Source organism: Quercus lobata, chromosome 9 (assembly GCF_001633185.2).
Source record: "Quercus lobata isolate SW786 chromosome 9, ValleyOak3.0 Primary Assembly, whole genome shotgun sequence".
Classification (NCBI taxonomy): domain Eukaryota; kingdom Viridiplantae; phylum Streptophyta; class Magnoliopsida; order Fagales; family Fagaceae; genus Quercus; species Quercus lobata.
The window spans coordinates 3,410,584-3,482,672 of NC_044912.1; the positions used below are offsets into that span (position 1 = coordinate 3,410,584).

Consider the following 72,089-nt stretch of genomic DNA (forward strand, 5'->3'; position numbering starts at 1 on the left):
CGGCAGTGTACTTGAGCATATTCAGAAACGCGTTGATGAGCTTGTGGCACTTCTCTACTCCACAAACAACCATGTTCAAATGCGTCTCGAGACTATGGAGAATCAGCTAGATGATATTCAACGAAAGTTGGACGAGAGCCTTTAGCTATTCGTGACAAAAAGGGGGAGAGCATTCAGTAAGGGGAAGAAAAGTTCAAAGGGAAGTGTGCATAGTGATAGGGGGAGTACACACATACTTTTGTCATACTTTTGTTTTTATTCTTATCCTCTAAACTTATGGTTTTAGGTTTATGCTTGTTGGATACTATTTAATGTTTTTTTTTGGTTTGATACACTGTGTTTGGTGTATAGCTGTTTCTAACTCTTTATCCTATACTCTTGGTTTAAAGTTTAATATATTTTGATGATGTTATTCAGGATGTTTGTGTTTTGTACCCATGTGCTTGTGTAAGCTTTTAGGGTTTATGTTTTATGCATAGTTTGTAGGCTTTATGGTATGTACCTTGCCTAGTGCAGCCTTTATGCTATGTTGAATTCAGTACTTTAATCAAAATGTTATGCATTTTTGTTCATGTACTGTCACTCTTGTGCCCTTGTAGGATTGTTCCTAGATGCATATGCCTTGTGTGATATGCATTGGTTGAGTGTTGAGCATACAAGTGTCTTGCCTTGTGCTTGTTAACTTGTATGTCCTTGTGTTCATTCCAAGTGTGAATGAGCACTGTGATCACTACCTTGTGGTGTTCACTTGGTTGATCAAGCTATGGTTTGTTTCATAACTCCATCTTTGCTTGATCACATATTGCCTGTTTCATATGCATTTTATAATTTTCTGCTTACAATGATCATGGTGTATTGTTGTGTTTCAGGAGTATTATGTTCATATGATTCAAGTGCTTCACAGCTTCTAGAGTTAGGTGTGAGTGAGTTTTGTTCAACTGTTCCCAACTCACATGTTAAGTCTAGAGTCTGTTTTAGGGTTTTGTCACGGAATAGCCAAAGGGGGAGATTGTAAGGTTGAATTTATTCAACCATCTAATTGGCTTTATTCCGTGCCAAATTTGCTTGTAATTCAGCATTTAGTAACCCTGTATTTAGGTGGGTTTGATGTAAGGGTAGTGAGTGAAATAGAGTGAAGTTTGATCAAGAGTGTGCAAGAAAACAGAGACTCGCGGCTGGGACTCGCGGGTGACTCGCGGCTGCAAGCCGCCAGAAGCAGCACACGTGCCAAGCATGCTGGAAGATGAACAGTCATGCTAGCTGGAGTACTACAGGACAAAACAGGACAACTGGCCATACGGTTATCTCGCGACTGGATCTCGCGACTTAGTCAAGCCGCGAGGTCAAGCCGCGAGCCACCCTTGTTTTGTAAAAACCTGACGTTTCACATTCCTCTCCACTCCAGTATAAATACCCCTATTACCCACGATTGAAAGAGAGCTACCAGAGAGAATTTTGAGAGAGAAACCCTAAAGAAAAACAAGATTGATTCACACACAATCTATACCTTAGAGACTCTTCAAATTCCTCAACTCTCTTCCTCTCCATTGTCAAATCCTTGAGAGGCATTATACCAAACCAGGTTCTCACCATCATCATCATTATGAGACTGCTGTTTGGATTTCTGGGAAGCAGTTAGGAAGGAACCAATCTTCATTGGTTGATGCTACGGTCTAGTAGCCGGAATCCGGGAAGCTAGAAAAGAAAAAGGTTCGGCGCAACCTCGTTGGAGCAAGAAGCTTGGAGGGCTTAGGTACACTGGGTAGATTAGGCTTGGAGGGTCTATTGCTGTCCTTGTATCCCAACTATATTTTCTAGTGGATTGATTACCGCTTGGAGGGCGGCGGAGAGGTTTTACGCCGAGGGCTTCGGTTTCCTCTTCGATAACACATTGCGTGTTGTCTTTGTGTTTCCATCTTCCTTCCTCTCTATCTTTGCCTTTTATTTATCTGTTGTGGATTTTAATCTGTTATGGCTTAGATAGTATTTAATCAATTTCACATGATAGCATATGTTAAGTTTCCGCACACTAGTTGTTTGACATATTGCTTGAATTGATTAAGTTGTAATTTGAGGGTCTAAACGTTCAAAGGTGCTTTTGTACACGTTTTTGAACTTTCACGCATTTATAATACTCCGGGGGAACACAATAATTTCCCGTAAAATAATTAATTCTACAAAGATGTATAGTAATTAGAACTTTGTATACAAAATTGTGAAAGGATCAAACCAGAGGATAAATTGATTCTCCAAAAAAAAAAAAAAAAAACCACAGGATAAATTACAATTACTATTTTTTTCCCCTGCAAGATAAGTTAACCCAAAGGCTTCTCTAGCCAAAGTCTACCTATAAAACGGTTGACAGACTATACATTTTGATTACTAAAAAAATTAATTCTATTATTCTACGATGAAGAAGCAATCAATTATCAAGTCACGTGTTTCTTTATTAGCATTTCTCTTTATTTTATGGGCAAACATTCAATATTTTCTCTAGCCTAGTTAATTAAAGTCCAATTTTGGAGACATTTATCACTAATGAGGATTGACGAAGTCAATTTCATGCCTATATTTGTTTGGTCAGGGGGATGAAAATTCCTGATTTAGCCCAGTATTTTATTTTGTACATTTTAGAATATCAATGCCAATTTAATAGCCGTAACCACTACCACTAGTACCGATATGGAATTAACTTCCGTGTTTATAACACTTTTTACAAACCCAAAATTACAACCCCACCCCCGCCCCCTTTTTTTTTTTTCAAATTATAGATATTAAGTTTACGTTGGGAATGTATATCCTTTCTAAAAGGATTTAGTTTTGGCCCAATCACTGTTTTGGGTAAATAAAAATCTTGAGGCATATTTTAAACATTTTATTCACAAATCAATTGTTTACACAATTTTATTCAACAAAAATCTGTTTACATAACTTTGAAAAAGTAGAGCTTCTAGTAGTTTACAATGATATTAGTGTCTAAATAGAAATTTAAAGAACACCTTCTCTTAAGCGGGGAAAAAAAATCATAATTTGGGCCTCGACTCAAGGTAAAGACCTGCATTTGTGCTGGCAGTAAGGCTTAACTTTTATTATTTGTACTCCAGCAACCTAAATTTGAAGGACATGTTTCAACCAAGTATAACGAAAACTATAGCTCTGAATATGTCTGTTTGAACTATATAACTAATATTATATACAACTCTTATTCTTATATGAGTAGTCCTATCCACGTTACTTGAGCTAATGAAATCACGTGTTTGAGTAAGGAGTATTCTTGCCTAATATTTTTCTTCCTCCACTACGGTCTAATAAATGTGTTAGGACTTAGGACCATCATGTAATTATTTTATATCTTGTAAATTCATAGGCATGAGTCAGAATTTTTCCAGCACATTGTGAAAATGATGAATTATAATTGGTTTGGACCATTGTATAAATATTTCCTATCTTCTGTACAGGCATGAGTCCGAATTTATCCAACACATTGTGAAAGAGATGATGAAGAAATTGAGTTCTAAACCCTCAAGCATTATCAAAAACTTCATAGCAATGGAATCGATTATGGAAAAATTTATCCCTTTATATTTAGGTTTTGAGAATAATGTTCGCATGATAGGGATTTATGGTATGGGGGGATTGGGAAAAACAACTCTTGCTAGAGTTGTTTACGATGAATTTCGTAGTCATTTTGAAGGTTCTAGCTTTATTGCTAATGTTAGGGAATATTCAAAAAAACACGGTTTGCCTCAATTACAACAGCAGCTTCTTGCAGACATTTTGGAGAACCGAAATATATATGTAAGGAATGTTTATGATGGAGTTGACTTGATTAAGGAAAGGTTGCATTGTAAAAAAATTTTACTTGTTATAGATGATGTTGACCATTTGGACCAATTAACAAATTTGGCAGGAGAACAAGACTGGTTTGGATTGGGGAGTTGGATCATCATAACAACTAGAGATGAACATGTGTTGAAACTACATGGAGTGCTTAATAGATACAATCCTAATGGATTAAATAATGATGATGCTTTAAAACTTTTTTGTTTGAAAGCCTTCAAAAATGAGCAGCCCGAAAAAGGTTATATGCAACTCTCCCAAGCAGTTGTCAAATATGCTAGTGGCCTTCCATTAGCTCTTATTACTTTAGGTTCCTTTTTGTTTGGAAGAACAATAGTTGAGTGGTAAAGTGCATTATACAGCTTTAAAGATACTGAAGGAGAAATATTTGATATACTTAAAATTAGTTATGATGGACTAAAGGAAATGTGGAAGAAGATATTCTTAGATATTGCATGTTTCGTCAGAGGATGGGAGAAAAATCAAGTAATAGAGGTATTAAAGAATTGTGGTTTTAAAGAAAGAATTGGTATAAGTGTTCTCTTGGACAAATCTCTCCTAACTGTGAATTATAAGGGATCTTTGGAGATGCATGATCTACTACAAGAAATGGGTGAAAAAATTGTTTGTTTTGAATCAGGTGGAAACCTTGAAAAGCAGAGTAGGTTGTGGCTTATTAATGACTTGCTTCATGTATTGGAGAACAATATGGTAAGAAAAATGATAAAGCTATTATTTTGTTCTAGTAAAAAGATCGAGTAGGTATAGTAACATAATTTTGTTCAATAAATTAGTTCTTTTAAAAAAAAAAAGTCAAATAGGCAAGTGGTTATCTAAGTATTTATGTAACGAAATAAAGAATAAAACATTCACTTACCATGCTAATATATTGTCAATGATGTAATGAATTTTTCATTTGTCTCTTGGTTACTACCTAGAACAAAAGGCTATCTTGACATTTTTTTTAATATAAATTTTTTTTTTTTTGTAGGCTGTATTTTCTTTATTCTCCTTTTTCATCACTTTATAAATAATGTTGTGATTTCCTATTTTTTTTCCCTAGTTGGTCTTGAATTTCTAAAAGGTGGAAGTGCACCTTTCTAGTTTTAATGTCTGAATTTTAAACAGATAAATAAGAAAAAAAGACTTTAGAATAAGATTTAATACAATCTATTAATAGGCCTTAATATGTAGTACATTTTACTATCAACATATGATGTTGTACTATGATCTATTGGTACTAATGGGACTCTTCAGAATCCGTTTGGGTTAATTTTATGAAAATTCATGTTTTGAAAAATTTAGAAGTTGTGTTTAGAAAATGTGTTTTTCAAAATGAAATTAGGAAGAGGAATAAAAAAAAAAAAAAATTGTAGAGAGTTTTATATATGGAAAACTTAGGAAGTAGATTTTTATTTTTTTATTTATCTACTTTACAGCTTTAAAAATGGTATAAAACTTGAATAATTTATAATTCTAGTATTCTTATCATTTGATTGTGCTAATCACCAAGTCTTTGCTTTTGAAATCTTAGGCAACAGAAGCAATTCAAGCCATAGTTGTCTCATGTTGGGAAAAGTATTTCAACTTTGAAGAATTTTTTGAAGGGTTTTTAAAGATGTCTAATCTTAGATTGCTGGTAATTAAAACCCAGGATGTTCTCATTAACCAAAGACATCTTGCTCTTCCTAATAACCTAAGATATCTTTCATGGAGAGAATGTCCTTTCAAATGTTTGGCATCCAGTCACAAACGAATGGCATTTGTTCAACTTGACTTGCAGCATAGCAAATTTGAATATCTTTGGGAAGGAGTAATGGTAATTTTTTCTTTTAACCGCCCTTTCTATAATATTTATTATTATTTCTCTATTTTTTAAGTGTAGCTACAAATACAAATATACTCCCGGTGTATTTGAGCTTCCTCCTTTCATTTATAAATTTGTTTTAATTTAAAAGAATTCTTTAACTTTTTAAATTAATTTCTAAGTTTAATGAAAACTCTTTTTTTATTTTTTTTTGGTAACAGCATTCAGTCAACTTGAAGTTCATTGACCTTAGTCATTCCAACCGCCTTATTAGGACACCTGACTTTTCAGGTGTTCCAAATCTTGAGGTACTAAACCTTTCTGATTGTTTTAGACTGGTTGAGATCCACCCATCTATTGGAAAACTCAACAGGCTTGAGATACTAAATCTTTCTTGGTGCGGTCAATTGGTTGAGATCCACCCATCTATTGGACAACTTAGCAGGCTTAGGTATTTAGATCTGCAACACTGCTATTTTCTTACAGTTCTTCCCACCCTTTCTTCTGAAATGGAGTCCCTTACGGTTCTTAATACTTATGGTTGCTCAAGTCTCAATTCCTTTCCGAAATTTACTGGAATTATGAAAAGCCTATCGGAACTCAATTTGGGTTTAACTACTGTTAAGAATCCAGCACCCTCATCAATATTCGAGTGTTTGACTGCCCTTACTTTCTTAAATCTAAGTTCCTGCTCAAAACTAGAATCATTGCCAAGGCTTCCATCAACTGTAAGATATATAAATGCTGAAGGTTGTTCTTCCCTAAAATGGTCACCAGAACGGGTCAAACTGAGTATCTGGTCACAACTTTTCTCCCAATGGCTTCCGTATGATGAGAGCGGCAGTCGACTGGGATTTACAATATTGTTCCATTTCCTACAGGTAATCTCTACTCTCTCTCTTTCTCATGGTTAAATAATAACAGTTAACAATAGTTGTGTTTTGGTTTGGGTACAGGGACTCCTTTGTCGTAAAGCCATTTTGGATGGATCTATTTTTCCGTCATGTTTAACTCAAGTAGTGGAGAATTCAATAAGCATAGAGCTGCCTTCAAATTGGTATAATAGTAAATGGATAGGATTCACTCTTTGGGCATCAGTATCAAATTTGTTAGACTTTAAAAATGGTATTAGATTTAGAGCTCGTGTGATAGCCCTTGGTGATACGCCTCAGAATCACTGTGCCTCTGAACTTTTCACTATTTTGATAAATCGTGGGGCCTGCATTTGCCTCTTGTATTTGTCTCGTGATGATTGGTTTTCTACTGTTGGGAATGATGAATGCAGTCAGATTAAGGTTATATTTGAGACCGATAAAAGAACCCTGTATATGGGGGAATGTGGGGTCAGTTTGATATACAAGCAAGATGTGAATGAGTTCAACCAAACAAATGCACAATGTTTGATTAAGAGTTTTGGGGAAGAAGTATGCATCTATAAATTAACTGGTAATGACCATCTCAACCTTTCTTCCCATTAATGGCCAATCTTATTCTGTCTTGATAGTAATGAGTGAATTATTATAATAATCATCATACTAACTCAAGTTTTCACATATATGCAGCTGGTGATGATGATGATGATGATGATGATGATGATGATGTACATGTAATAAATAATGATGATGATGATGTACATATAGTCCGTGATGATGTACTTATATTTGGTGATGATGATTTTGATGATGATATATAGAGTTGGTGATGATAATGATTGACATGACTGCAAAAGATGACACCTAAGTGCTGTTTGTACTTTTACTGTCTTTTTTTCATTGGATGAATTTCAATCAAGGCTTATGCAATTAAATGTGTACATATGTTTCAATTAGCCTGACCATGGTTTAATCAATTTGTATTTGGTTCATTTACAATGATTTGGAAACTTATTCAAGTGGCATATCCGTGCATCTTGTTTCAAAATGAAAATGGAGTTGCAGATCTACTTTTACGGGGGATCTAGCCACTGTGTATAGACAAATAATGAGTTATAAGGTTTTACTAGTAGTATTTCTTGTTAGATGAATTTCAAGTGAGTTTAGTGCTATTGGATTGCATACAAGCATTACTTCAGGTAACTTTGTCACATTTCTCTCTTCTATGTGGATTTGAATTAATTTATGTTCAATTTACTTAATGGACACTCAAAATACAAGTGTGCTCTACTTTCCGTACTTGTAGAATACATAATTTAGATCACCTGTGTAACCTTAATGCAGTATTCTGTCTAGAGTGCCTAATCTATTCCTCATTACTAGCCAACAATAGAATGCAAGTTTTGTAATAGCTTGAGAGAATCAGATGATTTTCCCCAGTTGATTTTTATTTTTATTTTCTTGTTTCTAGTTTTGCTGCTTCTACTTGCTTAAGTTTTTGTGAATGAAATTTCTTATCCATAAAAGAATTAAAACAGGAAAAAAAAACCTGCAAAACAAAAGTGGAAGGGACTCTTACCACCTTTAGGTTCTTTACAATAAGACCAACCACTTCTTGATTGTGGCTTGCCCTTATTGGAATTGATTGTTCAGACCAACCATATGTGCTGTCGAATTGGTGTCTTCAGCTTTCTTTACATTCCAATCGCTTCTGCATTTGTGCCAATGCCTTGCTTTTATCAGTGTTGATTAGGAGGCACACCTTTAGATTTACCAATTGCTAATGAAATATATGTATCCATGGTAAAGCTGCAAAATTTCTCAGCCCAATCCAGTATTGGGCTATCCAAACTTTGGTCATGTTGAAACTAGACTACCTTTGTCCTTGACTGAACCTCAGCTAGCCTGCTTAGTCTATGTTTTATGTTGGTTTGAGCTCATGCTTGTTCACAAGCCTAAGTAAACTTTATTTACGTGCTAAAATCAACAACATAAAATCTGTTAATTTACTAATACAAATTGGCCATCCGAAAGCATAATTCTTTGACACTGATGTTTGTTTAATCCATTTTGCTGTTATTATCATCATCACATCATAATTATAATTTTACCATAGATGTCTTCTGGTTTGAGAATCTGAAATGTCAGAGTAAGATATATAATTCAGTCATCTTGTCCCAAAAGCTTAAGCTATTAGGAAATGGTGAATTTAATCACTTAACCATAAGTCTAACAGAGACTTCTTATGATGACAATGTCTGAATCTCCTTCAAACATTACTTCCTGGAGACCAATCTCAAGGGCGAAGGATATCGCTCTTCTACATGCTAGAGCTTCCACATCTTTAACCGTTGGTGGCAGCACCAGTCTTTCCATTAAAGAATTGATAATCTCGCCTAAGCAATCTCTGATTACGACCCCAATACCTGCTGAGTATATGTCTCGGAAAATAGTTCCGTCGAAATTGGCTTTGTAAAGAGATCCTGGAGGCCGTGACTAGTGAACCGTTGGTAGTGATATTGATTCCGCACCTTGAAACGACCCCTGTACTGACTGAAATTCTTGTAGACGCTCCATTGCATCAGAATAAATCTTAGAATATGGCTGGTAGTTTAGATCCAGTCGAGAAGCGTTCCTTTTGGCCCATATGCTCCAAGCAATATACGTAAATCTCTCAGCCAAGTTCCCATTCTTGATGTTGAGAATTCCCATAAAGAGGTCTCGGAAGTTCACAAAGTGGACTGATAGTTGCTGTCGGCAATAATCATCCTCCCACCATGTTTCTTTGAGTGCGTGGCACTCCCAAAGAGCATGAATGGTGTCTTCTACCCCGTGGTGGCAGCAATCACAAGTTGCATTTCTCGTTACTTGTCACTGAAACAGGTTTTTCTTTGCTGGAAGTGACTCGTTGCTTGCCCTCCACAGAAAGTGTTTTATTTTGCTTGGGATATCAAGGTCCCACAAGTCCTTCCAGAAGGTTCCCTCCAAAGATCGGTTTGACGGTCCTGGTTTTGTCCTTTGTTCTGCCTCTGTAAGCAATATATATGCATTTTTAGTTGTGTAGTTGCCATCCTTACAGCCAGACTAGATGGGCAATCAGTAGCACGGCTTACACTCGGGATTGCTATTGATAGCCCTTGCTTCATGTGGCAAAAATTACTCCTCGATCCTGTCATGTAACCAGCTTGTGTCAATTATAACACTTTTAGGAATAGTTTGAGAACAACTTATTTAGCTGAAATTAAAATTTTTTTTGCCAAAAATACTATAGGTAAAGCTAAAAGTTAATTGAAATAGTACAATAGAACATATACATAGTATCAAAAAGTGAAATGGGACCATGAATAATAGCAAAAACAAGCTGAATACTAAAATAAGCTGCTAAATATAATCTATCCAAACGCAACTTTAATAAATCAATGTGATGCTTTAACAACCCAAAATTACCTTTTGCCAAATTATAGATTGGATTAAGTTTACCACATGCAAGTCCTTTTTAAAAGGAATTTGTTTTGGTCCAATCACTATTTTTGGTTAAATAAATTCCTTAAAGCGCATTTTAACCCTTTTATTCACAAATCAACTGTTTTAAAAAATAAAAAAATAAAAGTTATGTAATTTTGAAGAAGTAGAGCTTTAGTATTTTATAATGGTATTAGTGCCTAACTAGAAATTCAAAGAACACCTCTTCTTAAGCAAAGTGAAAAGAAAAAGAAAAGGAAAAAAATACACAATTATTTGAGTCTCCGTTCAAGAGGTAAAAACTTGTGCTTGTGCTGGCACTAAGGCTTAACCTTTTATTATTTGTATTCTAGTAATCTTAAAATTTGATGCGTCTGTTTCAACAAAATATAATAATAACTATAGCCCTGAATATAATATACAATTCTATATCAGTAATTCTCTCCACGAGTTGATGAATTCATCTGTACATGCTTGTGCAAGTTGTATTCTTGCCTAGTATTTTTTCTTCATCCTCTGCGGTTTTATAATTGGTTTGGACCATCATGTGATTATTTTCTATCTTGTTAACAGGCATGAGTCAGAATTGATCCAACACATTGTGAAAAAGATTATTTTATAATTGGTTTGGACCATCATGTGATTATTTTCTATCTTGTTAACAGGCATGAGGCAGAATTTATCCAAGACATTGTGAATGAGATAATGGAGAAATTGAGTTCAAAATCCTCAAGCTCATTTGCTGGTGATGATGATGATGATGATGATGATGATGATGGTGATGTATATGTAGATGATGATGATGATGATGATGCTTCATATGCAAATGATGATGATGATGATGATGATCCATATGCAGATGATGATGATGATGATGATGATCCATATGCAGATGATGATGATGATGATGATGCTTCATATGCAGGTGATGATGTATATGTAGATGATGATGCATATGCAGAAGATGATGATGATGATGATGATGATTATTGACATGACTACAGAAGATGACCCTCATGTCCTGTTTATACTTTGACTAGATATTTTTCATAGGATGAATATCAATTGAGGCTTTGACAACTAGATGTGCACATGTAATTCAATGAGCCTGACCATGTTTTAAATTTGTATTTGGTTCAATTACAATGATTTGGGAAGTTGTTCAAGTGGCATATCTAATCATCTTGTTTCAAAATGAAAATGGAGTTTAAAATTTATTTATTTTTAAAGGGGATCTAGCTCTTGACAGATAAGGAGTTACATGGTTTTTGTAATAATATTTTTTTGTTGGATGAATTTCAAGTGGGCTAGTGCTATTGGATGGCCTACGAGCAATACTTTCAGATAACTTTGTCACATTTCTGCCTTCTATGTGTTTTTGTGATAATGTTTATGAAACAATATATTCCTTTCAATTCAAAAGGAGAAAGTTTCAAACAAGTTCAGTTGTAAAGTAATATTCTTTTTAGATTATAAAAGAGCCCTATACATTCAAGAGGAAATGTCCTGCTAGAGAGTGGAAGGGATTCCCACCAAAGTTATTCCACAGAAAACGATCTCAAACTCTCCTTCGGCCCTGACTCTGACCCTAAACTTGACCCACCTGACATCGACGAATCTTCTGGATTTGGAATGGGGATGAGACTTGAGAGATAGAGACAAAGCCAAAGGTGGTGGTGTTAAGTTTAGAGTTAGGAATTAGGATTAAATTTTTTTTTTTTTAATAGGTTTCGAATCTCCCAATCTATGTATACTATCGTGGGTCGGATTCGGATATGCAATTCTTTTTTTTTTTTTTTTTTTTCCATCTCTCTCGGGTCAGTTTCTTTGGATTTGGGCTATATTTCAATAATGGGCTCTGTTCCTTTATTTAGTTACGACTCTCTTTCTCTTTTTAAATTTGGGATTTAGGAGGTACAAAATTTTGGTATGGTGCAAGAAAATATTAGCTTACTTCTTGGCCTGTCACATAATGATTCTTCAATAATGGGCCTTAAGAAGTGTTTAGTTTATAGAATTTTTAGAGGGAGTTCAAAATTTTTTTTTTTTTTTTTTTTAATTTCAAAGATTCTTGATTGAGAAATCAAGGAAACAATTTTGATTGCATCAAGGACAAAAATTGGGTAAAGAAAAGTGCAATCTTTACATTAATAAATGTAATAAAAAATTTAAGGAGACGTTTTCTTATTTATTAATTAATTAAAATTAGTGTCATTTACAAATAATAAGTATATTTATTAGAGAATGCCACGATTACAAGTCAGTATGGGAAATAGAGTGACAAGCTTGGTGTAGGAGTAGTGTATAGAGCAAGTTGGTCGATACTGTACCGGCTGGTATGTATAGTACCGGTACATATACCAGTATCGAAATGCCAACGGTTCGTACCAGTTTAAATAGCAGCCATGTATCGGCCGATTTCGGACAATATCAGCTAGTACTAAGTGTACCGGCCAGTACAAAAAAAAAAAAGCTTTATTTATTTATTTATTTTTGTTTTGTAATTTTTTAATTTTTGTAAGAACAAAGTGGTAACTTACTTACATAACTTATTAATATTATTTGTCTTTTTAGTATGCAATGAACAATTAAGCTTTCTATTTTTATATTGTGTTTTTTTTCCCTTTTAATTGATGCTAAAGTTTAAATTATGAATAATTTGTTCTGAATTGAGGTAATGTTTTTTGGTAAACTTTTATTTTATTATAATACACACACACACACACACACACACACACACATATATATATATATATTTATAAATATAAAAAATAACGGTAAAATTGAAACGATACACCAGTATTGACCGATACTGAAATATATTGTTCCACTAGTCAAACCGGTACAATCTCTGGTACGAAATTAACTCCCTTGGTATAGAGTGTTTTTTTTTCCTTTGATGGGTTCTAGTCCTTATCAGATATGATTTATATGGTTTCAATTATTATGATTTTCATAAAATATATTAAAGCTCAATTGAGCTTACTATTTTCACAAAATATAATAAAGTTCAATTGAGCTTACTGCTGTCATATCACCTACAAGATGTACTATTAGGTACCTTTCTCACATTTCTCTCATGTAGTGTATTTGAGTTAATCTCAATGAGAGCATGAGTTGTGAATTTCGGAGAAGTTTATATGGTTTCCTTACTCTTTAGAAGATTCTTCTGTTGTCGTAATTAGTAGGGTTTGAAGGAATTATGAATGGAAAGAAATTGTCAAGTGTAGAATTGGAAAATTGAGTTATTGGTAACCAATTTCCAAATTCTTGATATAGCAGATAATTACATGAGAAACAGAGTTTTCAACAGAAAAGGGGCCCTCATATTAATTTGTAGAATAGTTTTAGCTCCAATAGAACAAAATCATAGAAACTCAGACACAATGTGGAACTTGTTAGGTGGTTAAGGTGCTTCAATGCTTGTGAGATATAGATGGTCTTTTTTTTCTTTTTCTTTTTTTTTTTTAAATTATTATTAGCGGGTGTTTTTAGAATAATTGTTAATAAAATATTTAAGTAAAGTTTTGACACCACTTTCGTGAGAAATATAAAAAACCATAAAAAAAATTAATTTCTTTTTTCTCTTTCCAAAAAAGTTTTTAAAAATATTTCATAAACTAATGCCCTTAGGGCATACATTAACTTTTTCCCTTTTTTTTTTATTACCACTATTATAATTAAATTGAATAAAAAGTTGTACAGGACCTATAGCAATTTTGTCTATCAGATAACATATTCTATTATTATTAATTTATTTGTAGCTATTAAAAAAGTTATGGTGACTATCACAAGATCAAACCAATTTGCAAAGTTTGGAGAGATGCAAAATTTATTTGGCCACATGAATGGAGGTACTTCTTGACCAAATTCATATCCCAGGATTTTTGGCCACATCAATGGATTCGAAATTGAGGCATTTCAAATCTATTGATTCAAAATCAAAATCAAAATCCATATCCAAATTCAAGTTTTCAAACACAACTTGCAATTAGATGACCTTTCTAAATTCTTGTTACATAATGTAATTACAAGAGAAAAATATTCAAACAAAGATGGTTCCTCATTCTATAAGAGGACCTAGTTGTGAATCAATGAATGTTGTTGTATTTGCAATTAGACATTCGAGACAATGCAAAATTCGTTACCACATTGAAGGCCATTTTTTTTTTGATAAATCAAAGTAATGACTGTTGACTCTCTCTCTCTCTCTTTGCAAAAGCGTATCTAAGCAAAAAGAGAAAGAAGAATGATGCCCGGGACTATCCAAGAGGCAAAAGCAAAGCATAAATAGAAAGAAAAGAAAAAAGAAAAAAGCAGTGTAGGGCAGTTGAAATCAAACTTCTCGAATTTTTTTATAAAAATATGCTCTTGCAACTAAATTGAAGATTATAAAAATTCTCAAAAGCACTACAAGCTAAAACTATCTCTCTCTCTCTATCTCGACCTTCCTCTGCCTTTCTCAATGGGAAATTGCTTTAGGATATCCCGTGACACATCACCTCCACAACAATTTCCAAAGAGTACCCAAGGATGATTTAGCCCGAATCCATTATAAAAAAAAAAATAAAAAAAAAAATAAAAAGCCATTCTTTCTATCTCTTTTACTCTAGTTCTACACATGGTGTTGTACATATTTTGAAAATCTAACCATCGAATTGCATATTCTTAATGTTTTTAATATATATGTTAAATTTCTTTCAAATCGGATGTTAATTACTATTCGATCTATAAATTTTTTTTATACATAATTTAAGACAACAAAAACTTAAAATTAACAAATTTATTGATGACATAGCTATTGATCTTTGAACTTCTTGAAATTTTATATGTATGAAAGATATGATAAGAAAATGCAATCTAACTGTGGTTTTGTCAAAATTTACATTCAATAAAAAAATATAAGGAGAGTTTGAAGAATTTCTTTCCAAACTCGTTTGGAGATAAACTTTCTACATAGTCATTTAACAAAGAGGAGAGATGAACACATGCACTGAAGGTTGTGAAGTTAGAAAAATAAATTAAGACGAAAGCAAGTAAAGATGAGGCATGAAGAAAATGTTGATGGTAGTCTTTGTCCGACGATGGTGGTACTAGTACGGCAACTGGCCAAAGAAGAAGATGATAATGGTGGTGGTGTTGCACTAAAGGATTGTTTTGCTAAGGATTTGTCATTTGTAATTGTCCTTTTGGTATTTTTTTTTTAGACTGGATTTGTCATTTGTCTAAGGGATTTTCTTATTATCTAGGTTTATGAATTGTTTTATTGGTTAGTCTAAAAGATTTTCTTGATATTCTTGGGGCAATTGAGCAAAGGGATTGTTTGATAAAAAATAAAAAATAAAAAATGAAAAATTTCTTGTGTCAATTTGTAAAACAATATGGAGAGAGAGGGACAAAGTCAAAAATTTTGTGTAGCTATATACTAGTCGTTCTGGGGCAATGGCCCCCTAAGCCCACACGTTCCGTCCCTGCTGACCCAGCAACACGTGCAAAGTCTCACCACCTTAAAATAAAGCCACACCTACTCGATGTTAGGTGCACCACCATCAGTGCTTCTGAAGGATTGGGGCTTGAGTTGGGCCTAACTCATCTCATTGTCATTGAGTTTCTCTCAAAGTGAGGCCAGCCCACTAACACGACTACCCCATACGAATTTACACCCAGGTCCAGAAATACTTAGGCTTAACCAACTCAAGCCCAACATAATTTTAGGTCCAAACCCTTTTAACTTGCAAACATTCAGCCAGATCTCTCTTAAAACATTAACACTCACACTTAAAAATTAAAACCCAATCAGCCCACACTCATATAAAGCCCAAATTATAAATCAAATGATGACATGACATTTTCATTAGTGAAATTACATGACATTTTTAATTCAAATGATGACATGACATTTTTATTAGTGAGCTAATAAGTAAAAATCAAATTGATTGCTACCAAATTAATTGTGACTTTATGATATTTTTTATTACTAAAATTTTTTTATAGCATCAAACAACTCTTTAAATCTTTTTGGTTAGTGTATAATTTATTTTGGATTAATAATTATTAATTATCATGTTACGCAACATAAAAGAAGACTTTTGTTTTTTTGTTAAATTAAAGAAGACTTTTGTTTTTTTGTTAAACCAAAGAAGACTTTGTATGGAGTCTTTTGGGTTAATATTGCAAAATCTAAAATTAATTTGCGTTATAGGAACTGTTGGAAGTTATTTGGCAGATTGAGGAGAGAGACTGAATTTCGGCATCACCATTGCCGAAACTCAACCAAAAAGTAGGAGAGAGAAGAATCAAAGGGAGGAAAGAGAAAATGTTGAATTTCGGCAACGTGGATGCCGAAATTCCACTGCCCCTATTCAGCCAATTTCGGCATCACCATTATGAGTAAAATAAAGTTTCATGTCCACAATATTTTCACAATAAATCACATGTAATTAGTTATTATTAGTTCAAAAAAATTTGTGACAACTAATTGTGGCAATGGCATTGCCGAAATAGGAAAAAAAAAATTTGTGGCAAACTAATTGTGACAATACCATTTCCGAAATAGGGAGAAAAATAAAAGTGACAAACTAATTAAGACAATTGCATTACCGAAATGGGGAGAAAAAAAAATTTGTTACAACCAAATTGTGGCAATACTATTGCCGAAATAAGGGAATAAAAAAAAAAAATTTAAGCAATTGTGGCAATGGGATTGCCGAAAATGTGAGGGAAAAAAAATTGTGGCAATGAGATTGCCGAAAATGTGAGGAAAAAAAAAAAAAAAAAAAAAAAAAAAATGATTACTTGCTATTGCCGAAAATGTAAAAAAAAAAAATAAGGGGACGGCAATGCTATTGCCGAAATAGGGGAAATTTTTTTTTCCCTATTTCGGCAATAGCATTGCCGTAATCCTCTTTTTTTTTTTTTTTTTTTTTTTTTTTCACATTTTCGGCAATGCTATTGCCGTAATTCTTATTTTTTTTTTTATCACATTTTCGTCAATATAATTTCCGAAATAGGGAAACAAAATTTTTCCCTATTTCGGCAATTCCATTGCCACAATCCTTCTCTTTTTTTTTTTCTCACATTTTCGGCAATGCGTCATAATTTTTTTTTTTCCCTCACATTTTTGGCAATGGCATTACCGAAATAGGGAAGTTTCCCTACCTATTTCGGCAATCCCATTGCCACAATTGCTTAAATTTTTTTTTTATTCCCTTATTTCGGCAATAGTATTGCCACAATTTGGTTGTAACAAATTTTTTTTTCTCCCTATTTCGGTAATGCAATTGCCTTAATTAGTTTGTCACTTTTATTTTTCTCCCTATTTCGGAAATGGTATTGTCACAATTAGTTTGCCACAAATTTTTTTTTTCCTATTTCGGCAATGCCATTGCCACAATTAGTTGTCACAAATTTTTTTGAACTAATAATAACTAATTACATGTGATTTATTGTGAAAATATTGTGGACATGAAACTTTTTTTTACTCATAATGGTGATGCCGAAATTGGCTGAATAGGGGCAGTGGAATTTCGGCATCCACGTTGCCGAAATTCAACATTTTCTCTTTCCTCCCTTTGATTCTTCTCTCTCCTACTTTTTGGTTGAATTTCGGCAATGGTGATGCCGAAATTCAGTCTCTCTCCTCAATCTGCCAAATAACTTCCAACAGTTCCTATAACGCAAATTAATTTTAGATTTTGCAATATTAACCCAAAAGACTCCTTTGTATGTGCCAAGTAAATCACCAATTCATCAATGTCATACTCATAACATTTTTTTTTTCTTTTCCCTTTCGCCTTGAAGATGACGTAAATACGCTGAGTTTCTTCCCTTCTAGAGTGTTTCGCGTCGAGCGGTTGTGTGAAAAGCGGACTTTGTTTTGTGCGTGTGGGCTGTTGCTGACATGTTGTGGACAAAACTTGGCTTGGAGTTTCGGAGAATGACTAGTGTTCACCTGGTATTATTTTGATTAAACTTTTTCTTTGTGTTTAAGTTTTCTAGAGGATGATTGACACTTGACAGCTTTGTTGACTGGCTGGTAAAAGAAACATAATTTGCTAATAAATTTTTTTTGAAAAATGCAATCTGGTTAATGGTCTTTTGGAAAGATAAGGTTGTCTATGGTATCTTCGTAGCCATAATTCATTGAGTAGTGTAGCATTTATTACAATTTTTATTACATTAAGCTTATTAAATGATGTATCACCAACCACAAAAAGACCTTCAAATATACTGAAATCTACCAATTATATTTATTGTCATATCAATTTGTAAACTTTATGTAATAAAACTTGTAAGACCTTTAGCATTTTTCTAATTCATTATGACTAATAACAAAATTGTGCCTAAAAAAAAAATTTGATGAACACCGGAATTTGTACCATAACTTAAGATTGGGGATCATATAGCACAAGAGACAGCATAAGAAATAGATGTGCTTCATCTCACTTCAGTTTGGAGGAAATGGGATTAAAAAAGAAAAGAAAAAAAGAAGACCAACTTTTCCAAGTTTGAGGAGACTAAGAATGAAACTTCAAAGTAAAGGAATCAGCTTAAATTTAGTGTGTTGGATCCATTTGGATTTGGACACATGTCAAATAATTATCATGTGTTCATGTCTTAATGAAATTTCAATTATAAGCTCCATTGCTGGTTACCATGAAATTACTTTGCCCCTTTTAGTTATTTATAATTCTAAAGAAAGAAAAAAAGATAAAATGGGGGAATCAATATCAATGAATTGACTTTCATTTAGCAATAGTCGGTAAGCTCAACCCTTCTGCCACGCCAAAAAAGAAACGAAGGAAAATAGGCATTTAAGATTTAAGACTAAGGGTCCATTTGGATTGAACTTATTGTTGCTAAAACTAAAAACTGAAAACTGAAAACACTGTAACAAAATAATTTTTATATGTGTGAATAGTACTGTGGGACCTATTTTTAATATTTTTTAATGTATGAACAGTGCGTGAACAGTAAATTTTGTCTATGAACAGTAAATTTTGCTCCCTTAAAAGCGTGAAGGAAACGCTGAATCTAAACGCTCACTAAGCAAAAGAGTAGTTGATTTGAGTTGAAACAGATGATATTGAAGTTGTGAAAACAAACACATGGAGAAAGATAGAATAGAGTGCATTCATTTATTAAACAGGCAATTATGTAATAATATTACTGTGTGGTGGCGATGTGCTGATACTGTGTGGTGGCTGTGAATCTATGATATTAGATTGAGGGAATTAGTGTTATCTTTTAGCTAAGCATTAGTATTTTTTTTTTCAATAAAAGAAAAAACTTTCATTTTATTTTAATTTTAAATTTTGGAAAAAAATTAAAAAAAAAATCTGTAAAGGCATTGGATGGAACTAGCCTCATCACACGCGCTTTGCGCGTGCAATGAGACTTTTTTTTAGCTAAAAAAAAAATGTTTTATATATATAATTTTTATTTTAAAAATCTAATTTATAAGTGGATAAAGTAATTTGAAAATTAACAGGAAAGTGGTCTTATTTTTTAGGTAATGTTTTAGTGGGAGTTAGAGCTGCGTTTTTAGCGGATTATCTTTTAGTTTTGTCTCTACTTAAATATAGGGGTATAGGGGTATTTTTGAACTAAAAAAAATGAGGAATCCAAACAGGGAAAGCCCCTTAAATAGTAGTATAGATGAGGACATGCACAACTATTGCAAATGTAAAGGAGTAATTGGACAAAATTAAAATTTTTAAACCTAAATGATATTTTTTTTAATTAAAAACTAAAATGAAAATGAATCCAATCTGCCTCTGAGATTGGAGTTAATATCATAAGCTATCATGATTTTTTTAAAATATTCAATTTGCTCAAGCACATAAGACAATTTACACTTTTTTTTAAAGGGTAAAAGTGTGGTTGATTGGATTGAAAGAATGGCATGAAATTGTGAACATACACGAATAGGAGAAATAACAAATTCCAATTGAGCATAAAATATAATATAAAGTACACAGTTTAATTTAAAAAAATAAGTCTATGAATTTGGATCAACTTATATTATAATAATAATTCACTATTTTCATTATCATTTAATGTGAAATTTTATTCATTCGTATCTACTCAACATATTATATACATAAAATAGTGTTTGAATAATCCATAATAGAAAAATAACAATTAATTTTTTAAAAATAAATAATAATTAGAAATGAAGAAGGAAGTTTATTGAAAATATAAAAAAGAGATTTTCTAAAATCTCTTTTTTAGAAATTTTCTAATGGCTTTATGTAAGCTTTGTACTCTTTAAAGAGTTTTGATAGTATCGCAAAATCTAATGATAATTTTTATTTTTCACCATAAATTTTAGCTAAATAAAAAAGATTTTTTTTTTCCTTCTTCAATTCTCATATGCATTACGCCCACCACATTTGAGTAATTTTTTGAAATACATGTGGGTGAAAAAGTGTGTAAAAATATGTGTAATGTTATTAAAAACTGAAAATGGATGTTTGAAATGTCCTACCAAACAGCCCTTAAGCTGGTTACCATGAAACTACTCTGTCTCTAAAAAAAAAAAGTAATGGGAAAAGGCAACTGAGACTGGGAAAAGGTATTTGACTGAAAACAGGGATGTGAAATTGTGAACACAAACACACGGAGAAAGAAAGAACAGAGTACAATCCTTTATTAAACAGCCTATAAATATCAATTGGACCCGGCTTTGTTTCAAGTGGGTTTCGAGCATTACGAACAATCACTACTACTCTACTCTAATTTCAATTTCCAAATCTGTAAGTTGTCGTTTTTCACACTTATTCATCCCTTTTATTTCTTCCCTTTCATTTTTTTTTTCTTGAAATGAAAAATCCATATCAAATTGTTTTCTTCTTCCTAATTGCCGTGAAGCAAGAGTTTCAACTTTTGTTTGTTTCAAGGTTTGAACCTCGAGTTGGTTTTCTCATTACCAATGAAATGAATGAATAAAGCTCCAAACAAAAGTTTGCTTTCTAAGATTTAGTTTTTTATAAGTGCTTTAAATTCCGTAGTCTCTTTTAAAAAAAAAGAAAATCTATTAAATTATCTTTGTCTTATTTCCTATAGTTAAATAATTTTCAGTCGTCCCTTCTTTGGAAAAACAGAAACAAAACAAAACAACAACAAAACAAAAAAAAAAAAAAAAAAAAAAAAAAAAAAAAGAAAAAGAAAAAAGAAGCGCGAAACAGGAGTCGTTGGAGATCATCACTGCTGTAATTCCTTCTCACAAATGGGTAAGTTCTCACTTTTAAGTTTTAACACACAAACACAATCATCTCTATTTATTATTACCGTTTCACTCCCTGCCTGAAACTAAAATCCCACTTCACATCGTTTTCTTCTTCCCTAATTTAATTATTTTATTTTCTTTATTTTTTATTGGTTGTACTTTTTTTATATCTAAATTTTCAACAGCTTCAATGAAGTGTAAAAGAGAGTCTTCGCCATCACCATCTTCTTCTTCAACACGTCAATGGAAATATGATGTATTTCTTAGTTTCAGGGTGAGGATACCCGTAATAATTTTACTGACCATCTATATGTTGCTCTGCAACGAAAGGACATTTTAATATTTAGGGATGAAGAAGAACTTGAGAAAGGAAAATCTATTTCTGAGCTCTTCAAAACAATAGAAGAATCACAGTTTGCTATAATCATTCTCTCAAAAAATTATGCATCTTCTACATGGTGCTTGGATGAGCTTGCCAAGATTGTCAAATGCAGGGAAGAAATGGGACCAGGGGCGGAGCCAAGGGGGGGCGAGAGGGGGCAACTGCCCCCCCTGACTCCTCTAAAAAATGCCTTGGTACATGCTATACGAAGTCTATTTAAGTAGTTTGCTCTCTGTCAGTGAAAAAAAATGGAAAAAGCACTCCTACCATTATGAAACAGCCCTGACACCTGAAAGAAAGAAAAGAAAAAAAATGCTCCTCAATTCTCTCCTGCCATCACACTTTCACCTATTTTACTATTCTTAAGTAGTATTTATTTCAAGTAGTCTTGATCTTGTCCCATCCATTCTACTATTTACAGTACTTTTCTTTCCTATTCTAATTTTTCTTTTCTTTTCTTATTATAATTATAATGCTATACACGTAACATTTTTCACAATAAATTTCATAATTATGAAAACAGTTAACTGTAAAGGGTGAACAACTTATATTAATAAACCCACTACTTTATTTCCTTCACAAGTCACAGTCCACTATTTTAACAATCGTAAAATTTATTATGAAAGAGTTATTTTTGTATGACAATTCAATTAATAGGTTCCAGAGTTAACTTTTGTAGATTGATTTACTTTTTTAATTTATTTTAAGCAATCAAATTATGTCTAAATTTTATGTATTTAAATTAATTTCTCACTTTGATTGTTAGTAACTATGATTGATCATTTTTGTTTCTTTGTTTTAATAATATGAAATATATACTTGTAGTTACAATTCTCTATTTATTTTGTTTTTATTATCTATTAATATTTTTAGATTACTTTTGTTTTTAGTATTTTTTTTTTCAATCTTGCCCCCTCTAAACTGAAATCTTGGCTCCGCCACTGAATGGGACTGATAGTTTTGCTAATTTTTTATGATGTTGACCCGACTGATGTACGGAAACAAACATGAACTTTTAAACAAGCCTTTACTGATCACCAGAAACGCTTTAAAGATAACATAGAGAAGGTGGAAAAATGGAGAGCTACTTTAAAAGAAGTGGCTGATATCTCTGGTTGGCATCTACAAAATAGGTAATTTCCATAAATTCCGAATGATAAGCTTCTTTCATATACCATGAATCATATAATTATCTATGAGAATATAACATAACATGCATGTATTGAACTACATCATGGTATGCTAGTTAAAATGCCTAATTCATCTTTTCCATTTTTTATTTTTTATTTTTTATTTTTTTAACTTTACTTTTGTTATTGTTTTCTCTCTCTCTTTTTTCAAGAAAAAATCAAGGATGTCAATACCGTATCGGAGGCCGTACCGGTTTGGCCACCGGTACGATATATTTCGGATACCGGTCAATACCGGTGTACCGTTTCGGGTTTACCGCTATTTTATATATTTAATATATATATATATATACACACACACACACATACATACACAAAATCTCTATTTACCATAAAACAATACCTCAAAAATTCATGTTTACCATAAAACATTACTTCAATTAAGAACAAATAATTCATAGTTTTAAACGTTAACATCAACTAAAAAAAAAAAAAACAATATAAAATTGTTCATTACACGCAAAGAAAACAAATAATTAACACAAATTACATAGGATCTACTCCCATCCTTCAAAAGGATTCACATCAGGACCATAATATACATGAGTATTAGCATCTGTCAACACAACATCATTTTCACCATCTTCCTCATCAAGAACAACAACATCATCATCATCATCATTATCATCTTCCAAAGTCATTGTTGCTAATGGTTTTTCAATGCTATCCCAATTCACATCTTCCTCAGTTAGTAACAGAAATTCAGATTCCTCAGCTACCCAATCCTCCATTAAATCAATATTATCAAGGCTTATAGGATCCAAGTAATCCTTTGTCCTTCTAATGTTCCTACCAAAATCAATATCATACATTGGTGACATTTTCTAATCATTCAAAATAAAAATTGAATATATTTAAAAACATACCTTTCTCGTAACAATAAATTATACCGAACATACACCAAGTCATTCAAACGTTTATGCTCAAGCTTATTTCTCCTCTTGGAATGGACAAACTCAAATGTGCTCCAAGCTCTTTCACAACCAGTTGCACTACAACACTGACTTAGTACTCAAATTGCAAACTTTTGTAATTCTGGAGTGTCATTTCCAAATTGCTCCCACCAAGCACCTTCCAAAAATAAAAGAAATTATTAATTTAGTACAAAGCAAATAACAAACTTTCAAATGAAATATATATATATATATATATATATATATTTATATGTATGTATAGATACATATAGTATACCTGGACTTAGTTTTTCACGTTGGCGGATTGCCATAGCCATTCCAAAGTCACCTAAAGACTTTTTGTATGATTCAATTTGAGAACTAAGAATGTCTTGCTCATCAGGATCAGAAACCAGCCTTGTAATGGTACTAAGTAGGCCTTTTGTAACATCTTTTTGCTTCTTAAATGAAGGCCTAAAGCAGATTCCAGGGTTGAGATAACAACCTGCTGCATGCAATGGACTATGGAGTTGTTTATCCCATCTAGCATCAATGACACTAGTAAATGGTATATATGCAGAAATTTTATTCTTCAACCTTGCTTTTATGTTCTCCTTTGCTTTATCCATTGCCTCATACAAGTATCCCATTGATGGTATTTCATCCCCATCTACAAGATATAGTACTCTAACCAAAGGCTCACTAATCTTCACTATTTGTTGACATTGTAACCAAAACTCTTTATCTTCCAAAACAATTGCAGCCACCTCCTTTCCCATGACATCTCTAGCATGTCGAGATTCAACCCATTGATCACATGTAAACAATTGCCTAAGTTCTTTCTTGAACTTAGTCAAGCATTGAAAACTTAAAAACTCAGTTGCAAACCTTGTGATGGTTGGACGAATCAAATCCCTGCCATTAGTGAAGTCGCTTCTCATCAAATATAAAATCTTGCCATGGTTGTATATGAATTTGGTAATCTTTTTAGCCTTTTGAATGGTTTCATCAATGATAGGAAAATATCTTTTATCAGAAAAATTTTCCAACATTAAATCAATGCAATGGGCTGCACAAGGAGACCAATAGAATGTCCCATATTTCTGCATTAGCTTCTTTCCTGCAGACTTGAAAGAAGAATCATTATCTGTAATGAATTGCACAACGTGCTCAGGCCCAACTTCTTGAACAACTTTATCAAACAACTTAAACAATGTATCTGCATCCTTTGTTAGGCCTGACACATCAAGGGATTTAAGAAACATGGTACCTCTAGGACAATACACTAAAAAATTAATGATTGGAGCTCTCTTTTGATTTGTCCACCCATCTGACATTATTGAACACCCATAAACTTTTCAATCATTTTTCACATCTAAGAGATAATCATTCATTTCACCCACATGTTTTTGTAATAAAGGCCCCCTCAAGTCATGATAAGAAGGTCCCTTAAAACCAGGCCCAATAGTTGCTGCACTATCTAAAGCTTCTTGATAATACACAGAGTGAGTGGCATGGAAAGGTATATTGGCATGGTACCACCATCTTGCAAAATTCATTCTTGCCTTCTCAACCATTTGCTTTGAGGCCAAAGAAGACCTTATAGATGGTTGAGAACCAGGTTTTGTTCTTGGAGCAAAAAAGGATTTAATGTTTGACTTTTCTCTAACTTTTTCTTTCCCCTTGGTGTTATAATTACTAACTGATGAATGACTTTTTGAACCGCCTCTCTCATTATCATTATTACCTTCATCATGATGATGATCATCCTCCTCCTCCTCCTCTACATCATAAAGATTTGCAATTTCTTTATTCATTCTCCTTTTTTTTTTTTTTTTTTTTTCTGTATACTTTTCTTTAAATATTCAATCAACTGTTTCATTTGCCATTTTACATCTTCAGATACTTTTTTATATGCTTCAACATCACCCGGAATCCCAACTAAATGATACTTGAGCCTAGTAATTCCTGCCCCCCTTATCATTTTACAACAAAAAAATACACTGGGTGCTATTTCTTGCATTCGACACAGCACGGCCATAAGCCCATGCTGGATCCTCTTACAGCCGGGCCAGATGCCACACTTGATTGATTTTCAGTGATAATTCACACTGCATATATACCATCAATTATTTGTTAATAACTCTAGTTACCTTTTTATTAATAGTCATACTAAGTTGTAAATTACTAACCCAATATTTCAAGCTAACCAAAATCAAGAATGAAACAACAATTTATATCAATTCATGAACACAGTACCAACACAATAATCAATTTTGCTATCAATTGATTCAATTCATGAACACAATAATCAAGTTGTTATTTATCATATTCCACATGAAATATAATTCCACACAGAAAAAATTAAGACAAAATTTTACCTGAGAGTGGCCGAGAGAGTGAGAGACAGAGCAGCGGCGAGTGAGAGATAGAGCAGAGGAGCTGCCGAGAGAGTGAGAGACGGAGTGGCCGAGAGAGTGAGAGACAGGCGGAGCTGCCGAGAGAGTGAGAGACACAGAGTAGCTGAGAGAGAGCGTGAGAGAGAAAGAAAGAAAGAGGGTTGTGCGGGTACTGGGTAGTGCTAAGGTTTTAGAATTAGGATTTAGCAAAATTACCATGTTGCCCTTGAAAAATGTCAAAATTAACAAAACAGGGCTTTTTCATGTTCCGGTCCGGTATTCAATTACCGGCTAGTACTGCCGGTATTCGCCGGTACGGCTGGTATTTTTCTCTGTACAAAATAGGGGGGTTGACTGTACTAGATTGGTGGCCGGTACGGTATATTTCGGCCGGTACGGTACGAAATTAATAACCTTGGAAAAAATTGGAGAATTGAATATAGTTGGAATTATGTGGGGTTGTTTCATCAAGCTAGTCCTTAAATTGCTCACAAGTCCCACGTGAGTGAAAAATCTCTAATATTTATATGGAACACTTGGTGTTTTACGGATTTAAATGTAGTAATTGAAGCTTCGTATACTAAATTGTGAAAAGGCCAAACCCAAAGGTAAATTGTAATTTTTCAGTTCCTTTGGTAGGAGAAGTTTACTCACAGGCTTCTTTAGTCAAAGTCTACCTATAAAAATGGTTGAAAGACTACACATTATGATGACTAAAAAAATTAAATTCTACTATGAAGAGGTAATCAGCTATTAAGTCACTCCTTTCAAAAAAAAAATTTATTATTAAGTCACATGATGCTTTAATATTATAGACAAACATTCACCAATTACCATGGTTTTAAAAACTAGACCGGACTGGCCAGTCTGATCGGTTCAATCGAGAACCGGCCACTAATCTGGTCCAGTTATAATTAAAAACTAAAAAATAGCTAAAAATCGAGAATACTAAAAAACCGGCTGATTTAACCGTTTTTTACCTTTTTCCCAACCTAAAAACTCATATCCTCTCTTTTTCTTTCCCTCACAACCCATTCTCAACCTCCATCGAATTTTTTTTTCTCTCACTCTTTCTCGTCTTCTCTATTCGGCTTTGGAATTTGGTGGTCAGTGCCTTTGCCTTAGCCTCCTTTTTCTCTTGACCTTGTGGTATTTTGAGCAGATGAACGAGCTTTAAAGGACAAGAACTGAAGAACACTTAATCTTTTCTCATCTTCAATTCTTGTAAAAGAAATGAAATTTGGGGAAGAAGCAACGCTGATCTGTTGTAAAAGAAATGATATTTTGGGAACATGCTAGCTGTGGAGTGAGGTTGAACTTTGCTTGGCAGAGAGAGAGGTAGAGGAAGATGTGTAAAATGAGGAGAAGAAATGAAGAGTGAAGAATTAGATTCAGATTTTGTGTAGAAGCAAATTTTGAATCAAGGTGGTATTCCATATTCCAAAGAGCAAAAGGAGAAGAAAGTGGGGGTAGGTGGAGAAAATTTAATGAGCAAAAAGAGAAGAAAGTGGGGTAAGGTGGACAAAATTTAATGCCAATGGTGGTAGATGGGATAGTAGGGAAGTTATTTAGTTATTTATATTTTTCATTATAAGTTTGTTTTTAATGATTGTGATTAAACTTTTATGATATAAATTTTTTAAAGTAAATATTATCAGTTACTATAAAATTATTATATAATTTATTTATTATTTTTCTAATTATAAATTATTAATTATTAATTATGACATCACTGGTTCGACCATCGATCTGACTTCGGTCGAACCAAAAAACCAGTAATCAATCCCTTTTACGATTCTTTGTCCACACCGGTTTTTAAAACCTTGCCAATTACTCTAGCCATGCCCCTTAAGAATTTAAGTCAACTGAAGACTTGAAAGTCCAATTTTAGAGACAATTATAACACTTTTAATAATTCAATGTGACGCTTTAACAACCCAAAATTACCTTTTGCCAAATTATAGATTGGATTAAGTTTACCGCATGCAAGTCCTTTTTAAAAGGAATTTGTTTTGGTCCAATCATTGTTTTTGGTTAAATTGGTTAAATAAAATCCTTAATGCGCATTTTAACCCTTTTATTCATAAATCAACCATTTTAAAACATAAAAAAATATGTAATTTTGAAGAAGTTGAGCATTAGTATTTTATAATGATATTAGTGCCTAAATACAAATTCAAAGAACACCTCTTCTTAAGCGAAGCGAAAAGAAAAAGAAAAAGAAAAAAATACACCATTATTTGAGTCTCCATTCAAGAGGTAAAAACTTGTGCTTATGCTGGCACTAAGGTTTAACCTTTTATTATTTGTAGTCTAGCAATCTTAAAATTTAATGCGTCCGTTTCAACAAAATATAACGATAACTATAGCTCTTAATATATTATACAATTCTATATGAGTAATTCTATCCACGAGCTGATGAATTCATAAGTACATGCTTGTGCGAGGTGTATTCTTGCCTAGTATTTCTCTTCATCCTCTGTAGTTTTATAATTGGTTTGGACCATCATGTGATTATTTTCTATCTTGTTAACAGGCATGAGTCAAAATTGATCCCATGGTTTTGAAATACGGACCGGACCGTACGGTCCGACCCGGTTAATCGGGAACTGTCCTTGAAACGGCTCTTTTAACCCCAAAACTTGCTATACACAACAAGCACAGTGAACCGTTCGAACTGCAGTTAAACAACTCGAGTTGGAGAACTGTGGCCGGGTCTCACGGGTTAGGCCGAAACTGGAGAAAAGAAGAAAAAGAAGAAGCGTTGTGCCATTTTCTCTGTTGAACTTTGTCTTTTTATCTCTCATCCTCACCACAAATCCAAAAATGCATTCCCAAAACACACTAAGTCCACAAAATAAAAAAGAAATGAAAAGCACAAACCTTATTTTTACCCCTTCTGCATTTTCCAATTTTTCCTTTCTTCTCCATTCTTCTGCGTTTATTCTTCTTTTGCTTCTTTGGCATTTCCTTTCTTCTTCTGTCGCTGGTGCCCAAAACCAAAAGAAATAAAAAGTCTAAGAGTTTTTCTTTTTCCATAAAGCTATCTACCAATATGGCAGACACTACCCCTTCCCCATGAAAAAGCTGGACATGTGGCCATGCTTCAACCATTCATTTGCTTTTAATTTTTTTAAACTTTTATAGGACATTTAATCAAAACTTTAAATGCATTTTTTATAGGACATTTAAATATTTAATTGCATTATTTATTAGTACTACAAACCCACATATTCATATTAAATTCATGTACTGCTCTTCTCAACATCCATTCATGTACTCTTCTTGTAATTTAGGATTTATATTATAGATTAAATCTATATAATATTACATAAATTTATAAAAAAAATTGTACAATATTATACATATTTGCATAAAAATATATAAAGTTGTAGACATTCATTTTGTTTATAATATAAATTTATTTTATACTGATAGTATAATGTAAATTTATAAATTTTTTTATTATTTTAACAATTAATAATAATATTCCATTGATTTTTGAAACATCATAATGAAAGTTATGATATAAAAAATACATTTGAATGATGGTCTTTATATTTATTTGAATTATTTTAGTTAGCTTTTCTATTTATACTAATTTATTATATTTATCTATATTTTAAATAACTATTAAATTAATTATGACATCATCATGGTTTGACATCGAAAACCTTGAACCTCTTCCTTCTCCGATTCTTTGAATAGTCCAGGTTTCAAAATCATTGATCCAAGACATTGTGAAAAAGATGATTTTATAATTTGTTTGGACCATCATGTAAATGTCTTCTATCATCTTTGCAGGCATGAGGCAGAATTTATCCAAGAAATTGTGAAAGAGATGATGGAGAAATTGAGTTCAAAATCCTCAAGCATTACCAAAAATTTTGCAAGAATGGAATCTACTATTGCAAAAATGATCCCTTTGTATTTAGGTTTTGAGAATAATGTTTACATGATAGGGATTCATGGTATGGGGGGTCTGGGAAAGACAACTCTTGCTAGAATTGTTTATGATGAGTTTCATATCCATTTTGAAGGTTCTAGCTTTATTGCTAATATTAGGGAAGATTCACAAAAACACGGTTTGCCACGATTACAAAAGCAGCTTCTTGTTGACATTTTGAAGGACAAAGAAATAAATATACAGAATGTTTATGAAGGAGTTGACATGATTAAGAAAAGGCTATGCCATAAAAAAGTTCTACTTGTTATAGATGATGTCAACTATTTGGACCAATTAGAAAAATTGGTTGGAGAGAAAAACTGGTTTGGATTGGGGAGTTGGATCATCATAACAACTAGAGATGAATGTGTGTTGATCCAACATGGAGTGCTTAGAAGATATAAGCCTGAGGTATTAAATAATGATGATGCTTTAAAACTTTTTTGTTTGAAAGCCTTCAAAATGGAGCAACCCAAAGAAGGTTATATGCAGCTCTCCCAAAAAGTTGTAGAATATGCTAATGGCCTTCCACTAGCTCTTGTTACTTTGGGTTCCTTTTTGGTTGAAAGAACAATTGATGAATGGCAAAGTACATTGAATAATTTAAAAGAAACTAAAGGAGAGATCTATGATATACTTAAAATAAGTTACGATGGACTAGAGGAAATGTGGAAGGAGATATTTTTAGATATTACATGTTTCTTTAGAGGGTATACGAAAGATGAAGTACTAGAGACATTAAAAAATCGAGGTTTTGATGCAAAAATTGGTTTAAGTGTTCTTGTGGAAAAATCTCTCATAACCATGGATGACAATGAACATTTAGGGATGCATGATCTACTACAAGAAATGGGTCAAAAAATTGTTCGTCTAAAATCAGGTGGAAATCTTGGAAAGCAGAGCAGGTTGTGGCTCAGTTAGGACTTGCTTTGTGTATTGAAGAACAATATGGTAAGAACAACGACAAAACTATAGTTTTATCTCAGCAAATTAGTGACATAATTTTGTTCAATAAATTAGTTTTTTTTTTTTTTTTTTTTAAATCCAATTGGTAAGCGATTACCTAAGTTTTAAGTAACAAAATAAAAAGTGAAACATTCATTTATCATGCTAATATTTTGTCAATGACGATTTTTTGAGATTTTGAAAAAATAAAAAATTTTCTTTGTAAATTTTTATAAATTTGAATTCATCTTTCTTGTTGTAATCAATTAATCATCCACCTCTTGGTTACTACCTAGAACATAAGGCTATCTTAACATTTTTTTTATATAAAAAATTCATTTTGTAGATTTTCTTTTCTTTTTTCTTTTTCCCTCGCTTTAAAAGTAATGTTGTAATTTCCTATTTTTCACCCTCTTGGTTTTGAATATCTAAACGGTAGAAGTGCACCTTTCTAGTTTTAAACTTTTAATGAATGAGTTTTAAACAGATTAAAAAGAAAAAAAATACTTTAAAATATGATGTTGTACTTTGATCTATTAGTTATAAATAGGATTTAATATGTATTACAATTTACTATTAACATATGATTTTTAACTATGATCTATTAGTTACTAATTAGTTACTATTAGTATCTGTTTTGGTTAGGTTTTTGAAAATTTTAGAAGTTGTGTTTTGAAAATTGTGCTTTTTAGAATAAAATTAAGTGTTCGGTAAAATATGTGGAAAGTATTGTTGATATGAAATATTTGCAGTGTGAAAACGCAATCTTCTGGCAGTTTTTATGATCTGCAATTTGAAAACACACCTTTTCCCCTGTTATAAAAATGTAATTTTATTAAAAATGCAAAGCCGAACGGCAATCTTTTTGCATTTTCATTTAAATTGCTCTTGCCATTCCAAATGGTAATATGTAGTCAGTTTTACTATTTTCTATTATGTTGGGCCACCATTTGGGGAGGGGAGGGGAGGGGAATGCAAAAATTAAATTATTTTTTGTTCAGGTTAACCGAGGAAATTTCCCTATCCGTATCCTTCTTGAGTCTACTAATTGGTATTTTAAGACTTAAAAGGTGGTTATATATATGGAAAACTCAGGGAATCAATTTTTTTTTTTTTAATCTCCTTTAAGGCTTTAACACTGTAAAACTTTAGTAATTCTATTATTCTTATCATTTGCCTGTGCAACTCACCAAGTCTTTGTTTTCAAAATATAAGGCAACAAACGCAATTCAAGCCATAGTCGTCAACTGCAAAGAAGAGGATTGCAGTCATGGAGAATTTTCTGAAGTTTTTTCAAAGATGTCTAATCTTAGATTGTTAAGTATTTGTCACTTGCACTCCAAGAATACTCTCAATCGTGATCCCAATGAGCTAAGATATCTTGAACGGGAGTGTTATTCTTTAAAATGTTTGCCATCCGGTTTCCCACCAAAGGAGCTTGTTCAACTTGACTTGAAGTATAGCAGAATCAAATATCTTTGGGAAGGAGTAAAGGTAATTTTGTTCTTTTAACTGCCTTACTATTTAGAGTATTTGTTATTTCTCTTTTCTTCAAGTGTAGCTACAATACACTCCTGGTTTATTTCAGTTTCCTCCTTCCATCAATAAACTTGTTTTTTTTTTGAAGCAGAAAGTTGTTTATATTTAATATAATTTTAACTTATTAAACTAAATTATATGTTTAACGGGGGCTTTTTTTTTTCCTATTTGTTTGTAACAGATTTTAGGCAAGTTAAAGTACATCAATATTTCCTCTTCCAACCTTATTAGGACACCTGACTTTTCAGGGATTCCGAGTCTTGAGAAAGTAAATCTTTCTGGGTGCCATAGTTTGGTTGAGATCCACCCATCAATTGGATAACTCAGCAGGCTTAGGCATTTAGAACTGTCGTTCTGCAGTTCTCTTGCCAATCTTCCCAGCATATCTGCTAAAATAGAGTCCCTTACAGTTCTTAATCTTGGTAGTTGCTCAAATTTGAGGATGGTTCCCAAATTTAAGGGAATTATGAAAAGCCTATCAGAACTTCGTTTAAGTTGGACTGCTATTAAGGAACTACCACCCACATCAATGAAGTGTTTGTCCTCCTTAAAATATTTAACACTAAGTGGAATCAATTTTGTCACCCTGCCTGTAAGCATCAGTCAACTTTCCCACCTTGAAGCTCTTGATTTTTCCCACTGTGTGAAGCTTCGATCAGTGCCAGAGCTTCCAGCAAGTGTGACATATATAAAAGCTGAAGGATGTACTTCTCTAGAACCATTACCAGCACTGCTTAGACAGAGCAGTTTGTCACGACCTCCTTCCCAGTCTTATGATGAGAGCAGTGGCGGAGTGGCATTTACAATACTGAACCGTTACCTACAGGTACTCACTCTCTCTCTCTTTGCTAAATGGAGTATCACAAATATATATATATATATATATATTTTTTTTTTTTTAATGCAGAGACTCCTTTGTCGTAAAACTGGATATGAAACTTCCCCCAAAAGGAAAGAGGATGGATCTAAAACTGAATTTCAGATAAGTATTCCTGGATTTCGAATTCCGCAGTGGTTAAGTCATCAAAGGCTGGGGAACTCCATGAGCATAAAGCTGTCTCCAAATTGGTGTAATAGTTGGTGGATGGGATTCGCAATCTGTGCTCTTATCAAAGCATGTAAGGATTGTTGTTTTGGTGAGCTTGATATTAAAGTTCGTGTCAGAGCCCTTGGTGATATGCATCACGGTCAATATGCCTCTAAAACTTTCTTTGCAAAATTACATCTTACGTACCACATTTGGATATTGTATTTGTCTCGTGATGATTGGTTTGCCATTGTTGGGAATTATGAATGCAGTCAGATCGAGGTTGCATTTTTTGAGTACCATAGCTCATTTGAGAAAGTGCAGAAATGTGGGTTCAGTTTGGTATATGAGCAGGACAAGGAAGAGTCAAACCAAGCAATTGCACAATGCAGCAGTAGCCGTGTCATTACTTATGAAGGTTGGGATGGTGTCCATCATGGATTTGACAATTCAACAAGTAGCTGTGATGACTATAGCGATTTTGAACCTAAGGAAAGTGGTCTCTTTTCATACAATGGTAATGACCAGCTCCAATATCTTTCCTATTATAAGTCTAATCCTATTTTATTTTATTTTACTTGTTGTACAGCTCATTTGTATAGTCCAGCCCCACCCCCCCCCCTTTTTTTATTTTCTTCTTTCAGCTGACTGCAAGCAATCCCAATCGCCCAATATTTTCTAAGCCTCTACATCATCATCACTTTCAGGAAGCTTAATAACTAGTATAGAACCTTAGGCAAGTTTAGATTATGACGAAATACATTCTAAAGCTTTACTCGTTACACTGCTCCAAGACCAAGAATTTTGGTAATGTAAATGGTTCAATCCTAATTTGGCATGTAACTATCAGAGTATCATACTATCATGCCATTTTGCATATTCATTTTCTGCTGGCAAATGCAAGACAATTTTTCCTGATAACTTCTTGAAACTTGAAAACAAAGGACTAAATAGTATTTCCTTCCCTACCATGTGTATACTTAATAATCAATGGTGTCATGCCCTATAAAATAGATAACAAGAAACTCCAATGACACTAGTTTGTAATGACTGAATTATTATTATTATTCTAGTACCCTACTAACTCAGATGTTGGCAAATATGGAATAGGTGGTGATGATGTATATGCAGTTGGTGGTGATCATGATGATGATGGTGATGTATATGTAGATGATGATGATGATGATGATGCTTCATATGCAGATGATGATTTATATGTAGATGATGATGATGATGCTTCATATGCAGATGATGATGTATTTGTAGATGATGATGATCAGATGATGCATATGTTGATGATGATGTATATGTAGATGATAATGCATATGCAGATGATGATGATGATGCACACGCAGATGATGATGATGATGATGTTTGACATGACTACAGAAGATGACCCTTATGTTCTGTTTATACTTTGACTAGCTAGTTTTCATAGGATGAATATCAATTGAGGCTTTGACAAAAAGACGTGCACATGCAATTCAATGAGCTTGACCATGTTTTAAATTTGTATTTGGTTCAATTACAATGATTTGGGAATTTGTTCAATTGGCATATCTAAATCATCTTGTTTCAAAATGAAAATGGAGTTTAAGATTAATTAATTAATTTATTTTTAAAGGGGATCTAGCTCTTGACGGATAAGGAGTTACATGGTTTTTGTAATATTATTTTTTTGTTGGATGAATTTCAAGTGGGCTAGTGCTATTGGATGGCCTACGAGTAATAGTTTCAGGTAACTCTGTCACATTTCTGCCTTTATGTGTTTTAGAGATAATGTTTATGAAACAATATATTCCTTGCAGTTCAAAAGGAGAAAGTTTCAAACAAGTTGAGTTGTAAAGTAATATTCTTTTTAGATTATAATAGAGCCCTATATATTCAAGAGGAAATGTCCTGTTAGAGAGTGGAAGGGACTCTCACCAAAGGTATTCCACAGAAAACGATCTCAAAACTCTGCTTCGCCCCTAACTCTGACCCTGAACTTGACCCACCTGACATCGACGAATCTTCTGGATTTGGAATGGGGATGAGAGATGGAGACAAAGCCAAAGATGGCGGGGTTAAGTTTAGAGCTAGGAATTAGGATTAGATTTTTTTTTTTTTTTTAAAATAGGTTTCGGATCTCCCAATCTATGTATTCTATCATGGGTCGGATTTGGATCTGCAATTCTTTTTTTTTTTTTTTTTTCATCTCTCTCAGATTAGTTTCTTTGGATTTGAGCAATATTTCAATAATGGGCTCCGTTCCTTTATTTAGTTACGACTCACTTTTTCTTTTTCTCTTTTTAAATTTGGGATTTAGGAGGTACAAAATTTTGGTATGGTGCAACAAAATATTAGCTTACTTCTTGTCCTGTCACATAGTGATTACTCATTAATGGGCCTTAAGAAGTGTTTGGTTTATAGAACTTTTAGGGGGAGTTCAATTTTTTTTTTTAAGAATCAAATTTCAAAGATTCTTTATCCAGAAATCAAGGTAACAATTTTGATTGCATCATGGACAAAAATTAGGTAAAGAAAAGTGCAATCTTTTCATTAATCAATGTAATATAAATTTAAGGAGACGTTTTTATCTTATTTAGTTAATTAAAATTACTGTCATTTACAATGGTGGTACTAGTAAGGCAGCCAGCCAAAGAAGAAAATGATGGTGGTGGTGTTGCACTAAAAGGATTGTTTTGCTTAGGACTTGTCATTTGTAATTGTCCTTTTGGTATTTTTTAGACTGAATTTGTCATTTGTCTAAGGGTTTTTCTTATTATATAGGTTTATGAATTGTTTTGTTGGTTAGTCTAAAGGATTTTCTTGATATTCTTAGGCCAATTGAACAAAGGGATTGTCTGATAATAATAAAAATGATAAACTTCATGTGTCAATTTGTAAAAAATTTTGGAGAGGGAGGGCCAAGAATATATAATTTAGGGTCAAAAGTTAGAATTTTCGGGTAGATATATACTAGTTAATTTTTTAAAATCTAGGGTTATGGCCCCCCAAACCCACACATAGTTCTGTCCCTGGTGACCCAGCCACACACGCAAAGTCTCACCACCTTACAAAACAACCTTACCTAATAAAAGAGGACTTTTGTTTTTTTGTTAAATTAAAGAAGACTTTGTATGTGCCAAGTAAATCACCAATTCATCGATGTCATACTCATACCATTTTTTTTTTCTTTTCCCTTTTGCTTTGAAGATGACATGAATACGCTAAGTTTCTTCCCTTCTAAAGTGTTTCACGTCAAGCGGTAGTGTGAAAAGCGGACTTTGTTTTGTGCATGTGGGCTGTTGTTGACCGGTGAAAATAGCCAAATACCATATTTTGACAAAATTTGTGGTAAACTAACACTGTTTTGGAAATATTTAGCAATCTACCACTTTTTTAGTACTCGAGTTCCACAAAATCAAGTTCTAAATAGTATTCAAGTTCAGTGAACTCGAGTTCCTAGTGAGTCGCTAGCGTGGCACTATTGATTTAGAATTTGTGTAATTAAAAAAATTCTTGGGTATTTATTTTTTATGGAGTTGGGCTAAACCATCCTTGGGTACTCTTTGGAAATTGATGTGGAGGTGGTGTGTCAATGGAGGAGCCTGAGGAGATTGGGATGTCACAGGATTTCCTAAAGCAGTTTCTCATTAAGAAAGATAGTGGAAGGAGAGAGAGAGAGAGAGAGAGAGAGAGAGAGAGCTTTTGAGAATTTTTATTATCTTCAATTTAGTTGCAAGAGCATATATTTATAAAAAATTCAAGTAGTTTGATTTCAACTGCTCTACACTTCTTTTTTTTTTTTTTCTCTTTCTTTCTATTTATGCTTTGCTTTTGCCTCTTGGATGGTTGTGGGCATCATTCTTCTTTCTCTTTTTGCCACAAATTTTGTCAAAACGTGATATTTGACTAGTTTCGCCTGACAGGTGAAAATAGCCAAATACCCTAGAGTGTTCAACTGGTATTATTTTGATTAAACTCTTTCTTTCTTTGTGCTTAAGTTTTCTAGAGGATGACCAACAGCTTTGTTGACTGGCTGGTAAAAGAAACATAATTTGTTAATAAATTTAAAAAAAAAAAAAAAGAAAAGAAAAGAAAAAGAAATCTGGTTAATGGTCTTTTGGAAAGAAAATGTTGTCTACGGTATCTTCATAGCCATAATTCATTTGAGTAGTGGAGCATGTATTACAACTTCTATTACATTAAGCTTACTAAATGATGTATCATCAACCACAAAAAGACCTTCAAATATTCATTTATATGGTGATCGAAACCTACTAATTACATTTATTGTCACATCAATTTGTAAGTTTTATGTAATAAAACTTGTAATGCCTTTAGCATTTTCCTAATTCATTATGACTAATAACAAGAATTGTGCCATAAAAAATAAATAAAAAATAAAAAAAATTGATGGACACCTGAATTTGTACCATAACTTAAGATTGGGGATCATATAAGATGCCATGAATACCAGGAGGGAAGCAAATGGAGTGGAGGTCAAGTTGAGCAAGATCAATTATGAGAAAAGACGTCGTAGTGATGGTTAGAATTATAATTAAATAATTAAATTAACAGTTTTCCTAACGGCTTAATCGTTTAGGAGAATCGGTAATTTATTATGGTATGCTTAATCTTTTGGGAGAATCAAAAACTTATTAGCCTCTATCTCCAGGGGTAGAATCAAGAATTTTTATTTGAAAGGGCCAAGATTAAAAGATATATATATATATATATCAGTTTCAAGATTTGCTTCTCCAAATGTTAAAACAAAGACAAATTTGTTAATTTTGGCATGTTTATGAGATTTTTCAAATAAAATTAGTAATATCATATATTTGATTATCAAGAATTATTTTGTAATCTAGCGCTAAATGTGTTTGTCATACCAAATTCTATTTTTATCTTCTTGTTTGAGTATATTAGTACGAAATACTAGAAGGAAAAAAAAAGAAAAAAAAGAATATAAATTGGTTTAATAGCTAACATTAGATAAGCAAAAAGAAATTTGAGTAAAATATAAATGAAAAAGGAGAAGAAATATTTTGTACCCTCAAGAATTAAAAACCATTTTTCAGTTACTTTAAATAGGAAAACTCTTTGTTAAGAAAGAGAGAGAGGAGAGAGATTGATAGCACTAGATAAAAAGTGTGTGTTTATGAGAACACCGAGCGATGAGATAATTTGGAAAGTGGCTGGAAAGTAGAATATTAGAAAATGCAAATTGAAAATGTGGAAGCAATAAATCAAATTTCAACAAAACAAGGACAAAGGTGGGGCCGTGGGGGTAGTTAATCAATTTCCTTCGGATTGGCAGCTCTTGAAAAAAAGGCATTGGGGTCTATGTTTTGCCCATTTCCCAGAGCTCTCTCTCACCCAAAGGAGTAATCTGCTAAAAATCAGCCTTCATTGCCCGAATTCAAATATTTCATTTTCGCCAAATTCCTGTTTCTCCAAACCAAATGACGCTTCACCAAACCAATTCGTGTGCATCTTGTTCCATATACCTTCATGTGATTCTCTTCCTTTTTATAATCCTGCTCTGCTTGCAACCAACCACTGCAGCTCCTGCTCCAACAAATGAGACCGATCGTTCGGCTTTGCTCAAATTTAAAGAATCTGTACCTTATGATCCATATAACATTTTGAGTTCGTGGAATGACTCTGTGAACTTCTGCAATTGGCTTGGAATAACATGCGATGGTCGACACCAAAGAGTCACGGCCTTGGACCTACCGGGCTACAACTTACGTGGATCTCTATCACCTTACATCGGCAACCTAAGCTTTCTTAGGTCCATCAAACTCCAAAACAACAGCTTCTATGGTGAAATTCCACGGGAAGTTGGCAATTTGTTTCGACTGCAAGAACTCAGACTTAACAATAACACGTTGGAGGGGGAAATACCATCCAACTTGTCCAAGTGCTCCAATCTCAGATTCATACATCTACATGTGAATAACTTCACAGGGAAAATTCCAATGGAGCTAGGCTCTCTAGTGAAACTTGAAGAACTTCAACTCCTCAAAAACAAGTTGGCAGGAGGGATCCCACCTTCTCTAGGTAATCTTTCTTCCCTCAAATCTTTCGCTGCAGAGTACAATAACCTGGTGGGAAATATTCCAGATACCATAGGCCGATTAAAAGGCTTAGAAGTTTTCTCAATTCTCATGAATAAATTGTCAGGTATGATCCCTTTCTCTCTTTACAACGTGTCATCTCTCCAAATATTTTCAGTTGCAGACAACCAACTTAATGGCACACTTCCAATAAACATAGGCCTTAATCTTCCTAATCTCCAAGTTCTTCAATTTGGTGGGAATGAGTTCTCTGGGCCAATCCCTACTTCATTATGCAATGCAACTCACCTTCAAAAAATTGATTTAGGTATGAACAATTTTCTGGGATCAGTTCCAACTAATCTTGGAAATTTGTTGGATCTTTTCTGGCTAGGTTTGAATGGCAATTACCTAGGAAAGAGCCTCCATTTCTTAACATCGCTAAAAAATTGTAGCAAACTGGTCTCCGTGGATTTAAGTAAAAACCAATTTCAAGGTGTTTTGCCCAATTCTATAGCCAACTTGTCAACCAACCTCACTAAATTATATTTTGGAGTCAATGAAATATCTGGAACTATTCCTGCATCATTAGAGAATCTTGTCAACTTAATTGGCTTAGGCATGGATTATAATCACTTCAGTGGCACCATTCCTACTAGCTTCGGGAGGTTTCAGAAGATGCAACTGTTGGCTTTAGGTGGAAACAAATTGTCTGGAGAAATACCAACCTTCATAGGCAACCTTACTCAGTTGTTCCGACTCGAGTTACAAGAAAACAGATTCGAAGGAACCATACCTCCAACTATTGTACACTGCCTAAATTTGCAGATCTTGGACGTTTCACAAAATAACCTTAATGGATCCATACCCCTGGAGCTTATTGGTCCTTCTTCCCTTCCACTAATTCTCCTCAATTTATCTTACAACTCATTGACTGGCCTACTGCCAGCTACAGTAGGTAGCCAGAATAAAATCAACAAACTGGATGTTTCTAACAATAATTTGTTGGGTGAAATTCCGATATCTATCGGAAATTTTTTGATGTTGGAACACCTTAACCTGCAAGGGAATTCCTTTATAGGAGCCATTCCATCATCTATGGCTTCTTTGAAAGGTCTTCGATATCTAGATGTTTCACAAAATAACCTATCAGGATCCATTCCAGATGGTTTCAAGAATCTTCCTCTTTTAGAAAGTTTGAATCTTTCATTTAATAATTTTGAGGGTGAGGTACCAACTGAAGGAGTTTTTAAAAACACAAATGCAATATCATTGATTGGAAATGCTAAACTTTGTGGTGGTATACCAAACTTGAAGTTGCCAAAATGTCCTGTAAAAGTCATGAAACCATGGAAGTCCATTGGCTTCAGAGTAGCAATTATTATTACTCCCATTGTTCTGTTTATTTGCTTGTTGTCATCCTTTCTTGATAATCGCTATTGGATAAAAAAATCACAAAGGTCACCATTTATGGCTTCAAGTATGGCCCGCATAAATTTTTTATACAAAGAATTCTATCAGGCACTAGACCCTCGTAATGTTACATACAAAGAACTCTATCGAGCAACTAGTGGATTTTCTTCAAGTAATTTAATTGGATCTGGCAGTTTTGGCACTGTGTATAAAGGAGCTCTTGATGGGAATGGAACTCTAGTTGCTATAAAGGTCCTTAACCTTCAACAGAAGGGAGCTTCCAAAAGTTTCACAGCCGAATGCAACGCATTACGAAATATTCGGCATAGGAATCTTGTTAAAATATTAACATGTTGCTCTCACATGGATCATTGTGGAAATGAATTCAAAGCTCTAGTCTTTGAATTCATGACAAATGGGAGCTTAGATGTTTGGTTGCATCCAGGGCTGGACAATGAAAATCAATCAAGGAACTTGAGCCTTCTTCAAAGATTGAATGTTGCAATTGATGTGGCTACTGCAATAAATTATCTTCACAACCATTCTGTGCTACCAATTATTCACTGTGATTTAAAGCCATGTAATATTCTTCTTGACAATGACATGGTTGCTCATGTAAGTGATTTTGGCTTAGCAAGGTTCCGCTCAACTATTGAAGATTCTTGTTTAAAGGAAACTATTACAACTGGGCTAAAGGGATCTATTGGCTTTGTTGCTCCAGGTAATTTCCTTCCAATCATTTCTAAATCCTAAAATATCCTAACAAATATCGTTAAATTAATTGTTTAAAACATATTGGTTTTCTTGTTTTAGCAATTGCCGTATCAGCAAAAGATCCTCTCTCACAACATGCAACACAAAAACACGCATACACACTCGATTTATTTTTTAAATAAAAAAATCTAAGTAAGAAAACATGATTTATGCCATGATAAGTCATAAATTTGATTAGTTGACAGGTATTACTGATTATCCATTCACTTAGCTTGCTTTTTAATCCATTTAATTCCTGAACACTTGTTTGAGATGATAGCTTGTCAATCGGCTATATCAAATTGTGGTATAGCAGCTCTTAAGACAGACCGATTCTACAATATTGTGTATTTTATTGATGTACGTATCCTACTCTGAACAAGCTGTCAACAAAAACTACACATGTGAATTATGTAGTGGGTAATAATAGGACTTATGTTTCTGTATTGAACATTTGTGAATTGTGGAGCCAGTATCTAATGAGTCCAATATGACCATACCAATTATAAATTAGTTTGATTAAATTATCCTAATTCTAACCATTAGCCATATTTCCATTACTACATCTAAACCATAAATATTGCCTCCTTCTAGTGGGCTCAAAAGTATTATTCTAATGTAAAACTATCATTTTTTTAAACTTGAAATATTGAACTTGTGGCATCTATCATCACGTTTTTCCTTATGTTCAATTTCTTTTTACTTTTTGATGGACACTCCTTAAATCCCAAATTTCATTACAAACAAGAATTTCAATATCTCCTTACCAATAACGTGTAGAGTATGGCATGGGCTGTGACACTTCAACAAAGGGAGACGTGTATAGCTATGGAATAATTATATTGGAGATGTTCTTAGGGAAGCGACCCACTGACAAAATATTTAAAGATGGTCTCAATCTCCACAATTATGCTAAGATGGCAGTGGCACAGCCAGAAAGACTAGTTCAAATTGTAGATCCAATCCTTCGAAGTATTGTCAACCTGCGCCAAATGGATGCTATTGTGCATAAGTGCTTAGTCCCAATACTTCAACTTGGACTGGCTTGTTCGGTGCAGTCACCGAAAGAAAGAATGAATATGGAGAAAGTTACCAGGATATTGCATTCAATAAAAAATGCTTATCTTAGTTCCAGGATTTGCAGAGGTGCACCTTTAACTAGTGGAATCCAAATTGAGGTATTGCTATATTTCATATTTGAATTTGCTTAAGTAAAATTGCACATGACAATTATCTCATAAAATAATTACTAGCCATTATGATTTTTTTCTTTGTTTTAATTTATTTTGCATACACAAGCATGGATGATTTATTTTTTTAATTTTTTTTGTTAGATAATCGTGATTGTCCAATTAATAGATTATCATTTTAATTCTGCTAAAATTTGTAAATTAGTTGTCCAATATTATTTATTAGTTATTCAAATTTACAACCACAGGTGTTATTGATGATCTACTTCATCTTCAAACAACCCATTTCACCACCGCGCACCCTTGGTGCAGCAGTCACTCCACAAGTATAAATACTTGTGTGGTGTGGGGGGTAAGGGATGAGGTTCAAGTCTCTAAAAAGAAAAAACAACCCATTTCCAATTTGCATTTAACATATAAATTTATACCTACACCCACACAACGCTTGGCTATTGGGATGAGTTAATTGTAACTAATATCGTTGTTTTTTTTTTTTTAATTTTTTTTTAAATTGAAATATATCATTGGTTTTACTTAATAGTCAATTGTAGGTATCATGAGGGCTATGACTTATGACTTCAACCACTTTATTTTGTTTTTTTCATTTGCAATTTTGAAATTTATCTCTCTGTCCAGATACTTTTTTTTTTTTTTTTTTTTTTGAATTACGGTTTTTAAACTTCTATCTCTCTTGGAATGAATCCAAGGGTTCAAACCTTCACCTATATCAAATGAAGCAGCTAATCACCCTTTAATAGTAGTCAATCTTATTGAGCAGGGAAGACCGAATGAAGAAAACTCAATCCGGGACATAAAGCAAATTCCCATCCCTAGAAGAGCAAATCCAGATAAATCGGTGTGGTTGGGAGAAACGTCAGGAAATTTTTCAGTGAAATCTTCCTACTTAACAGAGCACGTTGATAGATTGGATCGGAAGTATAACAAAGTTTGGAAGAAGTTATGGGAAAGTAAATTACATGGAAGACTAAATATGTTTCTGTGGAGGCTTGCAAAAGGAGAGCTACCCCTTAAAACCCGATTGGCAAGTAATAGCATAGGGTGTGAGGATCTGTCTTGCGTGCTGTGTGGGGAAGCAGAGGAATCAGAGCTACATGTGTTCCGTGATTGTATAGTGATTAGAATGTTGTGGTTTGCCTCTGAGATTGGCTTGAGATGGGATCATTTTGAGGCTAATTCTGCTGTGGAGTTGGTACAAAAGATATTAAACCCCCCTAAGGAGTTAATAACTGATGGTTTAAATCAAAATAAGTTCACTTTAATGGCAGCTGTGATTTGCTACGAAACATGGACGATGCGAAATTTGATGCTTTCTAAAAATGTGAAGTTTGACCCAATGGAATTCCCTTGGAGAATTAAGTCTGCTATGGAAAGATTTTCTCCAAGAAAGGAAAATGATGGGCAATGTAAAGAAAGAGAGAAGGAAGAAGGGTAGTGTCCACCTCCAAGGGGCTGGATTAAGATCAATGTTGATGCTTCTTGGAGTGAAGGGAAGGCAAGTGTTGCTGGTTTGGCAATAAACTGTAGAGGTGAAGTTTTGAAGGCATGGGCTGAATAGGTGGATGCTGATTCTGTGGCAATAGCTGAATGCTTGGCTATTGGACTAGCAATTCAAGCTGCAATTGAAGAAGGCTATGAGCAAGTAAAGATAGAAGGGGATGCAAAGATTGTTTTTGATACTATCTGCAACATTGGTCAATCGATATGCTGGGAGCTTCATCAGTATGTTGAAATGATTAAAGTGTAGTTAAGGAGAGTGAGACTCCTAAATTTTGTTTTAACTGGGTTCCTAGGATTTTGAACAAAAGTGCTTATGCATTGGTTAAATGGGCCTCACGTTCATTTTTTTCTGGTAGTTTAGTTGCTGAGACTCTCCCAATTTCTGTTTCTGATGTTGTTGCTCTTGAGAGGGTCTCTTCTTGTTGTATTGTGTAATTCTGTTTTGTTGGTTTTAATGAATTTTATTTCAGCAAAAAAAAAAAAATCCTTCATATCTCTCTCTCTCTCTCTCTGTCCACCATTTTTTTTTTAATTACAATTTTTAAGCTAATAACTAATAATATCAATATCAAGTGAGTGATAGAAAGAGCTACACACCTACACCCACAGAGCTCTTGGCTTCGTTTCAATAATTTCACATATTGCCTCTTAACTTCCATTCTTCTGTATGTCATGAGATAGAGTTATTTTTTGGAAAATTAGGGGTTTCCATTGTCCAGAGGTAGTTTTTCTTTGACTCATATTTTTCCCCCCTAATGCTACCCAACACAGGAAGCTATTGACAGGGTCTGTTGTACAAGCATTTCTACTTGCAGTTAAAACAATTTTCCAAATTGGCAAAAACATGTTATTAGTACAACAAAAATTGTTCCTTTCTATATAATTGATTTTATTTTCACACCTTTCTACAATTATTTTTGACTGAAATAATTGGTGTCTAATTGAGTTGAATGGATAAAACATTACACTAAACTAATTTTGATTGCTTAGTAGGATATATGTTGATGTTTCAGGCATCAAAAGCAAAAGAGAGGATATCTGATGGAGATATTTAGTCCAGACTTCAAAGTTGATTGAGGAATGGACAAGATATTTTATTTGTAAGATGTTTCAAGGAGTCTAGTTTGGCTAGTACTAATTTTTATCCAATGTATGAAAGGAAAACACAATAATATCACTATTCCATTTCTCATAACTTGAAAGAGGAATTTTTTTTGGGATCGGAACTCTTTGTTTGGTTGTGTAAGATTATTGAATTTTAAGATTTTAACTACTTTATAAAGACAATAATGCCATTTATGCTATTTTTGTAAGAGCGATGATAGAGTTAGTACAATTTTTTGTTATATTGTGTCCGCATGTGCGTGTATATATATATATATATATATATATATATATATAATAAAATGCATATAAAAAGACAAGTCATAAATAATGATAATATATTCAACCTAGGAATTGTTCACTCTTATTGGAAGAGTCCTCCCTACCACCCCTTGTAAGAGGAGGAAACTCCTCCCACATGAATGAATAATTTCTTATATTCAACTGAACTTATAACATTAGAAAAACATTGTGTAATTGGTTGAGTATAAAGTGGAACACAAAAAATGGAATGAGAATTTACATTCTAGATATACACATGCCTTAAAAGTCAACCACATACAAAAAAGCAAGTAAAAATTAATGATATCGTATTCAACCTAACTAATAATCATGATTGTGGGAATTATTTGAGAAAAAAGTCAAGATTGTTGAAATTTTTTTGCAGAAAAGTCAGGATCGTTGATATTGTTGGCAATCGCAAAAGTGTATATTGGATAAGCCTAAAATCAACCTGTTTTTTTACCGCTAGTTTATGTACAATTTTTTTAATATGTTACCTCTTTTTGGTTTTGTTTACATTTACTCAATTTATTTTTTAAGCTACATAAATCTATTAAAGTATACTTATATCAAAGCAGCAAAATTCCTGGTTTTTCATTCCACTCTCTTCTTATCCATTTTGTAGGTTTGCGCTCCCTACATACTATATATCGTATCAAATAGTAATTCGAAGGTTAACCTTTTTATTTTAATCCAATACTCAGGGGTAAAGTGTAACATTAGAAAAGCCAAAGAGTTTCTCTCAAAAAAAAAAAAAAAAAAAAAAAAAAAAAAAAAAGCCAAAGAGAGGTCAAATGAATAGTAATAAAAAGGTTGGGGAATGGTAATTACACTCTCCTCCTTTGAAGTTTGAGGGAATGATCCTCCACTTCAAACCTGCAGGGAAAAATATACTCCCCTCCATTGAGATTTGAAGAAATTAACACTCCTTCCTTCTGGCCCCCTCTTTATTTATATTAGTAATAAAATATTATAAATTTTTATAAGATCTTTTTACACGAGTTTAACCATGGTTAGTAAATAAATTACTAATAAATTTAGAATAAAAATACAAAATTAATCAAGTCCAAAAATACTTGCAATGGAAAATCTCACAATAACATGTTGAAAAAAGAAAAATAATGATAAGCAAAATCCACACTTAATATTTTAAAATACACTTTAATTAAAATTTTGAAATAATAAATTTTAATTATGAAGTAAGATAATTTTTAAAACCTGCTCTTAAGTAAAGTTTAGGTTAGTACAGAACATTTTAATGTTAATTTAACAAAGTTTGTTCAATCGGATGTCGAGGAAAAAAATATTTTTTTTCTTCAAATTTGGGGTGGAGTGTCATTTCACCAAAGCTCAAAAGAGGAGATTGTAATTACCCAAAAAGTTAATATATTCGTTTTTGACTCCAAAAAAAAAAAAAAAAAAAAAAACTATAACATTGTAGTAAATACTAAAAATAAAAAATAAAAAAAATTGAAAGGGTCAATAAGGAAGGTAAAATGAACTAAAATACAAGGAGCAAGGTATATTTTCCCAATTAAAATAAAAGACCAATAGGAACTTCTGAATAAAATGGAAATTTCAACTGAACTTCATCGCTGGTCACCACAAAGTTACATTGTCCTCTTCTATTGTTTTGTATTAAAAAAAAATTAAAAAAAAAAAAAAAAAAAAAAAGATAAATGAAAGGATTAAGAAGAAAGTGGATGAATGAGCAATCAATGAATTAACTTGCAATACGTTCCAGTTAGCTTAATTGGTAAAATTTTGAAGATTGAATAAAAGATTTAGATTTCAATCTCCGTTTATATAAAAAACCGATTGCTGTCTTATTCTGATAATAAAGAGCACAATCATTAGAAGATGCATTATATGTTAAAACTCTATCAAAATAAATAAATAAATTGATTTGCATGAAGAGTTGGACCCTTTTTCCACGCTAAAAGACAAAAGAGAAAGGGCATTTAAGACCAACCGGAAGACTATGGAACAGGAAATTATCTAATAAGAATTGAGTCCGGCTTTGTTCCAAGAGGGTTTCGACTTTCGACTTTCGAGCATTACAAATTTACAATCACTCCTGTGCTCACAATTTCCAAATCTATAAGTAACATATTCTTCACTTTTATTATTTTCCTTTCGCTTTGTCCTTATGATGAAAGATGAATTCTACACACACAACACTTTTAATGGCAGGCTGTTTTTTGTAAAGTTTAATAATCTGTCACCTAGAATTTACTGTGAAAATGTTATAAAAGTATTGTGGACTTAGCATTTCTCAAAATAAAAGAAGAATTTAGTCCAAAACACTTTCACATCAAATTATATTCTTCTTCCTTAAATTACTCTCTTTATAATTTCTTCCTCTTCGGTTTTAATTGAATGCACTTGTTTTATTTATTTATCTATATATACTTTGAGATTTACAAGTATATTTACATTAAATTATATTCCTCTTCCTTAATTTACTTTTCTTATAATTTCTTTCTATTCAGTTTTAATTGAATGCACTTTTTTCTTTATCCATATATTGTTTGAGATTTACAAGTATATTTACATTAATTTGCATGAATACCCAAGGACCATCAGCATCATCACCATCTTCTTCTTAGGGAGGAGCCCCTGGAATTTTCAAAAATCCCTCCTCCCTCTTATATATTTTCCATTTGCTAAAAAAAGATATATATAAATTTAGATGTAAACTAAAAATATATATATATAAATGTTATAGGCACAAACTATTTTATAATATTTTTACAAAACTGTTGATATAGTAAATTCTTACTGGTTCACATCTAGGTTTACCACTAACATCACATTTTATTTACCAATAATTGTGGGGGAGGATTTGTTCCAAGTCTGCAAGTAGTTTGTCTGCTTTGGGGCCGAAGGACCTGCACGGCTTTGTTCTTTTCAAGCGACATGAGCAGTTTTTGAAACTTGCTCCCACATCGAAGAAAGAAACACCCCACTTATGCCTTATAAGCCTTAGCTAAAGGCAAGAGTGTACCATACCTTTGATGGGCACTGCCCTCAAAAGCGCCTTTTTGTGGGGGAGGAATGAATCCAAGCCCGCAAGCAATTTGTCTGCTTTGGGGCCGAAGGACCCGCACAGCTTTGTTCTTTGCAAGCGATGTGAGCAGTTTTTGAAACTTGCTCTCACATCGAAGAAAGATGCGCCCCATTCATGCCTTATAAGCCTTAGCTAAAGGCAAGAGTGTACCACTACAACACACGGATACAATTAAAAATAATCACAATTATACGGTTCAACTTATACATAGTATTAGTTTACACTTTTTTTAAACCATACATTACTAAAATATGTAATGGTTTTTAAATCATATATATATATATATATATATATGATGTAGCATTTAATTGATTTTAGACTCTTCGGTTTATGCACCCAATAATTTACTTGCCACAAAAATTAAAAATTTAGATGAACACGTGGCGCAAAATTAAAAATCCAATTAAAATCTAATTTTATTTTCTCTATGCTTTGGCTAATAATATATATAAAAAAAAAACACATATCTCTATGCTTTGGCTATTATTAGTTAACCCATGCTTTGCATGGTTTTTTTTTTAAAACCCATTCCTGACCCTATTCATTTCGTCTCAATCATGTGAGTTGCTTTCTCTGATTTTTGGAGGCTTGATTCGGTGGTGGAGGAATGGGTCTCAGCTAGGGTTGGTGGTAATTTGCAATGCTGCTGTACTGTGATTCAGATGTGGGTGATGTTTTTGGGTATTGATGATGAGAGCAAGGTATTACAATTGTTTTGATTATGGTATTATGGTGATACTAAGATTTTTCTATGGGTTTTTTAGTGGGTACAATAAGAACACAACGCAAGGAAGAATTTTTTTTTTTTTTTTTTTGAATATGGGTTTTCTTGTGGGGACTGGGGATGGGTTACTGATTTCGTTACTCATTTCCTAATTTTGATTGTAAAAGTTCGCAAAATGAGTTGAATTTATATACAAGTTTTTAGCTGTGATTATTACACTAGTTTCGGTTTTTGAAAGTATTATATTTGCATTCATGTAATAGAAAAAAAATGATCTTTTTATTGATTCCTTTGAAGAGCTCAGGTAGTTTGAAACAATGATGAATTTGTTAAAAACTCTTTGAATTTCTGTGTTGTGTTACTTTGCATACCAAATTCATTGGCAATGGGTCGGCACAGAGGTGATTTTGCAGAGGGAAGAGAGAGGGGGCAAAGAATAAAAGTCCTTTATTCTTCAATTCTTTTTTTGGGCTTCAATTCTTTTTCTTTTTGGTTGGGCCACGATTTGGGCCGCGGATTGGGCCTAAATCTAGTAGGGCTTAATGAGGCCCACGGGGCCTAGCTGGGGTGGGTCCGGGCCCTGGAAAAAACCCATTTAGTAAATGGGCCGGGTCCGGGCTGTGGGTCTTGGCCCGCAGGTTGGGTCCGAGTATGGAAAAACCCGGCCCGAACCTGACCCGTTGCCATTCCTAAGAATGAGGGGTATTTAAGTAAATTTGTTTATGGGGTAAATTTTTATAATTAATTTTGCTAAAGGGATTTTTAGAAAATAAAGTTGAAACTCTAGCTATATATAATCTAATTTAAGTCAGCGTATAATGACAGATATTAATTTTGAGATGAGAGACTATCCAAAATACTCAAGTAGGGAATGTTTGACTACACAATTGAGGTAAGAGCCTAAGAATCTCTTTCTTATTAAACCTAAGCTTTATTTGGAATTAAAGTATGAGTATTTTGGCTAATAGTGAAACTATTTAAATATTCAAAATTTTTAATGATGCAAACGAAGAAAAGCTTAGTTTTATTTTTTTGTAAACTGGACGATGTATCTACAGATTTTTCTAGATTCAATGATTTAAGGACTGTTTGATAATATTGTTCTAATAACATTATTTGCATTTTTTAAAAATACATGTAAATAAAAAAAATATATAAAAATACACGTAATATTATTTAAGAACTGAAAATATGTGTTTAAACTCCATTACTAAATATACACTTGTTGGCAAACTGCAGATATAGGTGGGTAAAGGGTCAAATTTTTGCACGGTTTTTGTGTTAGGAAACTGTACTGAATTAATGCATCTGGGGAAAAACAAAAAGTCTAGTGAGTATAGGTTTAGGTTTGAACTCTGACAAGTTAAAAAAAGAAAAAAAAAGTAAAGTGTACGTAACAGTGTATTTGTTGAAGATGGGTCGGCTACCAAAAAAAAAAAAAAAAAAAGAAGAAGAAAGGCAGAAAGCTGTAAAGTAAGTGCAGCACTTAAAGGATGGCCCATGTCCTTGTCTTTCCTAATGTGACATGGTACTCGGAGCTATAGCCTTATCTTTTAAGGCATTAATGGTGGCAGAAATATGTATATGTATATATATATATATATATATATATGTGTATATATATATATATATACATAGAAAAATATTATGATTAGGTAGAATTTTGGTGTGAAATAAGTGGATAGTTATGGGATATTTTTAATAGTCTTTCTTTTGGTTAGGTACCGTTATAAGTCTTTTTTCTATTATTTGATTATTAAGTAAAATGGTGCTTGTAAATTGTTACGTGATATCTAAGGATTTTAGAGAAAGTGTTATGGAAAAGTTTACAGTTGTTACAATTTAATTTTAATTGTTTTAGCTACATTGATTTAAAGTAAAGAATAAAGAATTATGACAAATATATTTGATTTACTAAATATATAATTTTATATATGTATTTGAATGAAATATATTTTTGTTTGAACTATGATTTGATATATATGATTTTAGACAATCTGACTATGTTTTGACTCTGATACCTAACCAATGGAGGTTATTCATTGGTACTGAAACTAGTTTTATCTGGGGCATCACGAGCCTATCGTGTTTCTGGACCCAGCTAATGGGGGATATACATTAGTACAGAACTAGTTTCATCTGAATTTGATGCCCAGTCACAAGGATATAGTGAGACCGTAGTCGTAAAAATTGTTAAGAATATGAATTATGTTGAATAATTGAATTGTTTAAAGTCCTTGAAATTGCTTATGTGTTTTTGGAACCTACTGTAAATTATAGCTTTGATATATATGGAAAATTGATTATTTTCTAATCCATCTATGATATATTTGTAAGATTTAAATATTTGATTTATATACAAATTATTGTTTTACAGATCTATTTGCTTGATAGAACTTTTTAGGACTTTGGTTATGTCAACTCACCCCCTCTTTCCCCTTTCAGATTCTGATTAGGAAGAGTAGTATATGTTTGGGCTTCTGCTAGGATGTGCGCATGAGTGAAGTTTAGGAAATCAATGGAATAAGATTTGAACTTTTATGTTTAAAATTACCATTTGTGTATACCTTTAGATTTAAAGGACTTAGTTTATTTTTATTTTGATGTTGGAAGATTATTATTTGGAGATCTTTTGAGAATTGCATTATTGAGGATATTTTTAAATTTATTGATGAAGTTTTCTTTGAGGATAATTCCTTAGTTGTTAAGAAGACATTTCACACTTGTAGGGTGTAAACTTTATAAGTGTGTGGCTATTGTCACGTGCTTGGCTCTTACTTGGGTTTGGAGTGTGACAACTACATTTTTTAATGTGAATTTCTTAAAATTATAATGAGTGTTATCATTTTTTATTGATAATAATTATAAAATCTTATGATGTCTATTTCAAGAAGTTCATTGCTTAATAGAAGTTTATATTAAAGTTTTACATATGAATCAAGTTAAATAAAAACTAAAAAGAAGATTCCAGTAATCAACATGAAGGCTGAAAGCTCAATAAGGTAAAACACTATAGCTTGTTTAGTCTCCCAATTTTAAACGAACAACTAAATTGCTTTTACTCTACTTATTTAAGTGTAGAATAAGAGTAAATGAAACGCAATAAAACCAGATCTACTCTCTAATGCATAATCATATACAATAGACAATAAGTATAAAACATAAAGAGTAAGGGAAGAGAGATGCAAACAATGAGATAACACCGAGATGTGTTATCGAAAAGGAAACCAAAGTACTTGGCAAAAAATTTCTCCGCAACCCTCCAAGCCGAAATGATCTACTAGTGAATAAAGTTGGAGTACAAGAATATCAAAAAGACCCTCCAAGCCTAATTTATCCAATGTACTTGAACCCTCCAAGTTCCAACTACCAACAGACTTCACTGAGTCATGTCTTTACTAGTTATCCGGATCCAGCAGCTAGCTCCAAATTTCGTTTGCCAATCAATGGCTTCTTCCAATGCTTCCCACAAGCACCAAATCCACTCTCAACACTCAGATTAGGTGAAGTAAGTGTTTGGGCTAAAAAACTCTTAAGAATTTATAATTGGAGAGGTAGGAGTACTGGAAAACTAAGAGAAATTGTGTAGATGATTGTGAGTTTACAATCTCTAACACATACGTGTATTTATAGGGTTTTCTCTCTAAAAGTCTCCTTACAATTTCATGGGTAATATGGGCTTATATAGTGTGGGTAAAGAAATTAGAAAAGCACACTTTAAAATCATCTAGGCAATGGGTCACTCGCGAGTTGGCCAAGTCGCAAGATGACTCGCGAAATCCATCCTGGCACTTGACTCTTCATCTTCTTGCAAGTGCTTGTCACGTGGCCCTTCGCGGGTTGTCCACTCACGAGCCAGTCGTAAGGAAGTCGTGAACTTCACTATTCTTCACAATTCTTCACCAATCTCTCACACTCAACTCTTATATTAAATCCCACATACATACAGGGAAATGATTGACTAAAATACAATCAAATTTGACACGGAATTAAAGCCAACAAAACATAGTTGAAAATCACAACTTTACAAAGGCAATATTTTATAATTATATATCCACCATCTCCCATTTAGCAAATTAAGGGGGATTTAAGAAGATTTGTTTATATTTAAATGGGATATATAGTTATAATTTATGCTACATTTTTTTTCATGTTAATTATGAGAAAATTTTTCTCTAACTTGGACTTCTCAAAATGTATAAGAAGAAAATTTTGACATAAGAATATATTTCTATATCCATTGTTACTTTTTTTTTATTCATAATTAAACTATCAAAAAAAATTATAAGGTTTTGGATTCCCAACTTTATAGGAGTTATCATTTGGAAAGTTTACCATCTTCGATAATTTTAATGGGTAACAATAATGATAATAACCAGTCAAACAATTGTAAAATGAAAAAATTGGGGAAAAAATAATGGTCAAGAACTGTTTAAGGGAAGTATTAATAATTCAACCATGGAAAAGACTTTTCTTTTTCTCTCATTTTCTAGTACCTCTATGATAATAGTAACATCTTAATTAAAAACAATTTGTTGTATATTGGAATAATGGAATAAAAGAAAGAGCTAGGCCAAAGACATATTATACTTCAAATCAATTATTGTACCTACAAGTACCAAAGCCTCCCACATCATTAACACACACACAATATATAAATCCAAATGCAAATTGAATCTAAAATCAAATAAATTTAAAGAGAAAAAAAAAAGTTTCTCAATATCAAAATATTTTCTTATTTCTCCCATGTAAACTTTAGGTCATTATGCTTAGTGGTGAGTCAATCATAAAGTATGAAGATTAAGAAAATTACAACTTGCTCCCTGTAGAATGTAGATCGAGGTGATTACACACTTGCATTACACCTAAAAAGATTATTCTAAAGTAAAACAATCAAAACACCAAAGTTTAAGAACATTATAAAATGATAATCAATCTTTAATAGCAAAAAAGATCGTTCAACCATAGTTATCATATACAAAGAGAGTAATCTACAAAACACATGCATTAAAACAAATCAAAGATCAAAATTATAGAGAAATCAAAATATGAGAGAGAGAGAGAGAGAGAGAGAGAGGTACCATTGATTGTAGATATCAAAAACAAATATGTAGTGATAAAAAAAAAACTCTCCCATCACAAATACTAAGCTTGTTAGTTTTAAGAGAGATAAAAAAAGAACATATATAAATATGAAAATATGTAAGGATAGACAAAGGTAGGGGAAGAGGAAGTATTAAGGTAGGGGAAAGGTTGGGAAAGAGGAAGATATCTTGAATGTTTTGGTGATTGAAAAATGTATATGTAATAGGCAAGTTTTATATATATATATATGTTGGGTTCTAAGACTTTAGGTTTAAATGTATTAGAATTTCATTTTATAATGTTGGCAAACCATGATCAAAATATTTAGTCTTGTTTTAGACTTGCTCAAAGTATGTTTATGTATAAAGTTGGAATCGAGTATACTGTAGGATTTATTGTATAAATCTGCCTGGCTCAATCGATCGAGAATTAGACTCAATCGATCGAAGCTCGTGCAGATTGTTCTTTTGCAGAATTTTCCAACTCAGCCCAATCTCATATGATGTGTAGAGTTTTATGTTTTGCCTTAAGTAAAAAAGGAAAAACCGTAGCCACATTTATTGTTGTTGTTTATGCTGTGTATGTGAATCTCTTGTGAGATCTCAAGGTGTTTGCTTTCACATATACTTAAGGTTATCAAGAATCAAGATTATGCCAAGAGCTTGATGATCAATTCAGTTGCTGCATAAAGTGCTTAAAGAAACACAAGTGGAAGTACTTGTGGTTGCTGTGAATCCAAGAAAGAAGTAGTCCATGGACTCAGAGCTGTCACATGGTCGTGGTAGTAAGTTTCCTACTCGAGGTAGCAATAGGATGTTAATGGTCTAAGTCGTTATTGTTTAAATTTCAATTCTTTCATAGTGGATTTGTTTTACCTTGAGGATAGTTAGGTTAAATCATTCCCAAGTTTTTTTTACCGTCTTGATTTTCATGAGTTATCATATCGTTGTGTTATTTACTTTTCGCACTGTTTCAATGATATGATTTATCTGTGTTAACCTAGATCTGCATAATTTACCTAAGTTAATCACTTGGCTAAATAACTAGGTTAATCTATTTGTGTGTTTAAGGGGTCTAAAAACGTACAAGTGGTATCAGAGTGGGTTAGCTCTAGTATTTTAAATCCTTTAATCTAAGAGTTGATCCTTGACCCATGTTGTCATGGAACACGGTCACTCTCTTGTTATCCCACCTCACTTTGATGGGAATAATTATGCTTATTGAAAAGTAAGGATGAAAACATTCCTAAAATCTATTGATGAGAAAGTTTGGAATTCCGTTGAATACGAATGAGAGAAGCCCACTACTCCTGTTAGTGAGTAGCAAACTTCTCAAAAAGAAGCATCCGCTTTTAATAGCAAAGTCATGCATGCTATTTTTAATGCTGTTTCTATAGAGGAATTCAAGAGAATCTCTAATGTTGAGGTTACTCATATTGCATGGATTATTCTCCAAACTATGCATGAAGACACAAAGGCAGTTAAAATTAACAAATTGTAGCAGTTCACTGCTAGGTTTGAAAGTATTAGAATGTCTGATGATGAAAGTTTTGATGAATTCTATGCTAAACTGAATGATATTGTTAACTCTGCTTATAATTTGGGTGAAATCTATGATCAACCTAAAATTGTTAGGAAGGTTCTTAGATCTTTGACTGAGGACTTTAGACCCAAAGTGACTGTCATTACTAAAAGTAAGGATGTGGACTCCATACCTGTTGATGAACTTGTAGGATCTCTTTAGTCCTATGAATTGGACCTACCTAAGATAAGCAAATCCAAATCAATGGCTCTTAAGTCTATTGATGATGTTGATGTGAATGGATTTGATAATGAACTCTCTGCTACAGAGATTGCTTACCTTGCCAAGAACTTTAGAAATTTTTTGAGGAATAATAACATAAGTGCAAGAGGTAAAAACAATGTTGAATCTAGAAATTTTAGGAGGAATGAACCCACTAAGGTGAACAATAACGAAAAACCTAAAGAAAAAGTTGGTCAAACCTCTAATAATTCTATGGGTCAACAATGTTTTGGTTGTCAAGGGTATGGTCATGTGAAATCAAAATGTCCTACATTCTTGAGATCAAAGGGTAAGACTATGGCTGTAACCCTTAGTGATGATGAAGTTTCTGACAATGAGTCTGGTAGTGATGAGGATGGAAACTTTATTGCTTTCATAACTACTGTTGTAGTTGATGAAAGTGTAGTTGTTAAAGAGAACCCTTTTGATGAGGAACTTTCTAAGGATGCAGATTTGCAAAAAGCCTACAATAAGCTTTGCAAAGTTGCTGCGAAGGATGCTATGAATATTGATTTAAACTTATAGAAAATTGCATCACTTGAACTTGATAAGAAGATTTTGCTCTTGAAATTGTTTGATGCTAATGAATTGCTTGATAAGGTGAAAACTGAGAATATGTTATTGCTTGATAAAGTTAAAATTTTGAAACTTGAATTATCTTTTGGTAGAGAACAAACAAATAGGTCTGCTAGTTCCAAACTTGAACACATGTTGAGTATTCAGAAGTCTCCCTTAGACAAAACTGGTCTAGGTTTTGAAGATAGCATCTCTATGACTAAAAATCATTCCACAAACTTTGTTTCTTCTTCTGAGCCTCCTGTGAGTGAGATTGTCAAACCAGCTGAAGTTACCCCTCCTAGGAAGATTAGGGTTGATCTTCAAGAATCTAAACCTAAGATTGCTAACCCTCCTAAGGACAAGTTGCATGATAGACCTGTGTGGGTTTGTCATTTTTGTGGAAAGTCTGGGCACATTCGTCCAAACTGTTTCAAGTTGCAAGCTGCTAAGCAAGCAAATAAACCAAAAGTACTTATGCCTCAAGCACAAGATCCTATGAAAAGGCTCTATCTAATCGATTCTTTTTGACATGGTTCTTGTGCTTCACTCTATTCTTTGTGACCATTCTTCTTTGTTATTTTTGTTTTCTTTGTTTTTTCTAGGATTTGCATTGCATAACATTCATACATTTCATACTAGGTTGTTTTTGTTATTCTTGTCAAAAAAAAATTAAAATTAAAAAAAAAAAAAGGAAAGGGATGATAAATGTGTTTTGCATTATTTTTCTTGGATTTGAAATCAAGGTTGGTCATATTATCCTTACATAACATGTTTATGTATCTTGTTTAGCTTGGATGAGCTTATTTTATTACACTTTACTAGTTTGAGATTTGTAGTGCATGTTATGTGGGAATTGTTTATAATTTTTGATCACATGATCTTGATCTTGAAGTCACATGCTTTTGATTATTAGGACTAAAAAATTCTAAGAGAAATGCATAAATAATCATCTCACCACTGTTTACTAGCCAATCATAAAAGCCTTAGTGCATATTATAAGATTTTGTGCTTGAGAAAATGTAGTACATGCACAAAAAAAACATAAGGTGTATTCTCGGATTAAATGCTAAAATTGGTGTGTACACTATCTTGGCTATTATAATAAGTTCAAATCAAATGAAATTGGTGTGTACATTATGAGGCAAATCAAGAAACTTACATGATTGCAAGCTTTTATTCTAGGAGATGTGAGAGTTATATGATGTAACTCTTTAGGTGATAGTCACTTTCAAATTTATGTGATGAATTTTGTAGAAATTGTAATTAATCACTATTTACTTATCACCTTACATGTATCTCAAGCTTTTTCTAGTTGCACACACTATACAAGTTACTCTTTGCTAAATTTTGTACATTACATTGTGTGTGATCTTGTTATGGCCATCCAAGATTAAATGTTCATTGATTTTATTACAAAATGTGTTTGAATTTTGAGATTTAAGGACAATTTTAGTGAAAATTTTGTTTTTGAAAGATCTGGGTTAAATTCAAAGGTTTTGAAAAACTTTTAATCTCATACTCATTCATTTCATTCATGAAATACTATGCTTTGAGGAGTTTCTACATAAAATTGCTCTGTTTTTCAAAAATTTAATTTTTCCAGACTTTCGATCGATCGAACCTGTTGCTCAACAGATCGAAATTGCGATTAAAAATTTGGTTTGAATCTACCTGGCTTGATCGCTGCTGGATCAATCGATGTAATTTTCGATCAATCGAAAATCGTTCAGAGAGTTTTTAAGACTTGAGTTTTTCACGTGTTCTTCACTATTTAAACTTTTTCAAAAGGCTCTATCTCTCTCTCTTCGACCGATCCAGATTCAAAGTCAAGATTTTTGTCGTTTCTCCTCAAATTTTTTCAAGGGTTTTTGTCTTCATACACCGGTAAGACCCTTTTACCCTTCCTTTTTCATTTATTTTCATTTTTCATGCATTTTAGGGAGAAATTTGAACCTATGAAAATTTGGGGCTTTTGTTGTTTTCAATCATTTCTTTCAAAATTGATCAATGGGTTTTTGTTGTTGGATGATAGTAAACTGATCTTTGTGGTTTAATTTGATCAATTTGATGATTTGGGAAAATTTGGATTTTCTAGGGTTTGAAACTACCCAATTTAGGGTTATTGTTCAATTGAGTATTAATAGATGAAATTGGCTTGTTTGGTTGATTGATTTGATCATTATATTCTATTATTTGACTTATGTAATGATCAATTGGTCAATTTGTTGGGATTTTTGAAAGTAGGTTTTCAAATTTTTGGGTTTTTGATATAAACTCTATGCTCAAGCCAAATTCTGTATTTTTAAAGTAAAATTGAACTTTTCTCACTGCATTAGAGCATGCATCATGTGTTGATATTGTTCATGCATCATATAGATTCTATATTATTTTTGCTCTAACTGTGTCTAATGCAGTCTGCCCTTGGGTTTTTCTTGTTTTTTGTCTTTTGTCTCTTGTCTGTCTATCCTTCTGCTCTTTAGCATCATGGTTAGGAAGACTAGAGCCCATAGAACATCCACCTCTTCTTCTCCTCCTTCTACAGGTGATCCGGCTGCTGATGCGTTCGTTGGATGATTCCAGCATTCGTCGTACGTTGACACTGTCCTGACCATTCAGGCGACTCATGGTCAACTTTTGGTGGACGTTCTCACGGAGCTTCAGGCTTTGCGTGCAGAGTTGGCGAGTTTTAGACGATCACCTCCACCACCTCCTTTTGATGATGAGTCTTGATTGCCCTTTGGCAATTCGTCACAAAAAGGGAGAGTACATATGGTTGGAGTTAGGGGGAGATATTTCTTTTGTTTGAGAGTTTTGGAGCTTTAGATTGTATCTAGGTGCTTCACTTTGTACTTATTTTAGCTCATGATGTATTTATTTTGATGTCTCTATTTTTGATGAGTTGTATATGCTAGTGGGAGACATCTTGTTTTCTATTTCTATTTCTTGTTTCACATTTGTTGGGAAATTTAGACCCCGGTTGATAGAATTAACAAGTTTTAAACTAAAGTTGTTAATTAGATTTATTATGAATAAAACTTGTTAAAACAAACAAACATCAATATTATGTCAAAATGATGCAACGGAAAAATAAATAAGACAAAATATGATGACCTAGGAAAACCAATGAAACAAACTAGTTTCACAGTAAAAAAACCTGAGGGGAAACCTTCCCGAAAAGTAATTCACTATAGTAAGGAGAAGTTTCAGATCTAGTACAAAACATTTGTCCCTAGACTCTACAATCTCCATAGATGAACTCACAGCAGAAATCTTCTACTGCTTCAGAACCTCTAAACTCTTTAATATATGAACGCCATCCTTTGATGCACGGATCCCAGTATGTGACTAACTCCTTTGCATGAATTCCAGTACGTGACTCACCCACCAACTTGAGGAAGAAGAATGTTAGCTGCAAAGTTCTTCACTTCATCAACAATGAAGATTAAGAAGCACTTGGTCACAAAACCCTAAGGCGCAAAAGACGCAATAGCTTCTTTCAGAGAGAATAAGGCATCGGTCACCTTTTGCATATGTTCTCCTTGTATTCTCATATGTGACGGCCTCTAAAATAAGCCTTATATAGGTTTAGGGTTGTGAGAAAATAAACCCTACACATACATGTCAGCATGGGCCGTCTGGAAATCTGAATTTCGTAAAACTCAGTAATTCTCGATCAATCGAGGAAGTGTCGAGGAGGTGTCAAGCCTATCTGTTGCGAGCTATCGAGGAGCTATTGAGGGAACAAAAAATTGCTCGATCGATCGACCTAGCTATTGAGAGGTGTTGAGATTGTAATAACAATCAACTGAAGAGCTCGATAGATAGTCTAGCTGTCGAAAGGTGTCGAGCAGCTATCTAGCTTTAAAAATTAGCACTTTCTCACTTGATTCTTGGACAAACTTGCATGGCTTTAACACTTGAACTTGAAATAAGTTTCTTGAAGTATCAAACACATCCTAGATCTACCCAAATACAAATAAAGTACGTTTTGTCAAAGGATTAGTCAATTACATAAAATAGTGACATATGTTCCTAACAAGTGAATCACATATGTCTTAACAACATTGTGCTACATTGATTATTGATTTAAATTTATGAGGTTATTCATAATATATGTCTTGTAGTTTATGTTATGTGAAATCAAAAATTTATTTTGTTTTACTTGTATTTTCCACACATGCGTTTATGTGTTTATTAAGTGTTACAGGAATATATAGGTTGATTCAGTCATGCTGTTGTCTACACTTGCAACTGATAGATAGTAGTTAGGGTGAATTATTTTGTTGGGCAATTATATTGTAATGGGCTATTATTTTTGTAACTTTAAGCATTTTGTTTATTATGTGTTTTGCCACGGATTGCCAAAAGGTGAGTTTGTTGGGTTCTGAGACTTTAGGTTTAAATGTATTAGAACTTCATTTTGTAATGTTGGCAAACTATGATCAAAACGTTTAGTCTTGTTTTAGACTTGCTTAAAATATGTTTATGTGTAAAGTTGGAATCGAGTGTACTGCAGGATTTATTGTATAAATTTGCCTGGCTCGATCGATCGAGAATTAGACTCAATCGATCGAAGCTTAGGCAGATTTTTTTTCTGCAGAATTTTCCAACTCAGCTCAAGCCCATATGACGTGTAGGATTTTATGTTTTGCTTTAAGTATAAAAGAAAAAACCTTAGCCACGTTTTATTGTTGTTGTTTATGCTGTGTATGTGAATCTTTTGTGAAATCTCGAGGTGTTTGCCTTCACATATACTTAGAGTTATCAAGAATCAAGATTATGTCAAGAGCTTGATGATCAATTCAGTTGCTGCATAAAGAGCTTAAAGAAACACAAGTGGGAGTACTTGCGGTTACTGTGAATCCAAGAAAGAAGTAGTCCGTGGACTTGTAGCTGTCATGTGGTCGTGGTAGTAAGTTTCCTACTCAAGGTAGCAATAGGATGTTAGTGGTCTAAGTCGCTATTGTGTAAACTTCAATTCTTTCATAGTGGATCTGTTTTACCTTGAGGATAGCTAGATTAAATCCTCCCTAGGTTTTTTTACCAGTTTGGTTTTCCTAGGTTATCATATTGTTGTGTTGTTTACTTTCCGCACTATTTCAATGATATGATTTATCTATGTTAACCTAGATCTGCATAATTTACCTAAGTTAATCACTTGACTAAATAACTGGGTTAATCTGTTTGTGTATTTAAGGGGTCTAAAAACGTACAATATATATATATATATATATATATATTTATATGTATTTATAGATATAAACTTATCCAATTTAGAACTTATGGATTAGCATATAGGTTTATAGAAAATTTGAGACTTTCCATATTTATTATTTATTTTTTTACCAAAAATGTTTACAGAGAGAAAATTATTACCTTTTAAATGATAATTATATTTACCATTCCATATTTCATATTTATTGTGTGTGTGTGTGTAAACATTTATGGCTTTTTTTTTTTTTTATCAATTGGATAGAAGAAATATATAGGTACCAGATATTTTTTCAATTACACATATTCAGCACATTTTAAAACATGCCCTTTAGGATACTCTTAAAAAAAGTCTTTTGGGTTACTAACAAAAAAAAAAATTTAGGGAAAAAGAAAAGGGACAAAAATTAATGGATTATTTAAAGAGCTTGTAGTGGATATTTATTATAATGGTGGAATTTATTGTTGATACATGGCTAAAAAATTGACATGTATCAATAATTATCTGCCATGTAGAACTATCTTCACAATTTTATATGTGTCATTGTTTTATGCATTGTTAAGAGTACACATGTCACTATTGTGTGCGTCCTCCAGTTTGAGGATCCAACTTCTATAATATACTAGTGTAAAACCCCGTGCATATTTATATAAAATTGTTTGCTTATTGATTATGAATTAAAAAACAAATTGAAATTAACATTTAGAATGATAACCGTAAAAATAGAATTAGTCATGCCAAGACAACATTTCCTAAAGGACCAATCCCTTCACCAAAATAACTTAGAAAAGAGTTTTACAAAGGCCATCTTGCTAAGACGTGTAGCTTTGTTAGCATTCCTATACACCCAATTAAACTCCCGCAGGTCAAATCTTGCATATAGCAATCTGACTTCAACAACAAAATTAACAATTCTCTAGTGTACTAATTTGGATCTATTGGTCACTACCTCAACTCAAATTTTGGAATTACCCTTAGTTGCCATATTCTGAAGCTACTTTTGACCTGCTAATTCCACTGCCCACAAAAAAGCTTTGGCTTTCACTTGAATAGGGACCTTAGTATTCACTTTTTTTGAGAAGGGGAATAAGCTACACTATAAGCCACTTTCCATGGGTTCACGTAGGAGCTATGCTTCATACATGATTCTGATATCAGGTTCAACTTGACATAAAATGACCATGAATGACAACATTCAGGAGAAAAAGTTTTGTCTTAAAAATTTTAAAACTCAAAGCTTGCCTTGAACTATGGACAATGACAATGCCTCAAGAGTCAAGGTTAAGTTATGTACATTTGATTTGTGAAGCTTAAGGTCAAACTTTAAAGTATCTTCTCTCTCAACCATGGCATTCACCCACTATTATATTATGCTATATGATTCTCATATGAAATATTTCCAGATTTATTCATATGTGAATCTTCCAAACCAAAATTCACTCACGAATTAAGACAAATAAATAGCTTTCGTTGAGAGCTTTCATTTGTTCCGTTATATTTCCTGCTATATGATAACATTGTTTCTAGCAATGCTTAGCTTCATTAAAATTCATACATAACTAAGTATATACTTTGAAGAGCATTACAAACTAAAAAAAAAAACAAAAACAAAAAAAAAAAGCCTATTATAAATGCTCGTAAACTAAACAAATTTCTCTAAAAATAAGCTGAATTTATAATTTTCCTATTTTTTTGTTTTGTTTGTTTTTGGATATGATCTTTTCAAAGATAAGTAACAACACTCATATGGAATGCTATATTTTAGCTATTGATGAATATTTACTGCTTTTGAGTGTCATCCCCCATATTGGATCTAAGTAAATACTATCTCTCTATATTTACCTATTAAGAAACTAAATATATTTTAAATTTTTAATCGATAAATCTCATCTACCTAACTGTATAAAAAACTTGTATTAAAGTCTGGTCATTGTTACTAATTGTATGACTAAATTCAACTATATATTTTTTTATTATAGATCTTATCTCATGCAATATGAAAAATTTCAAGAAATACCACTTTCAACTTAGTGTCTCCAAAAAATAACTCATGTACATTGGACCTAGAAGAAAAAGAACTACTGGTCTTGCCTAGTCATACCCTTATATTCTTACCACAAATAATTGGATTACTGGCTTTGTTTATTGTTGAGATGCAACCCAAAACAAAAAAAGGCATACGACAACAACAAAATTAATAATAAATAAAATCTCCAAATAGCATTGTAATGAAGTATTGTTTCCAAAAGCCATATTTTTCAAATTCGTATGGTTGCTTATTTTAATCCTCATACGGGATTTAAGTTTCATTTATACATTTGAATATTTGATGCAAATCACGTTACGAAGAACAAAGAGTTTTTCTTGTTTTTCTTTTCCTATTTGAATTAGGATTTATTTACTCTAGTACTTTAAATTAAAATCCTTTTCCTAGTTGAATTGGGATTTTAATTTTTTTTCTTTTCCTAGTTAAATTGTTTTTCCTTTCTCAAGTAGAAATAGGTTTATTATTTCTTTTCCTAAAAGGACTAGGAGAAATTATATTCCTATAAATACTCTTTATAGAGAGGTTATTTATGTTATGTGTGTTTTTTATTAAGTTTGTTAGAGAGGTTTTCTCTATTATTTTGCCTACTAGCCTAGTGTTCTTGTAGAACTTAGGTTTCGTGGAAGAGTTGTAATACTTGTGTGTTATAGATTCTGCTTCTACACGTCTATGCTACATCAGTTGGTATCAGAGTACAGTTAGGTTCCTACCATGGCACGAGGATTACATAGGAGAAGGCACGCTGCTGTAGATGGTGAGTATAAACGCGATGAGATTGCATGCAATACGCAACTAGAGGCACGCTTTCAGCGAATGGAAGAGTAGTTTGAAGCGCTAACAGAGCAGCTTGCTGCCTTAGCCGTTATTAACCAGCCTTGAAACCATGGTCCAACTCTACATTTTGTGGAGGAAGATGAGGTAGACTATAATGTTGGGGATGAGATGGAAAATCTGTTTGCTGGACATAGAAGGAGGAGGGAGAAACCCTTGGTTTCATACAATTCAAACAGATGGGAATCTGGGTTTAAATTAGATATTCTAGAGTTCAAAGGTTGTTTACAACCTGAAGAATTCCTAGATTGGGTTGTAGCAGTTGAAGAAATTTTAGAGTTTAAGAAGGTGCCGCAGGACAAAAGAGTTTCTTTGGTGGCGACCAAATTCAGAGGACATGTTGCTACATGGTGGCAACAATTAAAGCAAGGCCGTATTCGCTAAGGTAAATCCAAAATCAATACTTGGGAAATTTTTTTGAAACATATGCGTGCTGCATTCTTGCCCCATAATTATATGCGTACATTATATCAACAACTACACAATCTTAGGCAAGGTACACAATCTATAGATGAGCATACTCGAGAGTTTTATCAACTTGTAGCTAGAGTTGACCTTGCAGATTCGGAAGATCAATTAGTTTCACGTTATATTAGGGGCATGAGGCAACAATTTCAAGATACTTTGAATTTATTTGACCCAATTTCTATATCCGAAGCCCATCAGAGAGCTTTGCATTTAGAGAAGATGATGAATAGGAGGACTAATATGGTTTCAAATAGTAGTTAGTGGCAACTGACTACCACCAATAGCTCCTCCTTATGGTGCAACTACACAATCTACACAAGGAAAAGGTCAAGTTAATCGAGCTAATCCACAACCCAACCGCACTGTAGCTAGTAGTTCTAGCTCTCGATATTTCAAGTGTATCGAGGCAGGGCATAGAATGGTTGATTGCAAGAAGGGTGGCCAGTATGGTAAGGGTTTATTTATTGAGAGTGAAGAATGTACTGATGATCATTTAAATACCTTTGAACAAGAAGTTGTTTATGATGCTAAAGAGGAAAAGGAGTATGTGCAAGGGGATGATGACCCTTTGTTAGTTACAAGAAGGGCATGTTTCACACCTTGCAAACCTGAAAGTAAGGATTGGCTCCAAAGCAATATCTTTCAAACTACATGTACTATGGGGGGCAAGGTATGTAGACTTGTTATTGATTCTGGAAGCTGTGAGAATGTGGTATCAGAAGAGACTGTTCAAAAATTGGGATTAGCAACAGAGAAGCACCCTAATTCTTACAAACTATTTTGTCTCAAAAAGGGCAATGAGGTAATTGTATCTAAACGTTGCTTGGTTTCTTTTTCTATTGGGTTGAAATATAAGGATAATGCATGGTGTGATGTGATAGTTATGGATGCATGTCATCTTCTCCTTGGTAAACCATGGCAATATGATAGAGAGGTTCAACATGATGGTAGGAAGAATACATACAGTTTCATGTTTGGTAGCACAAAAATTGTGTTGTTGCCTTGTAAGGAGATTGAACCTAAGCCAACTTCAAGAGGGGGTAAGAATTTCTTAGCTAAAGGGCATTTGTTGAAGAGATGTTTGATTCGGGGTTGGTGTTTGTATTGTTAGGAAAGGAGAGCTCAAAGGGTAGTATAGTACCAGAGGCTGTGAAATCTTTATTAAATGAATTTGCAAATATATTTCCTAATGATCTACCTGAGGGGTTATTGCCACTCCGAGATATACAACACCAAATTGATCTTGTACCAGGATCTAATATACCTAATCGCCCACACTACTGCATGAGCCCAAAAGAGCATGGAGAACTTAGAAGACAAGTAGAGGGTTTGTTGTTAAAAGGGCACATTAGAGAGAGTCTTAGTCACTGTGCCATGCCAGCCTTACTCACACCCAAAAATGATGGATCATGGCGAATGTGTGTAGACAGTCATGCCATCAACAAAATTACGGTCCGGTATAGATTCCCTATTCCTCGGTTGGATGACTTGCTTGATCAGTTGAGTGGTGCTATAGTGTTTTCTAAGCTGGATCTAAGAAGTGGGTACCATCAAATTCGAGTACGTCCTGGTGATGAGTGGAAGATAGCATTCAAGACACGTGAGGGGTTATATGAGTGGCTAGTAATGCCATTCGGACTTTCTAATGCTCCTAGCACCTTCATGCGTGTTATGAACTAGATTTTTCACCCCTTCATCGACAAGTTTGTTGTAGTTTATTTTGATGACATCCTAATATATAGTGCCAATATTGATTTATATCTTCAACATCTTTGAGAGGTACTCATAGTTCTAAGTAGGGAGAAATTTTATGCTGTCATAACCAAATGTTTTTTTATGACAGATAGTGTTTTATTTCTTAGTTATGTGGTATCAAAGGATGGATTATCAGTTGATGAATCAAAGGTTACTGCTGTCAAACAATGGCCAATACCAACCACAATCCACGAGGTCCGCAGTTTCCATGGGTTGGTGTCATTCTATCGGCAATATATCCCTGACTTTAGCACCATCATGGCACCGATTATAGATTGCAATGAAGGCTAGTAAGTTTTTGTGGACAATTGAAGCCACAAAGGCATTTCATCAAATCAAGAAAAAGCTTACTACAACACCTATTCTAACTCTTCCTGATTTCTCTCAACCATTTGAGTTACATTGTGATGCATCCAAGGTTGAAATTGGAGTTGTTCTTAGTCAAAATGGCAAACTAGTGGCCTACTTTAATGAGAAGTTGAGTGGGTCAAAATTGAATTACAACACTTATGATTTGGAATTTTATGCAATAATTTGTGCTTTGAAGCATTGGAGTTCTTATTTGGCCTATCATGAGTTTGTCCTCTATTCTAATTATGACGCTTTAAAGCATATCAATAGCCAAGACAAGCTCTCATCTCGACATGCAGTTTGGGTTGCTTATATTCAACAATTTTCTTTTGTCATCAAGCATAAATCTAGAGCATTGAATAGAGTGGCAGATGCTCTTAGTCGACAAGCCTTTTTGCTCATCACAATGCAAACCAAAGTGTTGGGGTTTGATTTATTTCGTGAGTTGCTTTCTAGTGACCCATACTTTGGCTCTATAATGAATGATGTGGCGACAAGAAAGCAGTTCGACTTCCTTATACACAATGGTTTCCTTTTCAAAGGGAATCAACTATGCATCCCTGATAGTTGCCTAGGCTTAAGGGTTATTCAAGAGCTACATAATGAAGCCCATATAGGACATGTTAAAACCATGAAGCTTGTGACAAACTCTTATTTTTGGCCAACCATGCAAAAGGAGATTACCAAGTTTGTTGAGAGGTGTCGTATTTGTCAAGTTTCCAAGGGCACTACAACTAACGCTGGCCTATATATGCCTCTCCCCATACTAGACCAGCCATGGATTCATGTCAGTATGGATTTTATCTTGGGATTACCGCGTACACAATGAGGAAACGATTCAATTTTTGTTGTTGTGGACCGCTTTTCCAAAATGGCCCACTTTATTGCTTGTAAGAAGACCTCAGATATAGTTAATGTCGCTCAACTTTACTTTAGAGAGGTCTATCGCCTCCATGGCTTGCCACAATCAATTGTTTCAAATCTTGATGTGCGTTTTCTTAGTTACTTTTGGCGTTGCTTATGGCGTTTGGCCAACACCACACTTAATTTTAGTAATGCCTATCATCCTCAAACTAATGGTTAAACAGAAGTGGTAAACCGTTCCTTGGGCAATTTACTTCGAAGCTTGGTGAATGATCATCTTAAATCATGGGATCAACACTTGTATAAGGCAGAATTTGCTTACAACCGTTCTGTTAATCGTAGCACTAGCTTTCGTCCCTTTATTATTACTTATGGCTACAACCCTTTGTTAATCGTAGCACTGCCTATCGATTGAAACTTCCAAGTCATATGTGTACATTTGACGTCTTCAATGTTAAGCATCTTGTTCCATATCAAGGAGAGAATTCCAATCCAGACTCCAAAACTCGAGGACGAGTTTCTTCCAACCCAGGGAGGATGATGCAAATCATGTTATGAAGAACAAAGAGTTTTTCTTGTTTTCCTTTTCCTATTTGAATTAGGATTTATTTACTCTAGTACTTTAAATTAAAATCATTTTCCTAGTTGAATTGGGATTTTAATTTTTTTTCTTTTTCTAGTTAAATTATTCTTCCTTTCTTAAGTAGAAATATGTTTATTATTTCTTTTCCTAAAATGACTAGGAAAAATTCTATTCCTATAAATACTCTTTATAGAGAGGTTATTTATGTTATGTGTGTTTTTTAATAAAGTTTGTTAAAGAGGTTTTCTCTATTATTTTTCCTACTAGCCTAGTGTTTTTGTAGAACTTAGGTTTCGTGGAAGAGTTGTAGTAATTGTGTGTTATAGATTCTGCTTCTACATGCCTACACTGCATCAATATTGATATTGTTAAATTCAATGGTTAGTTATGAAGCAAAAGAGTTGTTAACCATAAAAAAAATATGTGAGAAAAGGAATTGACAATGTTTCATAAGTCAATGAATATGAATAGAAAAGGGGCTGCAAGTTTACTTACAAATCTGTTTGTTGTGCATTGGGGGGTTGCCGGTGTGTTGTTAAGAGTTGTTTGCCGATGGTAGCAAGTGGTTAGGGGTTGAGATTATATTTAGAGAAACATTTAAGAGAGAGAGAGAGGAGCTTGAGAGTCTACATAGATGTGTCTAGGTGAAATGTTCTTGTTTAGGTTATTTTTGTGGTCTTCTTGGTTTTTGTATTAGGTGATAATGTATTATTTATTTTGGCACAAAAATTTTAAAAATTTAGATAGGACACATGGCGCAAAATTGAGAATCCAATTAACTCACTTGACTAAAAAAAAAAAAAGACACATGGCACAAAATTGAGAATTCAATTGAAATCTAATTAGATTTTCTCTCAGCTTCACCTATTATTATATATATATATATATATATTATAGATTGAATTTGAACTTTTCAATTTTTACACTCAATAAATCACTTGGCATTAAATTAAAAATTAAATGTGACACATGGTGCGAAATTGAGAATCTAATTAAAATTTAATTGGATTTTTTCTAAGTTTTGGCTGTGTGTGTGTGTGCGCGCACATATGTACGGGTATAATTAAAAATAATTACAATTACACAGTTCAAATTATATATAAAATTAAATTACACTTTTTTTTAGCTAGTGTGTAGCTTTGTGCATATTCACGGATATAATAAAAAACAATTACAATTATATGATTCAAATTATATATAAAATTAGCTTACACTTTTTTTAAAAAAAACTATGCATTTTTAAAATATGTAATAATTTATCATTATATATATATAACCCAACCCCATATAGGGTTGGATCCAAGTTACACTAGGTGTAATTTTAAGCAATGTTACACCACTCAATATTTTTTAATTGGATGCGAATTTTGAAAAATCAACCGTTGGATTACATTATCTTTTTATATTCTCTATTCTCTATTTTTGCAAAATTTCAAGGTAATCAAAGATCAATAGTCATGTCATCAATCAATTGTTTAAATTTAAGTTTTTGTAATTTAAAATATTGCATAAAATATAAGTTTATGAATCGAATAGTAAATAACATCTGACTGAAATAAAAATTGGCATGCATGTTAAAAACATATAGAACATGTAATCCAACAATGAGATTTTTAAAATATGAATTTAATAACAAATTATTTGGTGGTGTAACATTGCTTATAGTTACACAGGTGTAACTCTAAGCAATGTTACACCACTCAATATTTTTTAATTGGATGGGAATTTTGAAAAATCAACTATTGGATTACATTATTTTTGTATATTCTCCATGTTTGCAAAATATCAAGGTAATCAAAGATCAATAGTCATGCCATCAATCAATTGTTTAAATTCAAATTTTTGAAATTTAGAATATTGCATAAAATATACGTTTATAGATCAAATAATAAATAACATTTGATTGATATAAAAATTGGCACGCATGTTAAAAACATATTGAACATGTAATCCAACGGTGAGATTTTTAAAATATGAATTTAATAACAAATTATTTGATGGTGTAACATTGTTTAGAGTTACACCAAGTGTAACTTAAACCCAACCCTGTATATATATATATATATATATATATATATATAAGATTTAGAATTTAATTAGTTTTAGACTCTTTGGTTTTTGTACCCAATAATCCACTTGCCACAAAAATTTAAAACTTAGATGAACACGTGGTTGAAAATTGGACTTCATTTGAAATTCAATTTAGAATCTAATTGGATTTGGACTCTTCGATTTTTACATTCAATAATTTACTTGGTACAAAATCTAAATTAAATGGGACACGTGGTCAAAATTGAGAGTTCAATTAAAATCTAATTGAATTTTCTCTGAGTTTGGACTATTAATATATATTAGCATGTAAATCCATGCAAACGCATGGATCCATTTAAAATTAAACAAAATTTTTATTATAAAAATATAAATAATTAGTCAAATTAATTTTTTTTAAAGCATGTAACACATGCATTCATGCATACATATAGATATATTTAAAATTAAACACAATTTTTATCATAAAATATAGATAATTAGTCAAATTATTTTTTTAAGTAAACATAATTAGTCACATATTAAAATTCTTACCTAAATTTAATATTACTTATGACCATTTTTTTTTTTTAATTTTTAATAAGATAGAACATGTGATGATTTTTGTTATGTGTTGATTTTTATTTTATTTATTTTTTGAGAAACATGTGATGATTTTTATTGAGTATATGTGATTGTTTTTTTTTTTTTTTTTTTTTTTTTTTTTAAATTTTATAGTTCATTAATATTAGATTCTTAGTATTTTGCACACATTAACTCACTTGACACAAAAATTAAAAACTTAAGTAGACATATGGCACAAGCTTAAGTGGATAATTATGGTGTAATTCCCACATAAATTTAGACACAT

General features: G+C 32.9%; 4 protein-coding genes across 5 annotated transcripts; 3 read left to right on the plus strand and 1 right to left on the minus strand.

Moving 5' to 3' along the window:
- Window positions 1-3,494: 3,494 nt before the first annotated feature.
- On the plus strand, window positions 3,495-4,214 carry LOC115959408 (TMV resistance protein N-like). The gene has a single exon (XM_031077776.1). The coding sequence runs from the start codon at window positions 3,496-3,498 to the stop codon at window positions 4,186-4,188; it is 693 nt and encodes a 230-aa protein (XP_030933636.1). The 5' UTR covers window position 3,495; the 3' UTR covers window positions 4,189-4,214.
- A 52-nt stretch (window positions 4,215-4,266) lies between these two features.
- Window positions 4,267-7,340, plus strand: LOC115961063 (TMV resistance protein N-like). Its single transcript, XM_031080110.1, has 5 exons — window positions 4,267-4,551; window positions 5,375-5,479; window positions 5,869-6,528; window positions 6,604-7,093; window positions 7,210-7,340. The coding sequence occupies exons 1-5, from the start codon at window positions 4,267-4,269 to the stop codon at window positions 7,338-7,340; spliced, it is 1,671 nt and encodes a 556-aa protein (XP_030935970.1).
- A 16,455-nt stretch (window positions 7,341-23,795) lies between these two features.
- LOC115961064 lies at window positions 23,796-24,941 on the minus strand. The gene is made up of 2 exons (XM_031080111.1): window positions 23,975-24,941; window positions 23,796-23,854 (listed from the first exon to the last, which is right to left on the minus strand). Exons 1-2 carry the CDS (start codon window positions 24,939-24,941, stop codon window positions 23,796-23,798), a joined length of 1,026 nt encoding a protein of 341 aa, XP_030935971.1.
- A 13,939-nt stretch (window positions 24,942-38,880) lies between these two features.
- Window positions 38,881-44,898, plus strand: LOC115959124 (putative receptor-like protein kinase At3g47110). Of its 2 annotated transcripts, none has more exons than XM_031077429.1 (3): window positions 38,881-41,713; window positions 42,526-42,923; window positions 43,714-44,898. In XM_031077429.1, exons 1-3 carry the CDS (start codon window positions 38,983-38,985, stop codon window positions 44,386-44,388), a joined length of 3,804 nt encoding a protein of 1,267 aa, XP_030933289.1. In that variant the 5' UTR covers window positions 38,881-38,982; the 3' UTR covers window positions 44,389-44,898. The 2 variants fall into 2 exon arrangements, with proteins under 2 accessions (XP_030933289.1, XP_030933290.1); XM_031077430.1 differs by having other exon boundaries at window positions 43,697-43,843.
- Window positions 44,899-72,089: the final 27,191 nt, after the last annotated feature.

Coding starts and splice junctions, on each gene's coding strand:
- LOC115959408 (XM_031077776.1), top strand. CDS start 3,496: ATGATGAAGAAATTGAGTTCTAAACCCTCAAGCATTATCAAAAACTTC.
- LOC115961063 (XM_031080110.1), top strand. CDS start 4,267: ATGTGGAAGAAGATATTCTTAGATATTGCATGTTTCGTCAGAGGATGG. Junction 6,529..6,603: donor TATTGTTCCATTTCCTACAG/GTAATCTCTACT, acceptor GTTTGGGTACAG/GGACTCCTTTGTCGTAAAGC. Junction 7,094..7,209: donor ATGCATCTATAAATTAACTG/GTAATGACCATC, acceptor ACATATATGCAG/CTGGTGATGATGATGATGAT.
- LOC115961064 (XM_031080111.1), bottom strand. CDS start 24,941: ATGTTTCTTAAATCCCTTGATGTGTCAGGCCTAACAAAGGATGCAGAT. Junction 23,855..23,974: donor ACGTGAAAAACTAAGTCCAG/GTATACTATATG, acceptor TATTTTTGGAAG/GTGCTTGGTGGGAGCAATTT.
- LOC115959124 (XM_031077429.1), top strand. CDS start 38,983: ATGACGCTTCACCAAACCAATTCGTGTGCATCTTGTTCCATATACCTT. Junction 41,714..42,525: donor TATTGGCTTTGTTGCTCCAG/GTAATTTCCTTC, acceptor AATAACGTGTAG/AGTATGGCATGGGCTGTGAC. Junction 42,924..43,713: donor CTAGTGGAATCCAAATTGAG/GTATTGCTATAT, acceptor CTTATTGAGCAG/GGAAGACCGAATGAAGAAAA.